Source organism: Bacillus rossius, chromosome 13, assembly GCF_032445375.1.
Source record: "Bacillus rossius redtenbacheri isolate Brsri chromosome 13, Brsri_v3, whole genome shotgun sequence".
NCBI classification, from domain to species: domain Eukaryota; kingdom Metazoa; phylum Arthropoda; class Insecta; order Phasmatodea; family Bacillidae; genus Bacillus; species Bacillus rossius.
Genome location: NC_086340.1, coordinates 8677321 through 8749409, shown reverse-complemented (window position 1 = coordinate 8749409; position 72089 = coordinate 8677321). Strand labels below are relative to the sequence as shown.

The window sequence follows — 72089 nt, the reverse complement described above, 5'->3', positions numbered from 1 at the left end:
TAGTAAGGAGGGGTATAAACTATGTCAAGGCTGCGGCGGTCAGCGAGGTGTATGAGAGGGTGTGTAGGGACTTGGGAGCCATGTTGGTAGATAGCAGGAAATGGGTGGGGCAGGACTGTGTGGGCAGGGATCAGGTTCACCTAACAGAGAGGGGAAAATGGATGCTAGGAGACCTGCTAGGAAGGGAGACTTCTGGCCATTTGGAAAGGGCAAGGTTTGAGCAGCAGGGAAGAAGATAGCAACTAGATAGTGAGGAAGGTGGAGAGAAGGGGGGTGATTGTGAATATAGAGCCGATAGCAATGCTAGGGAGGAGGTGACAGCTAAAGTCAACAAAACTCAGATTGGTTGGACGGGGAGCGAGGAAGGAGGAAAGAGGGGGGTGGAGTTGGATAGGGCTGCAAGAGTGCTGGAAATCGGGGTTCTAAGGGGAAGGGGCACTCGTATCAGGGCGGAAGGGACAGAGGCGCAAAGGGGAAAATGCCAATATGTAAAAGTCGCAGTTATAAACTGTAGAAGTATATATAAGAAGGTGGAGGAGTTCTGGGGCAGGGTGGAAGCCTATGGGGCGGATATCATTGTAGCGGTGGAGACATGGTTGGACGAGGAAATTAGAGATGGGGAACTGAAGAGAGCACACTTTGAAATATTTAGAAGGGACAGGAACAGGAATGGAGGAGGGGTAATGGTGTGCATGCGAGAGGGACTCTGTGGTAGGGTTGTATGGGTTGGGGGGAGAGCGGAGTTATTGGAGATGCAGTTCCAGGTAGGAGAGAAAAATGTACGGCTGATTGCGGTGTACCGGCCACCAGGGCAAGGGGATGAAGCCATACGGGAGGTGCAGGACAGGTTGGACATGCTAGGGGAAGGCAAGTGGGTGATAGTGGCGGGGGATCTGAACATGCCAGGGGTGGCATGGGAAAAGGGGCCGGAGGGGATGGGGTCAAGGGAACAGAGATGGGCATCTCAACTGGCAAACAGAGGACTGGAGCAGGTGGTGACTGAAAGCACCAGAAAAGGTGCCAGGAGAGGAGAGCAGGATGACGGGAACCTGTTGGATGTGGTACTTGTGAGACCAATGGAGGCGGTCAGGGGAAGTGTGGTAATGGAGGGCATCAGTGATCACAGGATCCCAGTAGTGGAGTTAGACGTGGGCTGGAGGGAGAAAAGGGTAAGGAGGGGAAACGTGGTAAACTGTTGGGGTAAGGCTGATAGAGTGGGGGCAGAGGCATTCCTGAAGGGGGAATACAGTAGATGGGTAGATATAGAGGACCTCGAAGGTAGATGGGCTGCCTTAAGAAATATTCTGCTGCAGATGGCTACACGTTTTGTACCTCAGAGGAGGGTAGGCCAAGGAGGTGACCCTCCCTACTATGGAAGGGAGTTGAAAGTGTTGAAAAGGAAATGTAGGAGGCTGCATGCGAGGGCAAGGAAGCTTGGGGGAGAGGAGATAGAGGCGGAAATGAAGGCGCTTGGGAAGGAACTAGGGAGGAAATCGCGGGAAGCAAGGGATGCTTACATGGAACAGCTGATGGGGGAAGGGGGGACGGTAAATGGGGCGGAGCTCTACAGATACATAAGAAGAGTGAAGGGTGAGGAGGGAATAGGGGTTCTCAGAGGAGGAGGGGGGCAGGAATATACAGAGGACAGGGAAAAGGCAGACTTACTGCAGGAGCAATATCTGGCAGTATTTACAAAGGGGGAGGCATGGGAGGGTAAAGAGGACGACAGTTTAATGGGCAGGAAGGCCTTTGAGCTGCGACTGACAGATGTAATTAAGGTGATCAGGAGGTTGAAAGGGAGAAAGGCAGCTGGGCCAGATGGTATAGGGAATAGTCATTTGAAGTTGGGTGATAGGGAGATTGGGAAGTACCTGTTGGAGGTTTTCAAGCAGTCTCTGGAGGAGGGGAAACTACCAATGGAATGGAAGGAGGCAGTGGTAGTTCCCATCTACAAGGGGGGAAATGATAAGGCGGAGCCAGGAAGTTACAGGCCGGTCAGTTTGACGTCCTGTGTAGGAAAAGTGATGGAGAGGTTGGTAGGAAGGTACGTAAAGGGGGAAATGGAAGATCTGGGGTGGGTGGATAACAGGCAGCATGGATTCAGGATGGGGTTCTCATGCGAGACCCAGATGGCTGGGCTGTTGGAAGACCTGGTGGAAGCGGTGGACGGGGGGAAGCAGATAGATGCAATCTTTATAGATTTTGAAAAGGCGTTTGATAAGGTCCCCCATAGGAGGTTAATGGAAAAGGTTGAGTTGCTGGTGAGGGATGGAAGGGTGGTAAACTGGGTGGGTGATTTCCTGAGGAATAGAAGACAAAGAGTGAGAGTGGGTGAGGAAAGCTCCGAGGAGGGGGAAGTGACGTCGGGGGTGCCACAGGGGAGTGTGCTGGGGCCTCTGTTGTTCACAATTATGATAAACGATCTGGGGGAGGGCATGAAAGCCAGATGGAGGCTATTTGCAGATGACTGTGTAGTGTATGAGGTTGTGGGGGAAGGGGGATGTTTAACAGAGGACTTGATAAGGTTGGAGCAATGGACGGAGAAAAATGGAATGTCCTTGAATGTTGGTAAGACAAAAGTTGTCAGATTTACAAAGAGGAGGAAAGTCACACGAAATGTATATTACTGGAAGGGGCAGGAGATAAGAGAGGCAGCAGGATATAAGTACCTGGGGGTGACACTGAAAAATGACCTAGGATGGGCGGAGCACATAGAGGGGGTGGTCAGGAGGGGAAGGCAGGCGCTGGGGTTGCTTGGTAGGACCCTGCAGGGAGCTGGGAGGAGGACAAAGGAGAAGGCATACTCCACATTGGTCAGGCCAATGTTGGAGTATGCGGCGGCGGTCTGGGACCCCTACCTGGTGACTGAGGTGAAGGAGCTGGAAGGGGTGCAGCGCAGAGCGGCTAGGTGGGTGATGGGAATGTGGAGAAGGAGGGAGGGGCAGGATGGGAAACTGCATAGCCCAACGGAAATGATTAAGGAGTTGGGGTGGGAAACGTTACAGAGGAGAAGAAGAGTGGAAAGGTTGGTCAGGATGTTCAAGGTGCTGAAGGGGGAAGGGGGATGGGGGCAATTGGGAAGCAAAGTACATAGAGGGGAGTACAGAGGACGAAGAGACCACAGATGTAAGCTCCAGAGGGTGTGGAGGCGGACAGAGAGAGGGCGGAACACCTTCCTGGTGAGGACGGGGAGGGAGTGGAATGGGCTGGGGGAGGAAATGGTGGAGGTCAGGGATGGGAGGGAGCTGAGGAGAAAGCTGATGGAGGGGGGGGGGGAGAGGGGAGTGAGTGGGAGTTCTTGCCACCGGGTGAAAGCCCAATTGCAGGTTAAGTAATAATAATAAAGTCATTAACCTAATCCAACCAACTATTTAAAGTATTTTTAATGTAGATAACCTAACCAACCAGTTACAACATTATAGTACCTATTTTGTAATGTGCAACCTAACCTAACCACTCCTTAAAATGGTAAACTATTTGAAGTAACAAAATATCCTCTTAGAGAATGATTCTAAAACGTACCAGAATGTAAAAGTATTTCATAAAAATAATTTCAGATAAGTGGCTATCCTTCAGAAATACTAAAAATTTAATTTACTTGTAAAACATTTGGAGGTACGAAAACAAAACATGGTCAGGATTTTCATACATAATAAAAATAAACTACAAAGTAATAAGTAGAGACATGCAAAATTCGCGGTTTCGGTGGCCTTCAGGATAGACTGCAGATACCCCTGTACACTCGGGCAAAAAACGCAAGTCCATTGGCTGCTGACTTGTAAGTTGTCTCAGCTGGTTTGTCTGTGGTTCGTTCCTTCTTTGGTTGAGGGTTTATAACTGGTTGAGATTCGTCCAGATGAACAGTAAGCCAATAGCAAAATTATCTAAGAGGTATATGTGTTTGAATTCTAGTCTATCACCGAATGAATCAGCGAATTTGCAGGTCTCCAGTAATAAGACATATAGTCTTCTACTTAAAACAGTTTTTAACATACATATTAGAAACACAAACAAAAATGGTTACCACTGCTGCCAAATAATTTTAAATTAATCGCACAAAGTAAGGTAACGGAGGAGCTGGGTATTTCTGAGCTTATCTGTACACGCCTGCGTACATGCGGTTGTAGATACTTTAGTTCTGTGATATCTGTCTCCGTTTACATGATACATCTCCGCTTCCGTGTCGTTTAATGATCCTGAGGCCACGTCCAATCTCGAAAGTATGCTCTACCTCTCTCTTTAGGTCACGGTGAGAGCTACCTTGCTGAGTGAACTCTAGGGAAGGAAGGTGAAAGTGACTTGAAGTGCCAATTGCAGCCAGTTGGTCCTGATCTGAGAGAAAATTATTCCTGAACATGAGTAAATATTGAAATGTCTCTGGAAAACATGGAAATTACTACAAGGAATCTTATTCGCTTGAATTCTGTAGCCATCATGAAATGCTTACAATTGTAATAATACTTAACATCCCTTTGAAATTACCTTTTTAAAAATCCTTAAGTGATATTTTCTAAATGATTTCAAAGTAGTCATATTAATTTAAAATTTTTGTCTTTTTCCTAGTTTTTTTATATTTCAATATGCACATTTTTCCTTGATTTGTCAGCCATTCACAACTACTAAGGAATTAAAATATCAGTCTGAATTTTAATTTACTTTTATCAGGTCTAAAGTACGTCAGATTCAACATCTGCCGGTAATTCCTGTTCAAGACTGCACAAAAAAAAAGTGTAGCCTGTCTTACACCTGTATTTCAACTGACAGCATATTAGGAGAAACAGTTCCATACTTGAGTGTCTCGCTGAATGGAAGAAAACATGAAGCAGTTATTTTGAATGCACTTTAGATATAGTGGTAGTAAGTACCTAATCTGTGTAATCAGTTCTGTGTTTATGGTCACAATACAGTGTTTGATGTCTGTATGTGTTCTTTGTTTGCATCATGTTTCAGAACAAGTTTGGGTCTTTCCTCCAGTATGCCAAGTCCTTCAACTCGGATAGTTTCGACTACGAAAAACTCAAAAAGGAAGGTTTTGTGTTTATGAGGTGGAAGGAGCACTTTCTCGTGCCGGACCATACCATAAAGGATATAAACGGTGCGTCGTTCGCTGGGTTTTATTACATTTGCTTCCAGAAGTCTGCTGCAACCATCGAAGGTTACTACTACCACAGGAGCTCGGAATGGTAATGGTTTTGTAATTTTTATAATAAGTAATAGCAATATCAAACCTTTTCAGTTAAAAATATAGAATTGGGTACCCATGCCATGGGCGTCGCAAGGATATATTTTTTGAGGGGGACTGCAATTATTTAGTTTTTGAGGAATATCCATTCCCTGGAGAGAGAAAAAGCGGGGGGCCCGGGGAAATTTGGGGTTTGAAGGTGCAAAAAGGTGGGTTTTAGCCATTTTTCTTTCCTAAATATTCTAATTTTAGTGGGTTGCAATATATAATTTATTTTTTATAAAAAAATATTTTCAGAGAACAAATTTGTAAAAACACAGTGCTCACATTACCACGATTGGACTAAATGCACCATGCGCAACATATGGGTTATATCACAGAAATCATATTTTTAACATAACTACGATACTAAATATATTATTGGAGGGGACGAAATTGAAGACTTTTATTATTGTGGGGACGTGTCCCCCCCGGTTGCGACGCCCATGCCCATGCGGTTAGCGAGATAAACCATCTTGCCATAAATGACGTCAACAATCATTAATAGCTGGGTACAAGATATTTTATTTTTATTCCAATTTTGTTTTTAAAACAGAGGATTTTCAGTGTTTTTATTTTTTATAAAAGCTGGTTTGTAATGCTTTCTCTATCAAAATAGGGGTAATTTTTCTGCATTTTATGGTAAAAAAATGTTTTAATAAATTGATCTAAAACAGATAGGTACATTTATAACAGTAACAAAAAATTAGCGAGTATTAATGATTTAGAATTGATTCAATAAAGACATTATTTCTTTCAGAACATCACAAAATAGGTCAATTATAAAAAAAGAAAAAAAATAGTCAGAAAAATTTGAAATTTTGGTCATGGAAAGTCAGGGAATTTTGAAATTTTGGTCATGGAAAGTCAGGAAAATTTTATTGCAGTGTTGTGTGTACACCCTGGTCAACCCCCTGCGTGATCTCACTTGTAGACGATGTGGATGAGTGGTCTTGTGACGTGGTCATTTGAAATATGGTGTGTTATTTTTTTTTTGTGGATACGTCCTGTAAACCTCGAGTGTGTGCAGGTACCAGTCTCTGACGCTGACCCACGTCCCAGAGCACAGCATACAGATCTACGAGTTCAGATGAAATCAGCACGGACTGTGGCAGCTCAGCGGACGGGCTGGCGTGTCCGAACATTTCGATACCCATAGTTCCCCGAGCTGTCGTGCGGTGAACGTGTGCAAATAAAATTTAAAAAAAAAAATAAATAAAATAAAAGAGTGTAATAATTTTTTTGAAGTGCAATTTTTGCTTCGGTCTTTGCAAACTCGAGAGATACTTTCGTACTTTTCTCATCGGGAGAAAAAATTACCGTGTTTGCAATGGTGAGGAACTTCAGTGACGTTAAGATTTTTTGTATATGTCTGAACTGGGAAAGAATATGTTTGTGGGTGGTATCTGGGATGCCGTTCATTTAAATATATTTTTGTCCTGGGCTGTCTAAAATACAGAGTATATAGTGATTTATAGTTATTTAAGAAAACAATTGTTACATTTATTGCATGGAAGAATTGATGTTACGTTTGCAGCACCTGTGGTGTTGGTTGTTATTTTTTACATTGTATATTGAACTATTTTTATTTTTTGTGTTGGCTCTCTAGTTTGTAGTTTTTGCAGTTGGATGAATTAATATAATACTCAGATCAAAGGGTTTTTTCTGCACCGTCTTGCAGTTGGTTTGTGCAGTGTTAGCGGGACTTGTTTTCGATAGTCGTTGAATGTCCGGTAATGTGGTGTGTTGCGATGTAAGGATGTAACCCTGTCAAAGCTTTTTTTTGTCCTAGAATCATACTTATTAACTATGAAGACTTCTGTTTAGGGTTCTGTTATGTATGTGTGTATTTTATCAGATGCAAAACTATTCAAGCTTATTGAGCAGGTCAAACAACTCGAAAATCTTTAGCGTTGCTTTTTTGTAATGTTGAAATGGAAGCTATAGAGAATTCCTGCCTAACTGAATACTCTTGGCTTCTCTGTCAAGAAGTTCATCAAGGCATGAAACTACAACTCGTGATGTTGGATCTGATACAAGTCAGGCTTTGCTTTTGTTAAAGCTTGTGTGGCTTTCGACGTAAATGCCCGTGGGAGGTTGATTCTACAATGGTGTCTGCAGATCACGAGAGTCACGTAGAAGTAACTAAATAAACAGTGACTGTGCTGCAAGTCACAAAAATTTAATTTCCAGCAGTTTCTTGTTAACGTGAATTTGGTTTTTGGCTGCCTCACTTCATTCATGTAGATTCACATTAAATACAAAATAGTTGGTGAGTCACTGAAAATCATGGGCAGATTAAATCATCTCTGAAACTTTGTTCGAATGTCCTGGAAAAGTTAAGAAATTGGTTCACCAGGTATTGGTACGCAACCTGTAAAGTGTTCGGATTGGCTGGGGCAGTTGTGGAACTAGTAAATGAGCAGCCAATCACGGTTTTTAAACTGCATTTGAGGTTTATCTTGCTGGAAAGGCATTAAAGTAAGGAAGTCATATTTTAAAACAATGTAATTGTTTAGTGACAACAGGAATGACTGAAAATGGAAACTAAATTTGGTGAATTTTCATGCACATAAAAAAAAATGGTTGATTCATAGTACATAGTTCCCACACGCAGAAGTCGGGAATAGATTAGAATTTTGGAAAATGGCAAGGAAAAAAATCAGGAATTATTATTTGAGAAGAGTAGCTAGCATTGTTAGTGTAGTCAAATTTGCATAAAATTCTCATCATTTTCCTCGCTGAAAAGTAATTCAAAGTCAGGAATTTAGGTGTTTGCAATTTCAGTGGGAAATATTGTTATTATGCATCTCATACTTGGTTCTATGTGTGTGGAACTGTTGTGTAGTTTCTAATTCATTTGTGCTATAACTCGGGCACACAATCTGTGTGTTTATTGTAAATAAAAATGTGATTACCTACTGAAGCGTCTTTTAACTCCAACAAAAAATTTATTGAATTCAATCTTTTGACTTCAGTCTATTAAATTCCATGCTGTAATACACTTCAGAGGTAACTTTCAGTGTATGTTAAAAATGTTAATTGAATTGAATTGAATTTCTTTCTCTATTTTGGTATTTAGAATTTTTTTTAAGTGCTGTAATAATAAATATTTTTTTATTTGAAAAGTACATTCTTGATGTATTTCTATTTTTCAAGTAGAAACTATAGTAAAAACAAATTATATTTAACCATGCTAGGTTGGCATTATCTTGTACCATGTATAAAAGTTAGGAATTACAGAAAGTTATTAGATCACTGTTAGGATACATTTTTTTATGCAATAGCAGTAGAGCTGTTATAAATTATGAATTAAATTTGTTACTCAAGAAATGTAGTAAATGTTTGAAATGAAAACCTTACGATTGGATTTTCTTGAATGTCGGAATGGTTGGCTAGTTGTTATCGTGACAAAATTCATCATGCAAAAGGTTGAATTCAAATAAAGATTAATGGCTTTAAGATAATTTTATCATAAATACTGTTTTTTGATATATTGCTGTCCATATTAATTTTTTTTTTAAATATATTCTTAGGTATATCATCAAAAGCTTTTATCCTTGTCAATACTTTTAAAAAAAAAATTATCAAGATAACCCAGTTGTGCAATCATCATTTACAAAATAATGCTGTAAAAGGCTTTACTGAGTACCTACCATACTTAATAAAAGTTTTTGACAAAAGATGTTTTATAAAAATGGTAAACCTAATTTAGAGTACTTTTTAGTCTTGACATCAGTGTGTACTATAAAATTATTCAGTGTTTAAGTGCAATTATTAATACCCGGTTTGACAACAAGTATTACCATTTATGAATAAAACAAATGGCTGGAATCATCTTAATGTGAAATGGCTACTGCAAAAACTCTAGTGATAGAAATCAGTAATTTAACATTTATGATCTGTATGTACATACACTTAATGTGAGTAGATGAAAAATCGTAAGTTTTTTAATTCATGCGTAGCTTTAAGTGCTTAGTCCTTATTTCTAGACCTAATGCCAGTTGCACCATTCGGGTTCCATTTTCAGTTGTAGATCGTGTTCATTTATGAGCTATGATCGGCACTCTGAAATCTTGCACTGTTCGAGGTCATCACATGACCTGTGATTGATTGACTTGGATTATCATTGGGATTATCTTTTCTTTTCTTGACTTGACCGAAGTTCAAAGAAGTGTTTGCAACTATAATCAAATGTAACTAACTACTCAACATTTTAAGAATTTTGTTCCATCAGTACCACTCAGTACTTGATGATACAGATGATTTAAAAACTATATGACATTTGCATCACGTTTACCGTAAAATTAATTTCACACACTTTTGAGATTTTGTTTTGAGGTTAAAGAGAGATTTAAATCAAAAGTACTAGGGCAATAGTTTACTAATGTACAAAAATACCATGGCGGAATCAGGCAACAAAAATTTAATTCCCTTCATTTTGTCACACAATGGAACACAAGTCGTAACTGAGCACTGGTAAATTCATTACTATGCAGAATTTAAAGTTTGCAAAATTTCAGAAGCAAAACTTATAGTTATCTCAAAATGATACTGTTTTTTGGTTGTGGTTAGGAATTCTGTTGCAAGAGATCTCTCAACAACATAAATTATGGAATAATGCTTGAACTCTTATGTGCATAACCAGGATCAACAATTTAGTCATCAAAAATCTGTAAGCTTCATTCCGTTAGAACCAGGGTGGTTCGATCTCCGATAAAGTGCAATCTTCGTGCAACTGGCTACTTAGGTAGGTAATTTCTCTGTGAACAGTTAGTTCTCTTTATTTTTATTTCTCTATTTTAATGGTTTTGTGTTAGACTAAGTTTTGGGTCCTTTTTTCAGAGTATATGATCATAGTAATTATAACTGATAAACAAGATATTCATTATTGAAAATTATTGATTTCACAGCAGTATGTCTTGTTGACAGTCTGATTCGATTTGTGTTTGCCGTCGCCTACAGTTTAGGTCCACTGCATTTTCACGTATGGTTTTGTGGGAAGTCCTGCGAGTGTTTCACTATGTAAGCGTTGATTTGAATGTTTAGTTGCAATTAATTTTTTTGCAATTCAGGGTCTGGAAAATTAGGGAAAATCTGTTAAAAGTCAGGGAAACGGGAATTGGTCAGAGAATTTACTTGAATTACTGGAAAAGGCATGGAAATTCCCCAGTGATAGTAATTTGACAGGAAATATCATACTCCATTCTGCCGTCATCCTTACTGTGAAAGCATTTATTTTTCAGATGGTGTGTTGTGTCGGTGGAAAGTCATACACGTGGGAAAATGTCTACTGTGAAGTTCTGTTTGAACCAGGCCAGCTGTGGGAATGGGGGATGCTGGTTTGTCTTTATTTCTTTCAGAAAATTGAAAAATAGCTAAATTATTTTTAGAAAAAAATTCAATGACATTTGTAATTTTGGTAAGAGAAAAGTAAAAAAAAATTTTTACTACGGATTTGTGTGGACATCTTTTACATTTTGTGTGGTATGTATTTTTAAAAAGTCTGGGATGTGTTTATAACGGGACCATTTTGAGTTTACGGACATCATCAAATCAAAGAGGGTATGGAGCTGAGATATTCTTCTCAGGAGAAAGTCTATAATTTATTGGAGCACCATAAATTAAAATTTTTAATTCATCCCCATTTGTTTGTATAAATGTCAACATTGCTCTTTTTTTTTGTGCTCTTCGTAAATTTGTATTTTTTGGATTAATTTTGTTCTTGTGTTATTGGTTGAAGCACAGTTTATTCTGCAAAATTTTCCAGCCTGTGGTTACACAATTCTCACGTAGACACTGGTGCATCACTTGAGGGTGTTGGTTAGTGCTGCCGTGTTGGAGCGATAACTTGAAGTTCCCAAGTCGGTGTTAAGGAATAAATTTTTAACTGGTTTTTCTGCCTAATCCGATTTATGAGCCTGCTTTCTCGAATGGCGAAAGTGGACAATCCTTATTCGCGTTGATCTGTAGACACGTGTAATTGTAATCTTGATCATTTTGTTGTACATAGTTGGTATAGAGTTTTTGGCCGGGCACGTGTTATGTGATGATGATCTTACAAAAACCTCTCGTACATATCTGCAGGTGGATAAGTGATTCTTTTTTCACCTTTTTTATTTTGGAGGTTTTCTCTTCTAGTCATTTCAAACATCTACTGTATGTTCACTTTTTTTTTTGTTAGTTTGCTGACTAACATTTGTCTTGTGTGTCAGAACACTAGCATGAATTCAGTAGAATATTCTGCTTTATTTTTTGATATTGTGATTCTGTAATAAGAGGATGTAAATAAAATATAATTGAAATGTTTTTGAAGTTCTACAATTCGACAGTTGTGTAAAATTTATAATGTATTTTTTTTTCACTTGTCTTACCTAGTTAACAGTTACTGAATCGTGAACTTTAACTAGACTAAAATCATTGTTGAATGTTCAGTGCACTATTATTCAAGTTCAATTAAATTTATTAAGTTTTAATTTAATTTTATCCTTTTGTCTGTAGTGTTTGTGTTACTTACACTTTGGTCCTGCTGTGTTGGTATTCAGATCCCATGCGATAGGTTTTTAAGAAAAAAATTTTAAATGATTTTTTGTTTCCTGTTTGATTGTGTAAGGATCAGATGACCAGTTACGAATTCCACTTAGAAAATTTTTTTCAGAAATGACACTACTTCCTGACAATATATTACTAAAATTAAAATTTCATTGCTTAGAGAAAGAATTTTAAAGAAAAAAAAATCCCTTAAGAACCTAAAATTATTTCCTAAAATTTACTACTGTTTGCTATTCTGGTGTAGTTGAATGTGCCTGGAAACTTCCACTTTTGATTAGAAAAATTCAGGAGTTTTGTTTATAAATGTGATGGGAATTTGGTTTTTGTTAAAATTGAGAAAAAATTAAGTGAAATTGGGAGATAAAAAATCACTATCAAGATTTTTGCCCTTATTGTCATACAAAGTTAAAAAATAAAACTATCTGGGTTTCTGCTGTGCTTGTTTAAGGTTATTTCAACTACTAATTTTTTCGGGTTAACCATTTATTAAATTTTTTCATACTTAAAATAGACCTCCCCGCCTTAGTAGTATGTACTACATACAGCATTCCTAGGCATCCCATTGTATATGTTTGGCTATTAAAGCTTTTAATTATGTGTACTCTGTGTGTGTGTTTTGTTAATAGTGTGTAAATGATCAAAACAAAAGTATAAATATTTGTAGATTATTGAAAAAAAAAAATGGTAGAAAATTGTGTTAAATTATTAATTAATTACAATTGCTAGTGATGTACACTTTTTCGACCCCATTTTTGATCACATTATGATGAAATGCTTATGTTGAGGACCCTGCCTAATAATTGGGTTTTGTAATTGATATTACATGATCTATAAAAGAGATGTACCTTGTACATATCTGTTATCACTAAATCAGTAACCGTTTAGGACGATTTTAATTTTTCTTTGGTATCATTTTTAATTGCTTAGATCATGCAAGTTTTGAATACTTAACAAATTGCAATCTGTGCAACTTTGGAGTAAATCTATCTGTGGTATTGTGTGTGTAAGCCTCTAGTAACTTTTTTTTTGTGATTGAAGTTATTTTATCATACATTACAATAGATGCACTGTTGCAATAATTGTACCTCACTAATTGTAGTGCTGATGAAAAAAAAAACATTGATGTTTGGTCTGTTAATGAGAAATTATAGCTGAATACATACTAGTACAAATTTTGAAAGTTAGTAATTGGTCTTTTTAAATTTTTATGTAAGATAATGTTTGAATATTGTTGTAATTTGTGATGTGTTTAGAAGTTAGCAATGTGTTATTTTTTTAGTTTTGTAAATTTGTGTGATTTTACATATGCTGTGTGTAAATTAAAAATCTGTATCATTGGCCTGTAAATTTTTCTCTTTGTTAAGGAATTTTTTTTCATAATTTTTCTGGTTCCTTATAATTTTGAGATTAACAGAAGAATGTAAAAAAAACTGTTTATGCAGCCTATAAAAATTAACAACTAAAACTGTTTTTAATTGCTGGACATTGCTTTTGTTATGTTCAGTATATACTATGCATTTTTTTTCCTGTATTCATGGAGTCACTGATTGGCTTAGACTTTAAAGAGGCATTGAAAGTCTAATGCATTGTACAATGTGTAGTTGATGTAGAATCATCTATAGAAAATTTAAACAGCAAAATAAAAAAAAATTGCTAGTAGATAAAAGATTTTTCTTGTTTATCCCACATGTCCTTGTGTCTGAAGTATGAGCACCAGGTGGTACAGTGGAATATCATTTCAAAAAAACCTCACTGTAAGTGATTTCAGATTTAAAGGTAAACATTTCCACATTCCTTTGATATTTTTCTGTTCACTAATAATTCTGTTTAAATAAATTCAGTATTAAGTACCAAAATTGTAGGATTTTTCTGCTTTGTTGTACGAGTCACAGAAATCTTGTTGATTTTTAATAAAAGAGGTGATACAAACATTTGAGTATTGACATTTTTAAAGGCAGAACAAGTGAGATGTACAAACTAGAAAAGGGGAGAGATACAGAGAGACTGACAGAGAAAAGCTAGAACAGATGAGCATGGATAGTTTTCTCTCAAAGTTCCAATGATGCTGACGACAAACGAAAATATTTTAACAAACCGGAGGAAGCTCAAGTTTCAAGACATTGCAGCAGCAGTTTTTGCTTGGTCATACGTTTATGTGGATTTTAATTCATTTTAGTTTTTACTATAGTTCTTTGTGCTTGAACGGTTATTCTCTGAGGCTTGTGGCAATAGGGACCCAAGATGATGCTGGCTCCTAACCACTTGACTGTTTGTAAATTTGAATCACGTTGGCATGCTGGGATCGAACCAGTGATCCTCCCGAGTCTGTATTGATTTTTTCACAAAAGAAATCACAGTAAAAATCTTAAAACATCTGTCAGTGAGGTATATGCTGGTTATAAGATAAATTTTGGGCCCACGTAAATCATAAATTTAAATGGACGGTCTCCGGGTAAAAGGTAACAAGTTAAGAATTCACTTTTTGCAGGAGAAACAAAAAACTCTTAGATAAAAATTGAATTTAAATACTTAAATTTTTCTTGCATTATTCTTTTATTTACCAACTTAGTTGCCAATGATTAAAAATACATTACATATTCTAAGTATACTTAAGAGTTTAAGTGACTTGTTGACTAAAAATCACCAAAATGTGACTTGTTACCTTTTACCCAGAGACCGTCCAAATTATGAGAACTAGTTGAGGGGGGAGGTAGGTACTACATTATATATAACAAAAACATAGTCAAAAATACAGTTGTAAATACAAGTAATAACAATTTATTTGTGAGAACTGCAACATTCACACTTATACAAACCTATGTACACAGTCATTACTCACAATACATTACTATTTCAAAAAATATTTACACTTTGAATAATTTGTAATGGAGACGTGTTCTATTTGAACTGCAAGAAAATTTATTGTTAGTTTACAAAATATAATTATGTTATTACTTTAATCACTCCCTTCAAAAATTAATAGTAACATGTATTTTTAATTACAGTTTCTCGTTGCAAAAAAAAAAATTACGGAAATGATATTTGACACAGCAGAACGTGGCAACACAACATACTTTACTTTTGCTCGGACATCTCGATACGCTACCGAGACATCACCACCATACGTCATTATTTGAACCTCAAACATACAACAACAGTTACAAAATCCTACCAAATTCCTTCACAAATTACGTTGAGTTGATGGACGGGACGAAAGTACGGTGTTTAATTTCAACCCAAATTTTCAAACTTGTTATGGATGGAGTTTATTCTTTAACAACGATGGTACTCATTAATCTCATTACTATGTAGCGAAAACAATGCTACTTTTTTTTTTGTTCCAACTACATCTAGCAACAACTTTTCCAGTGTGTGTGTGTGTGTGTGTGTGTGTGTGTGTGTGTGTGTTATCAAATACCCTTTAAAACAATACCGGACAGGTACAAGATTTCTATGCCAAGGGAGAGAGGGCGTGTGCAATGACTGACATGTCAGTAAGTTAAAGTCAAAATTAGAATGATCTTTCCTATGAGTATCACAAACACAATTTTGGTTATCACAAAGCGCTGATTCTTTCCTATTGTGCTGTTAACAATTTTGATTGACTTCGACTTTGTTAAAGACCCTCTTTAAAGACTAATGCCTCCATGCCGAAAACCTGCGGTCGTCACGTCAGTTCAATTAATGGCGGTAAGTACGCCCATTATGAACAATGTGTCTATTTAATATATGTGGTGCCGACATTTATTGCAAACAAAAATGTCAGTTATTTTTAATTGTTACACATAAATGTATTGATGTCGAGCAGGACTACACCCTCACTTAAGCAATGCGGTTCTCCCCCCCCCCCCCCCCCCCCACAACACCCTGTAAGTGAATGTATGTTCCTTGTCATGCCCCAGAACCCCAGAATACTTGTTTCTTCGGGAATGTAATAATGACGCACAGCACCATAAGCTCGCATCCATGAATGCACCCTGCCCAGGAGTTAAAATTTTTAAGGTTCAAATCTTTTATTTTAGTGTCAATGTAATAAATGTATTTTGATTCAGCATAAATTTTTGTGTGTTGTGTCTTGCCGACGGTAGGGTCTAAATACGACCGGACAGTCAACAGGGTGAGAAATATCTTTCCAATGCTGCCGTCATTGGACGCTCTGAACAGGAAGCAGACTCCGTGCCTCGTCGACTTTGACCTTTTTTTTGCATGTCTGACCTGTTAGCATCCGCCATTCGTGTAAGTATTTTTTTAACGCTCTTCCGTTTCTTTACGGCCTCACCGAGAGAGGAACCGTTTCACCTTAAAATTTTAATCCCGCCGCAGATGTTTTAAATTAACCACGACTGAAAATTTCCGGGCCAGACCATTTGGTTCCCTGGCCTGCTCACGAACCGATTCTCTGCCGTTTGTGTTTTCGGACAATCAACACGTGGAACAACAATGTCATTGAATCCGCTCGTACCGAATCTCCGTACCTTTTGCCCGGCCGTGTGTGCGCGCGTCGTAGGACCGGCGTCTGGCCCGCCTTAAGAGCCCATCAGCAAATAACTGCTATGATTTGTAAGTGGCATTCCCGCCGCTGAGAGCGAATGAGTTTCCGTGGTCATGTACGACCCTAAAGTACAGAGTCTCCGCGGGGTCCATGTGGTGGCGTCCAAGTTTTAACGAATGCACATCCCCCCCCCCCCCCCCCTCACACACACAATTTGATAAAATTAAGGGGGTGCCTCCAATTTCAGATCAAGATTTTATATTTACAGTATCTACAGATAAACTTGTAGACTTTTTCAATTGTTCAACTTTCACGAAATGAAAAATATATATATACAACGCATACTTTTTGCATAATTAGCTGCCAAAGTTACATTTTTAACGTTTTGGGGTTGTACAAATAAAGGAGAATTTATTTATTGCAGAACTGAAACATTTTGGGTTTAACTGAAATGCCACTGGCTACTTCAAGAAATGGTTTTAATTTCTGTCAGAAAATGTTAATTAATTTTACCTGGCATTTCAATATTCTCAAATTTTTTACGATCTTGACAGCCAAGAAACATGAAATGAGTTTTTGTGATGGAAATGCAAACCATATCATGAAGTAGCCAGTGGCATTGCAGTTAAACCTAAAAAGTTTCAGTTCTGCAAGATATTAAATTCTCCTGATTTGTACAACCCAAAAACGTTAAAAATATAATTTTGGCAGCTAATTGTGAAAAATGTATGCGCTGTATATGTTTTCCATTTCGTGAAAGTTAAACAATTGAAAAAGTCTAAAAGTTGATCAGTGATTAATATAAATATAAAATCATGACCTGAAATGGGAGGCACCCCCCCCCTTAAACCTCCAGTGTTAGAAATTTATTAACAGAGGTGAACAACATTTGTCACCAGATAATAAAATATAATAATTCAATTACTTCTTCATAAAACACTATTGTAGAAACACACCTTGGTGCAAGGTTATTTGTCGAAAACTCGCCTACCTTGATAGTATTATAGAGCTGTCCGGTATTTGCTTTAGTGTATTTGGTAATGTCGAAAGTGAACAACCTCAAATTAGGAACTTAAAAAATTTTTTCTAGAAATAACTGTAAACAATACCAAGAATAAATTCTTAGTTAACTTAAGATGGTTATGGCTCCAATTCTGTTACTCTACTGTCTTTACCAATGACAATAAAATTAATTCACCTTGTAAAAAAAATTAGCACTGTAAACATTAAGTCACAATTAAAAATATTTACTTTAACAACAAAGATATATATATATGTATATATTTAAGATTATTGAATACTATATAAACCTATTAAAAGATTTTGTTGTGACCAAATTTAATATCCTGGAAACTAATAATATGATAGGAAATGTATAAAGATTGGTCAAAACATCTGTATACACCATATTTATATGATAGTAAACTTAAAAATTCCTTTCGACACAGCCTACAGACATAGGTAGATTTCGAAGAACCAGTTTATTATGGAAATATTTTGGCAACTTCTATACTCTTCTGGAACATTTCAAGAAATTAATGTACATAACATATTTATGTTCTCCAATATTAAAAACTAATCTATTAAATATTGGCTCATTTTCTATGCAGCCAAAATATTACAAATATTTTTAACTCAGTTTATCCGGCATTGAACAATTTCATATTATATGCCAACTATTGTAATTATTTAATTTTTTGGACGTTCCAAGCACTATTTCTCATCCCTTGCACTAATAACATGGTCGTATAAAAATTTGTTTAGAGATAAGATTAAGATAGTTTAAAATAAATTTGAATAAATTTGAAACTAAAAAAGTTTTTTTTTAAATTTTAACCCCTGTTTTTACAGTAATAATTGTTTCAGCAAAAGTTTTAGATGAAGTTTAAGATTTATACAATAAATTGTAACAGATTTGATAGTATACAGATTTTAAAAAAGTAATGATTACTATTATTTTTAAACCTTTGGTTAGATAAACATTTATTTCAACAGTAGTTTCAGACAATATTTGCAAAGTTAAACAAAAATACGAATGGATTCGATAGTGTACACGGTAGGGAAGTTATAATTATTTTATTATTCCAACCCAGGTTTTTTCAACCCCTCGCAATAATGGTCATATAAAAAATTGTTACAGACAAAAGTTTTGGATAATATTTATACGGTTTACATACAATTCAAACGTATTTAATAGTGTGCATATTAAGGAAGTTATGAATTTGTTTGTCTTTCAACCCCTGTTATTTTCCACCCTGAAGTTATGGTTGATCATATTAAAAATAATTTCGGATGAATGTTGTATGTAACATTTAAAAATTTTACATTAAAAAGGAATGGATTTAATAGTGCACAAGGTGCGGAATTTATGAATTTTTTTCGTTTCTGCCCCCCCCCCCCCCCCCCCAACCCTTTGCAACAATGGTTGCAACAATTTGAACGAATTTGATGGTGTGCCTACGAACAGAGTTATGATTATTTTTTCCCCTCCAACCCTTGATTTTTCCACCCCTTGCAGTTATGGTTTTATGGTTGGTCATAACAAAAATGTTCTTAGACAAACAGTTTTTGGTATTACTCCTACGAGTTATAATACGTTCAAACGGATGGATACTCATCATATTATAGGAGTTATAGCAATTTTTGTTTTTAAAAAATCTTTCCCCATCGAAAATATTGACAGATTTTCCTTGTTTATATTTTATGTATAATTTTGGAAGTGATTTGTAAAAATTTACAGCAGTTTTCATGTCCACAAAAATGTGATATATACATATAAACTTTAGAGCTGACGATGGTTATGTGGTTACGGGATCTATGGACCATGAAAGGTAAACATTATATATAAATTTTCCGTAAGTCACGCCATAGTAATGGCTTCAATAGGTAGTGTTTCTTCGAAATCTACCTAACATGCGTAAAGAAGCAAAGTTAATAACAATCTTTCATTTACTTCACTATTGCATACAGTAGCAGCTACAATAACAATGTTTTGTTAAAAAATGTAACCCCTCTGGTTTCAGGTATGTACTCAACATTAAAAATAAATTATTTCACTATTAATAAATAAGACATGGATGAGACAGTAATGTGAGGGTCATATTATAATACTATAAAAATTATAAAATACTGTGTGGGTGGTTAACAGTTACCTTAAAACCATATTTCATTTCAGATAAAAAAATTACGTATATTAATTACACTGTCTCTACAGATGCCTTCATCAAACACAATAAATTATCGCACACACAATTACATCTTAACACTCACAACTTATTACTACATTTAGCACCTCTTGTTAATTTTAGTCACAACGAAGTAATAATTGCCACATACATACACAGGGTTGGCAAGTTAATATGTACAATAAAAACAGCTCATGCTTTCAGTAACTATTTGTAACACTAAACGTACTTTCAAAATAAACTTATGTATCTCCTAGCATCGAAAGCAGCAAAAATATTTTGACATTACTTCAAATGATTTGATCTCAATGAAACAAAGCTATATGTATCCTAAAAATTAACAGTGACAATTTTGGCTACGACTGAGTCAAACATTACAATATAAGCACAAATAAAATAAAAACAATCATAAATCATTTATGATGTTATGAAAGTGCATAGTGAAATTTGAAAACAATATTTCACACCTACAGACCAAAATATAGCTGACTGCAACTTACTGATTAATGCACTCAAGTGAAGTTGCAATTAGTATGTGCATGCAAAAACATTCTTAACCTTTCATGCTTATAAAAATATAAAAGAAAAAATTAAAGGTAGAAAGTATCTGCATAAATGGTACATGTTTAAAATAAATTTTTTTGGAGGCCAGTTTTTATCTTGCGCGACATGTCGAGATAACGCTGGCAGTGGCCAAATGGTTTACCTACACATATCTCAAACAGTTGGAGATGTAAAACTGTAATTGATATTGCAATTCTTTATGCCATTTGCTAAATTGAAGTGAACACATTACACTTTCAATGAGCCGTTGAAGCAAGCGTGAAATTGTCTTTACTTAGCTCCAGTAGGGTGTACCTAGCGTGTATGCCCGAACGTTAAAGATTTTTTTTTAAAAAAAAAGGTGAATTTGGGAGAGCAGGGGGAGGGGGGGAAGAAAGTTTTAAGTTTTTTAAAAATGTAACACCACAAAACAGGAAACAATATTAGTAATGAAGGAACTTCCCAAATTAGCCGTCAAGACATTAGTGAATCAGATGCACTAGAAATTATTAATAATTTCAAGTGTACACAAACCATAAAGTAAAACCAATTAAGAAAATTATTAATTATTTACCAGGAGAATTCAGTAATACCTGCAATAATAAAAAAAACATACACTAAGATATCTGTCAATTGAGCAAGTGATAGTTCTCAAGTTACGTCACGCTGGTTACCAAATGGTTAGCAAAAACACAATGTCTGTTTAAAGGCTAACGCTAGAAGTTTGTTCAATAGTTTGAAAGGAACTTTCTTGGATATCATAAAAATGCCATCATGAAGCGAGTATTGTGAAAGATGTTTCCTACACATTAGCAAGGAATTAGCATTAAACTTCATTATAACTAAAAGAAAATGTTTTGCTATCCAGATGAGATAGGCTATTGGGGTGGTGTTATCATTTTTACTTCAATTACATATTAAGATGGAAAAGATTGCACAAACTGCCTCCTTGACTTCTTACTGCTATGAAAATAAAGATCCCCAGCTCCTAGATTGTACCAAATATGTATCTCCCGTTCCACATCAATATAACCATACAACTTACAATTTTCACTGAAATTTATTTACAGACGGAAGTTACAACTGACGAACCTATTCAAGATAGAAATAAAGCTGTTTTTTTTCTTTTTCCCACAATATTGTTTTTAATCCCATCTGAGTTCAAGAGCTTAGCATATACGCAAAATTATTTAAAAACTTTAATAAAAAATATTTGTAAAATTTGTAAAATGTTATAATTATATTATTAATTAAAATTAAATTAAAAAATAATTCAAGTCAAGCACCCCAAGTTAAGACTCTTTATTGTCCTTATAAGTTGTTTTTTTAACATTAGTATTACCAAATTTACTCAATTTCAAGACACCTTTTTTAAGTTATAGTACTTCTTTCGGTGTATTTTGGAAGAAAAAAAAGAAAAGAAAAATTATGAGTGAATTTTTATCATGTGCATACAAAACTTTTACAGGATGAAAAAGGGTTACATACAAATAAAATTTTTATCTGTGATTTTAAATCATATACTTTAATGATTGATAGATATTGAATATGGGTACACGTCTTTAAAAACGTTTATTTATTGTGAATATTAGTGACAAATTGTTTTTATAAGCTTTCTCCGCTTCACTTACCTCCCCTCCTTCACGATGCTATCGTGGCCCCAGTTGCTACCTTAGCCGTGTTCTGTTGCTCCCTCGTGTGTCAGACCAATTCATTCCCGATTAAAACAAAAACCATTGCAGATACAAAAAAAATCAAACAGACCTTATCAATTTGTAATTTATGTACTTTGCTACAACTTTTATTCAATGCGTTTTTCACTAAAGTGCACCGTTTTCAAGTTACGGTGTGAAATTAAGACATTTTTAGAAGATTCGGGAATCGTAACTTTGACTTCAATTTTCCATGTTCGGTTATTACGAGTGTTCGAGGTTACGAGGATTTTTCCCGCCGTTGTCAGCTCTCGTAGTAGCGAGGTTCCACTGTCTTAGTACTTGTTTCCTCCAATAGTTTAGACACACCCTTCACAGCACTAGCACAAATAAAGAACCCACTTAAGGTATTATGTAAAAATAGAGATCTGAAAAATTTGAAATTGCAATAAACTTGAAAAAAAAAAACATTATTCTTGATGTATTGAAGATAAATTGCAATGTTTTAATTTTTTTTAAATCCCTTACACATCTTAAATAGGCTCTCATTTTATAAATGCTACATTCTCACAACTTTCTCATCAAAAATATCTTTAAAAAAATTTGTCGTAACGAAAACAAATGCACAGAATAAAAATTGTTGATAATTTATCGATGTTATATTTGAAAGATTTGTGCAATGGGAGTGCATGACTTGATGTAAGTTTTTGGACATACGCAATGGCGTATGTCCAAAAACTTACATCAAGTCAATTTATCAATGAACAAATAAAGTTCGCTACTTAATTTTTCGTATCTCTAAATTCTAAATATCTTCGAAAATCTTGACATGATCTGCCTTACTGTGCTGCTGTTTTGTACTTCTGCTCTGACTCCCAAAAATTTTTATCAGCTACGGGGAAGAGATTAGGTATTTGAAAAAATATGTGCCCTGCTTTTTAAACTTCGGTAACTTACGCTACTTTCGATTGCATCCTGAACTGGTACTAACATCAAAAGAGACAGGATAGCACTTTCGGATGATGGAAAAGGGAGAGGAGGATAGGGTAAGATGTAGAAAGGAGGGGATAGGAGGGAGAGAGAGAGAGAAAGAAAGAGAGCATTGATGGGAGTCCATCCAATTTCCTTCCTCTCCAATTCTCTATGGCTGTTAGCAAACGCACCACATGTACTGACGAAAGTGGCACCAGAAAAGATCCCGTGAAAACCGCAAAACCAGGAGAAAAAAAAGAGCCAATTTTGAAGTGTTTATTTTGAAGATTTAGATTTAGCAACGGCAGTTTTAATTTTCATGCACCTTTTGTCTTGATTACCAATTCTTGTTATGGTTGGATTAACTCTAAGACACCAAATAAAGGCACACACAAAATAAAATAACCTCGGCTTTTGTTGCAAATTTTATACAATATTACACCGCTTTTTAAGGGAAAAATAATCTCCCCTTTCTCAGGTCTCAATGAGTAAGTGTTGGCACATGATCACTGTGACTAAGACTCAGTGTGATAAAAATTTCAATACGAACAACAATTTTTCATAAACATAAAATATTCATAAAGGAGATCTCAGTGGGTTAAAAAACCTGCCTTCAGGTACAACGGGCCAGTAAACTAGATTACAGGGCAACTCTGGAGCAACCTGCCGTAATTCTTTGAACATAATTGAATACATAATGCACTGTTAACGTATTCGTGACACAACACTAACAGTTTAGAAAACAGACACTCCAAAACTTTATTCAGACCACACATTTTCAAAACATTTGCACAATATAGAGAGTTAAGTTATAAATATAAGTTTTACGCTAGTTGGACATTATTAATACACACAATAAAACTTAAACAACTACAGATTAATTAATGTTTGAATGAAGACAAAGGAAGACTGTAGCAGAAACTCATAGAAATAAAAAAGGGGTTTGTCTGTAAAGTCGGTTTACAGACAATAATTTTACGTGATAACGTCATAAGAAAACATTGATGAAAAATTGCATACTTTTCAATTTTCAAATATTATTTACAGTTTTTGCAAATTTAATTTAAATAATTTGTTTAAATATAATCATGAACAATTAGATAAAAAGCCCGCCTTAACCTGTTTGATATTATAGAAGATTTTCTCGCACGGTGGTTGGCCGGTTCTTGCATGCTCGGCTCAGGCGGAACGTGACAATGAGTCATGCTTTTTCGTGTGTGCAGCCGGCGTTAATCGATTTATAAGACATTATCACGTCAAAAAAATAATATTTTTTCCTACAGAATTTAATAATTTTAAAATAATTGAAAAATTAACAATGATAAACACTCCCAACTACTTTGGTCAGTCTTTACAGGACATTTTGCAACACTTCAAAGAGCCCTCTGTGTTCTTCGAAGAAAGCAAAAAGTGCACAATGGCACTTACAGACACAAGCAGTGTAATGCGCTTAACTGCTCCTGAAATTTGATAATTTTTCCAGGACTACCATTCCTTTTCAAAAAATGATTTTGTTCCAAATATAATTCAACGAGTCATGCATGTGATAAAAATTTGTACAAGTTTAGATTGCTTTCAAAGGAAATAGTTTTCATGTGTAGGATAGTAAGTATAAATTAAATGAAGAAAGAATATAAATTATGATGCCCTGCTGTGAAGTTCACAGCCAAATGTGTTACTTTTCACATTGCTAATGTACGAGCTAATATAATGTACAGTCATAACAGAAAGTACTGTTTATTTTTAAAAAATCCTAAAAATATATATACAGTATTTAATTTAATTTAGGATGATACTTATAAATATTTATATAACATTTTGTAAAAAAAAAATTAGATAAGACAACATAAAATTTAAAAAAAGTTGAAACTGATACAGTTTAAATGGTGCCAATACTAATCCAAATACTACACTATTCTAATAACCTTAATCCAAATCATGTATTCAAAAACATGGCTCATTTCAAGATAATATTACACACCATCGGTAGATGTAAAAAACAAATTGTAACTGCTATCTACCGTAACTAAAAATACACGGGTAGCATAAAAATATGAAGGTTTAATTTTATTAACTGTTAGCAAGCAATAAGTAGGTATTAATAAAAAATTTAGTAACTATATATAATGGTAAAAAAAAAACAAAAAAAAAAAACAAATCAGAATAACAATGGTGTAAAATATAATTTTTTGTTGTACAGAACATTGAAGGTCATGTGTCATAAAGATCAAGCGTGCTTCCTATGTATGTACAATTATGACACAAACATTATCAAAATAAATTAACTGTATAGAGTAAGTTAATGATGATACTGATAACACACATGTATTACAAACACAGAAAATTTTTAATGCTTGCAATAAAATTTGTCACTGATTTCAGCACTTAACACACTATGTAATAGGGTAAAAAAAAAAAATTGGAAAAGTACATGGTCTTCAGGACTTGGAGTAAAACTAGTTGTAACCGGGTGTTACAGTAGGTATGCAAGTTAAAAAAAACGTGATACAATTGCTGTCTTGGTAACAGTGGGGACGAGAAACGATCCGAGGCGGCCGCTACGGGCGAACGTGGCTGCCTGCCAGACACACGAAACTACTCGGACACGCCAACTCCCTCGCGGAACAGACAGGCCAATAGCTATTTCAGACTACCAAACAAAAATAATCCACAAATTTTTGTCAAAATTCATGACGTAAATCATGACCAAATGACCGAATTAAAAAAAAAAAATCTAAAGGGATTGGGTTTTGCACAAATGTTACAAACTTATAGTAACACCGCACGAATGAGCATTTGTCGATAACTTAAGAATTCTTGTATATTTTTGAGTCGCTTGGCTTCCCGGGTTTGAAGCCGCGTTCAAACGCGAAGATACCGCTGAAGTTTCGGTCGGTGTCGCAGGCGCCATCATCGGGGAGCAGTTACCTGCAGTTTACCCGCTCCCCGGCGATGGTGACCGCCATGTCGGCCCGAAACGTCTGCGACATCTTCGCCTTCCGATGCGACCACAACCCAGAAAACGGCCGCGTAAAGCCTGCAATCTTTATTCCTTGTGTATTTTATCCGTCTTATGAAAGATCAGTAAAAGTTTGAATTGAACGAACAGAACATTATGATTAAAGATGACAGCCACCCGGGAGTTGCGTGTAAAGCGTCTGAAGGGACACTTCCCGGCGCGGGGAACGGCGGCGGGGCCCGGCAGGCGGCCTCGGGGAGGACCTCAGGAGACGGAGCAGGAGTTGCGGCCGGCGCAGCTGGTACGGGCCGAGTCTGCCGCCCCGCCCCCGAACCTCAGCTTCTTGTGGCGGCCGGGGGCATAGCGGTGCTGGGCGCTGGTCGACGTCATGGCGTACGAGCGCAGGTGCGACCTGATGCTGGTGGGCAGCGGCAGCTGGTCGATGCCGTACACCGTGGTGCGCGCCACGATCGACCGGCAGCACAGCTCCTGCAGGCTCAGCACTGCCGCGCACACGCAAGCGTCACACACGCCCTTCACGTCACGGCACGCCGCGAGCTCACGGCTTGACACATCCAGGGGCGTAACCAGAGGGGGGTTATAGGGGTTCAAACCCCCCCCCTCCCCCTTGGCACCAATCACTCAAAAACAAATTTCATATTAAAATTAATAAAAATTTCTGCCATTATTACAATATTTAAATATAAGTACCGTAAAAACTTCTAAAAAACAGCACTATTTTACACAATAATATACAAAAAATTTCCAGGGGGAGGACTCCCCCCCCCCCCCCACTGCTTCTTAACACCACAACCCCCCCCCCCCCCATACGCAAATCCTGGCTACGCCACTGGACACGTCTACTACTTTTTTAAAAATAATTTACCCGTTAAAATACGTACAAAGCTACGGCAGAAGAGGTGTAACGTTTTTTTTCCAGCCCACAAAGCAAGACAAAAAGGTTGACCAAATTTTGGAATAAATACCTACTGCAAAAGCTCGAGAATTCCATTAATACTGCAAACCACTAACGGGTCTACAAGTATTCGACACTTGTGAATAACTCGATATCCATTTCAACATTTCAAATCAAATTATATATATTTTTTTCAGTTATGTTTACCAATACATACACCAAGTGGAACTCATTCACAAAAAAAATCTGAAATAAAAACTGAGAAATTTATAACTGTTTTTCTGCAACAAAATATATACATACACATCCTTTTTTATGTAACAATTAAACTGTGATTACGATGAAACATTAATTTTTCTGTATATAATCAGTTGGATCAACAACTAAAAATTTTTACTGCTTTGAGAAAATAGATAGACAATTTTTTTTTAAATATTTTATTGCTTTTAAACCACTCTTATAATGGTCCCATAAATATTTCTTTCTCTTTAATTGATTTTTCGTGGTTGCCGGTAAAGCATAAAAATGTTTCACTGTATGTTTTAATTAGATAAAAAATATTTGATATTCATGAGTAATCTATTATTCAATTCAAATTTCAATTCTTATTAAAAAAAAAAAAAAAAAAAAAAAACAGGATTGCTGAAGCCTACAAACCACTTAGCAATGCATGCCAAGGCAATAGTTAGTCCTTTTATAAAGTTATTAACATTCATAATACTTATATATTATACCATAACTGTTGTTTGTAAATATTTGCAAAGTATTATTTAGTTATTTAAAATATTGAATGCCCTATTTTTCATGCTAGTGATCAACATAACACATAACCAGTAAAAACTCATGCCCTGAAACTATAAATGTAGTGAAAGTTTCTTGAAATGCACTGCACATGAGGCAATTAGTAGGGGCTGGAAAAAATAAGGATCTATTATTATATAAATTAGTATTTTAACTGCAACTTATTTAAAATTTAATATTTACATTCTAGAAGTTTTTTTTTTTTTTTTATCTAAATATTCATACGTACAAAACACCTACAAATAACCCTCTATTTCAGTTTCATACAAAAACCATTGTTCATGCCTTTCTAGATCAAAACCATAAAAAAAATTTTCATTATTATTTTACTAAAAAAATTGGTACTGCAATATGCTAGTGAACATTAAGTTGCAGGTTTAATTCAATGAATAATACACCAATTCATCTGGATTAACTGCATGATGGTCATGAAAACTAGTGTAGAGAACAATTACCGGAAAATCACTAAATGGGGCCCAGTGTAATATTTGGGGAACACCACGTACCTGAAGTACAAAGCAAAACGCAAGAGAGTGCAGCCGGTTTTGTTTTCATCTAATTAGCCAGAGTAGATTAGAAAATCTATTGCTAAGATAGTGGACACGTATTTGTGTATTAACTGAAGTGCTGATAAGTCTGAAGCGATAAGACATTAATTTAAATAAATGTGCATGACTCCTAGACGAACTGCAAAGTATGAATATAAGGTGAGTCGGAACGCTGAAAGACTAGAAGACCGGGTTGTTTCTTTCAAAGTGTGAAACTATATATTTTGTAGAACAATTTTAAATCCTGACAAAAAAATGTTATAAGGCATTTTTATAAAAAAATTATTTTAATAGCTGACTGACATTTTACACTAATCAGTAGAGACCTGCAAAATTCGCGGATTCATTGACCTCTAGGATAGACTCCACAGTCCTTTAAATACTCGCGGAAATGACACCTGTTCATTGGCTACTGACGCGCGAGACGTCTCAACTAGGCTGTCCGTAATTCGGCACTTTCTTGGTTTAGTGTTTCCCATTGGCTCACAGTTTCCCGGGTGAAATGTGGGCCGATCGCAGAATATAGTTGTTTTGATGCTAGCCTATCGCGAAATGAATCAGCGAATTTTGCATGTCTCTACTAATTGGATGTAAAAAGTCAATTATTTGGAAAAAGAGCTAAAGTAGCATCGGCAGGAGGATGCTGGAGGCTGACCTTTGTTGGACCGCCAGAGCCGCTCCATGCCGTTGCGGTGCAGAGCCATCCGGGACAGCTCGCTGAAGCTCTCGCGGATGTTGAAGTCGCACAGCGGGCTCACCTCGAAGAACGTCATGTGGTTCTTGGCCGCGTACGTCTCCGCCTCCCGCGCGCGCACCTGGCGCTTGAACGCCAGGTGGAGGCGGTTCCCCACGAGCACCTTCGGGACTCCCGGGGCGTGCTGGCAAGACACATCCCCAACTCCATGGGCTTCGCAACTGGGGGGGTTGGGGGGGGACACGTTCCCCCCCCCCCCCCCCCAATAATAAAAGTCTTCAATTTCGTCCCCTCCAATAATATATTTAGTTTCGTAGTTTCTCCTGTTGTTTAAATTAATGATTTTGTGTGGGTACAGCACCAGCAGATATGTTATAACGGTTCGTTATATACAAAAATAAAACAGTTCAACGCCGATTGCAAATTTTGATGTTTTTATTATTTTTAAATAGAATGTTGCACAGACGATTCCAAACACTTTCAAAAGAGGTTATTCATTCAGTCCACATACATCTGCCCGTCGAAAAACTGCTGGTAGCTCGCATGATGAGAAATTATCGAAAATTAATAGCGTAGATGAAGTCCTTCAGTAAAGTTTTACTGCAAGTACACGAAGATGGTGCGACCTCGAAGAGGACCGCACCCAGCGAAAACGAATTCCGCCCCGAGCCAACTGCCGACGAAGGTGGCCGCAATTTCTAATTCATCGTCCGAAAAAAAATAAAACAAATTAGGTTGATTTAATATTCGGCCTGGCTCCGACCACCAACGTGAAATTATCTATTAGTACATTAAATTATAATTTAGTGAGAAGCCATCGAACGCGACCTACTTGTCCAGCGTTCGACAGACGACTGGTGAAGTCTGGCCACTCTCTTCTCCACGCAGGGAGGAGAAGTCACCTGACCTCACCGACCAATCACACGCACGCTTCATTCACTCTACAGATATTAGCCAATCACAGAACAAGTTACAACACATGAAAAAATCTTGTACACACAGAAATAGGGCTTCCCCTGATCAGTCTCTTTTCAATTTCACATCGAAATCGGGGACTTCCATTCTCGTTCTCTCTCCCACACCGTGAGACAGCAGTTATCGCTCGGTTCCCATGCAGGGGGGGAATTACCGTCTTTATCTCGGTTGGCGGGGAAGCACTGTTCCTTTCTCACTCACACTTACAGGCCTCTCATGCCTCTCTTTCTAACCATCACATCAGCCCAGACACAGTCCCGTGATTTATAATTATATTACAACACATTAATAAAATTTAAGAACAACAATTATAATACAATTTACTTTACCAAATTAAACTTATTGAGAAAAACCTGAATAAGTAGGCCTAAACACGTAAAAATCTAGAACAGCGACTTCTTTGTGAATAATTACATAAAAAATAGTAATGATTAAAAATGTCTAATAAAATACTAAATACCTTCTTAAAAACATAGCAAGTGAAAATAACATATATCAAAAGCCATAACGTCTGATTATACTGTCTCATAATATACACACCACTCTAAAAACATTGACTTATTTATATTTACCTATACAAAAAGAAGTTTAAAAGAAAATTATTTATTTAGGGCAGGGTTCTGCAACAATACAATGTTAACTGTGTTTTTTACAAATGTTCTCTGAAAATATTTTTTATAAAAAATAAATTATATATTGCAACCAAAATATAATTAGAAAAATTTAGGAAAGAAAAATGCCTAAAAAATCACCTTTTTGCACCTTCAAACCCCAAATTTTCCCCGGGGGAGGACCCCTGGACCCCCTGCTTTTTTTTTTCCAGGGGATGGATATTCCTCAACAACTAAATCAATTAAAGTCCCCCCCAAAAAAAAATATCCTTGTGATGCCCATGCCCCCCCCCCCCCCTTCCCAGCACTTGAGCTACCGCGAGGGTACAAGCGTCCGACCACTCCGCAGCAACCGCTCTGAACCAGCTTCCCGGACCCAAACTACCAGAGCGAAACTCCACAGGTCTGCACGGATCTTATTTCTCAAGTCCCCGCCCACCTGGACACAACACAGTGTGCAAAGCTTCAGGAAGAACCAAGCGATTGGAAAAAAACTGCTCAAGATATCCGAATGGGGTCCGTTTACAAATAAAAGCGTTTAGGAGTACGCTGAGCGCGGATGAAGAGTTCTGTTTAAGTATCTCACTTTCAAAAAATATTTTTAGAAGAGTGGAAAAAGGCTAAAACACGTGTTTTCAGAATAATTTTTAGGTATGAAACACCACCCGGTACAGATTCTTAAAAGCGCTCAAGGGACTTGCATTACACCATGTCACCCTATGCACGACGAGAAGACTGCTTGCCAGTTCAAAGCTTTGCTCTTAAGAGGCGATACAGCACTATTCATCCCGCCTCGCTAACACGGAAAAACCCTTGACTAGGCAGACACCTTAAGCACGTTTCACGAAAGCACAGTGCAACGAGACGCATCACGCCTGAGGAATTTCACCTGCTATTTCACGATAGAACAATGGATTGTCGCTAGGAGCCAGCAAAGCAGCAATGCTACCTGCTTGACCAGTGGCTTTTCGGGTGTTGCAACATGAATACCAAAAAAAAACTTGCTTTCCGAAAAACTTTTGTAACAGCCCCCCAATTAATTTACATTAGAATCAGTACCGTTGTGAAAAGTAAAAGTACATTTACATACAAACTTCTTAAATTTAACAATTTGTGTGCTTCTTACTAAAAAGAGCAAGGAAGTTTCTCTTCTTTTCCGGTGCTGTTGATAAGCATTAACACCAGTATCCTACTCTCGTGCAACGCTTACACCGCAAATTGCCAGCATCAACTCTCTTGATTGGCTGAAGCTCCTCACTTTTGGAGGCATCGCAATGCTTAATGTAAAGCCCGCTGTAGTAAGTATACTTTAAAGCCCAGCCACAATCAACATAAGATTTTCACAAGCACAACGCAGTATAATCCATAACAATTGAACTCCGTGTATTTTCATCTGCCGCCAATCGTACATTGTGATAAGCTTCACACATGCCCGGAATTAGTATTAAGTAGAGTTTGCGCTTGGTTAAACTCTTGCTTAATACTATGTTATTACTAAAACAGTACATACATTTTCAGCCAATCAGAAGCTCTTAACATCCTACTATGTCGTAATTTGGGAACTTTACTTAATAAATAAGAAAATATGTGTTGACTACACATGTGCTGAATATTATTTTCATTTGTTTATATTGTTCGCACAATGGAGTTGAGCTGTAAACATCAGTGGCCAATTTCCGAAGGAGAGAATATTTATTTCTGCATTAAATTTATAATTCCTTAATCTGTTATTACAATTACATTCTACCAACGACAGCAACATTAAGATTTCGAAGGCTGAAACAACCAAAACAAACGACATAATAGGGCTAAGTTTATGTTGGTAATAGCCAATCTTGTGTCGTGAGAGTGCTTATCGCTATAACTATCAATGTTTTAAAACTATGCTGATTGCAGCCGGGCCTTTACACACACTCACCAGCTATATGCCCTTTTATGCCACCTTAAGTGGTGCCACGTACGACTACCAAACGTACAGGGCATCCGCTAACGCCCTGCATCCTGGCACGGCTAACCACTGCGCGCAGAGGTCGAAGGAAACTCCAGAGGCAACAGACAGAAAGAGAGACGAGGGAGCCTGGCCACAACAGCATTTTATTTCTTGTGTCGTCCTAGCGTTTGATAAATATTTATTTTTGATTACTTCATACGAGAGATAAAATGCTGTAGGTTCATGAATGTGTCCTCTGCACTCATTTCACTCTTGGCCCCGGACACTAACGTTTCGCAGCTTCATGATAAGAAAACAGATTAAAAATTTAAAAAAAAAAAAAAGCTTCTGCAGGATAATAATAAAAATTAATAAAACAAAACACTTATTTCTGAATTATATGAGATTCTTTAGCAGCCCTTAAAATCCTCACTTGTCAGCAAGTCCGTGTAATTTGTTCATGAATCAAGTTAGATTGTGTTAGCGCTAAGATTTGCCCATCTTTGGTAAGGCTCTCTTTTGGTCAAGTCAAATGAAAATCATAGAGAGTCAAGGGTCTTAATTGGTGATTATTTATATCTTCTTTAAATGCTTATTTCAATGGGGAATTTTAATTTAATACAATTGTTTGGATGTCCACCAATTGCAATTTTGCAGTGTTTGCCATGGACAAACTTCAAGAATGCAAAATAAAAACGAGAACTTAAACCCTGTCTGACGACAGGAACATCAGTTTCCAAAAAGTATTAAGTTTTTATCGTTGGAAACTACTGTGTTCTGTCTGTGCTGTCACCGTTGCTGTTTAGTATCAGTGTTGGGTTTGTCTGTTAACACTATGTTGTCCACAGCTGCCTGTCTGTATTTACTGTTTTTGTTAAAACTGCCTCACTGTTGTTAGCCCAATGTGTTTGCCTGTGCAATTATTTTTTCATGATAACAATCCTCCCGTGGAATGTTTCAAGTTTAGGCTTGTTCTCTTTGGGTTTATGTTTTCATTTTTAATTTTGCATTCTTTAACCCTTTCCTGCCTACAAATGTAAAAAAAATTGAATTTTGTAATTTTTATTTCATTTTTATATTTAAATTGGCATAAAAGGAGAGCATAATTTTTTCCAAATTTCTTTATTTATATTTAATATATTTTTTAATGATGGGACTTTTAAGTCCTGACAGGCATTTATCATATGTCCAGCTCAACGAACAAAAAAAAGGGCGCTCCAGACTGGTGCAGCGCTGCCGTTTTAGTGCTGCAACCTCTCGGCTGTCAATCGAACTTCTTCGACAACTGGCAGAGCGGAGCTATACAGGGACCCAGAGGTCCCGACAGGCAGCATGTGGTTTCAAACATGCACACACTATTTCTATGGGGCTTCAAACATTGTGGTACTCACAAGTCCCGCCAGGCAGGAAAGGGTTAAGTTTTTCTATGAGAAACTGTGCAAAACTGCAATTTTGTACGTCAAAGAATTGTATAAAATCATTTATTTATAGCCATGTTTTTATTCATTTATTCTTTGACTTTTTCTAAAATTCCATTGACTATTTTCGACTTAATCCTACGTATAAACCATCTTGGCCCTCAAGATGAAGCCATGCTATGGTATATTATACCGAAGTTTCATTTTGCATTGCAGGGTTGATAAATCAATGAAGAGCAAAATGTCTGTACAGTTTACCACTTTGATGCAGCTCAACCTGTAGAGCCAAAATAGTTAGGTAATAAGTTTGTTAGACAATGCTGTGAAAGCCAGCAATATACTTCAGCTGATCTGATGAAATTCCATATCATTTCCATGTTTCCTCTGTAGGAAACTGTGACAGTTTAAATGTCAGCCTGTATAATTTAAAATTTGGTAATTGCTCCGTATCATGTATCAAAGTTTATCCCTTGATCCTGATGGCATCCTGAAGTAAACAAATAAAGCATATGCTTATATACTTTAAATTGTATGACTTGACATGTTCTATATCCAGGAGCCTTGATTGCATCTGGGATCCACGGATCAAATAAATAAATGATTCTGTACTTATATATTATTCCTGTGGTACATGATGCTGTTTAAATTAAGTACGTTGAATTATGCTGCACATAACAAAAACTTGTGTTGTTACAATGGATTATGCATGATCTTAGTTGAATACAACAAAAAGTATTCCACAAGACCTGACATAATTAGCTTGTAATCTGAAAGTCAAGTCTGTCTGGTCAGGATCTTTCGACATACTAAAAATGGGTATGCTCGCATATTTATAATGAAATTTTTCTGACGTTCCCTGGCCAAAATTTATAATTTCCCTGACTAAATTGTATTATAACTTATATATTTTGGAATTTTCTGAAAGAAATAATGAAATTCCAGCCTCCACCATTTTCAGATATGGCCTAGTTATCATTCGATACTTTCGTTTTTGGATTACACTTAGCATTAACTTGCGTATGCCAATGTATTTTTTGTATGACTATGCACTAAAACACCATCTAATACAAATTTCACAGTTTGGCTGACAGCAGACTGAAGCATGACATTTTCCCCTCAAATTACTGTAACTGGGGAATTTCCATGACTTTTCCAGGCTTTCAAGTAAAGACTTCCCGGAATGTGGACACTGTAAATTAAAACCGCAAGCATCATGTACCACAGGATCAAAATATACAGGATCATGCCATCAGGATCACTAGATAAACTTGGATGTGTGATATAAACTTTTACCTTACATGTAACTTAGCACCTGCAGCAAAATGACGTTCTTACCTCTTCAACTTCTTTCAACCATCTGTCGATTCCATCGAACGACCATTTGTTGGTTATGTCATACACCAAGAGAATGCCTTGCGCTCCTCGTGAATATGACCGGATTATGGTACAGAATCTTCCTTGCCCTGAAGTGTCCCATAGCTGCAGCTTTACCCTTTTGCCATCTAGAAGTATTGTAGTTGTCTTGTAGGCTATAAAAATGTTCAAATAGAATTATTTTAAATTGATTGAATTGAATTTATGCAGAAACAAAAGTGAAATGTAGCCTACTTTGTTACAAAAAAAATAGACATTTTTTGAAATAAATTTTGCATTTAAGGACGTATTCATTAGTATGAAGCAAGTACCATTCACACCCAACTACTATGCATTACAAACTTACCACTTCCACTGCAAAATGGTGATTCTGAAGATCCATCTTCCAAACCACTTAATATTTCTTGTTTTCCAACGTCACTGTCACCGACTAGTAAAAACTTCAGTAAATAATCATACTGTTTTTGCTGGGATACTGGTCTTGGCTCCAAAGCCATAACACTGAATTTTGTTTCTCTTGCGCATAATAAAATTTTGCCTAAGCTCTCGATTTTGAACTCCGTGTTTATTACAGTTTCAAGAAAACAATTTTCCCATTTGAAGTGATATACGTATAAACCCCTAGCAACTCGCACAATGCACATTCAAAACATGTTTTCGTAAAGTCAACTACTTGGTTAACTTCATTCTTTCTGTTGTTGTGCATTCTGTAATAATTCCCTACAGATGGCAGTATTGAATGGTAAATAAACTCGGAACACCAAATCGTCTTATTACCATGATAATCAGATACAAGGTCATTATTAGAGTCCCGAATGACAAAAAAAAATGAAATCAAAGTAACCCAAATAAATTATATTGCCAAAATAGTGGAGATAATTGTTACAATAATCTTGTTATTGACAAACCATTATTTGTCACTTTATTGTGTTAATTATTTAAAACGTTTTTATGTGATAAAACCGTAGATAACCAAATATGTAATGGCAACGTTTGCACTATAAATTACAGTTTCACATTGGAATGCGCATAACTAATAAACTTGGATCAACTTGGACTCATAAACTAAATTAAGTGTATCTACATGAGATTTGTATTTTATTTTTATTTAAATAAATTATCCTCACTGATGGTCAAACATGACTTATAATTAGTTTAAACACTATGTTATTACTGACAATATCTTCAGACAGTATTCTGACACCCCACTAGTGGATATTAAATTTACGCCAACCGTCGGTGCTCCTCTGTTGCACATGACGTGCTACCTCGACGCCCACTTCTATAGCGTGTGCGTTCCACGAACGCGGTGGCAGTGTAAGTAAGTGCAGCGAGGAGAACGACCTCGAGTTATATGCGTAGAAAAAGCTCGCGTGGTGTTTCTCCGCCGATGCTATGTGTATATTCGTCCGCTAGATGTAGTTCTAAAATTTTGTTTTATAATTCTTTAAGTACTACTTAATTGTCAATCACAACACCACCTTTATATGTCTTTCAAAATTAAAAGAATATTATTCACTTGGCGACTATGCCTGAAAATCTGAGCCCAAGTGACAATCAACCAGAATTCTTTCTTGTATTACAATTTAAAACTGTTTTTAAGTGGCCTTGCCGTCGTCCGGGGTCTCGGGCTCGAGTCCCGGTGTGGCTCCTAGTGGGAAAAGGCGGTTCTTGATCTGTGTTGTCCGGGTGGGCGCCAGACTAGCTCGTTTCTAGTCGTGAATTTGGGGTCGTGGATGTATGTGCCCCTGCGTGGCCCACTAGGGCCGGCGGCGGTGTTGCGTGAGATGATTTTAAATAAGAGACGTGGAGTTGAGGTGGCGGTGTCGTACCTTTTATTCAGAGGAGCGAGTCGTACACAATACAACACTCTACAGAGGTACCCGGGGGGTTTTACTTGTTATTCCGTGGCGCCGTATTGTTTGTGTTCCGCGTTACGTGGCCTCGGATGCTGTTATGTCTCAGACGTCTCACTGGGTACGCAGGTAACGTAATTTCGTAACACAAAGGCGGGACACAAAATACACTGAATTAAGGGGGCGCGTACAGGTTACGTGGCACTCGTTACTCGGGTAACGTAAGTTAGCAATACAAAACACGGGATACAAAAATACACTGGATTAAGGGTGCGCGCACAAGTTACGTGGCACTCGTTACTCGGGTAACGTAAGTTAGCAGTACAAAATACGGGATACAAAAATACACTGAATTAGGGGGCGGGCGATTGGAGACGGCCAATCCCGTATGCAAATGTCTCGGCGCGGGTGTTGTGCCCACTGTGGTGAAACACGCACCGCAATTAAGTTTGTCCAAGTTCCCTTGCGGGTTTGTGGTCAGCGCCGTGCGCGTGACCTTAAATAAAGTTCTGTACGTTGCGGGAGACGGCCCGTGCCGTATGCTGAAGAGCAGCCCCGTTGACCAAGTGTGGTGCGGGGTGTCTTTAAATTGATGCGGCCGGATTAGGTCCTGGACCGAAAAAAGGGACCGGGTACTCACGGAGAGGTTAAGTAATAAAAGGGGTTTGGTTAATTAGTGACTATATTTACCGGACGTTACTTTCAATGTAGACAAAGGATGTTGCCTCTCCGTGGGACGTAGGTCCGCCCCGGTCCATGAGCTGCGCTGAACTGCCGAACTGGCATGGCGTCCGAGGGAGGCTCGGCCTCTCTCACGCCAGGCGTGACCTCATTACGCTAGACTCCAAATGGGTGTGTCTGGAAGAGATTTTATTGTCGCTAAAATCCTCATTAAATGTTTCAGGAGGAATGGGTACGGTTCTTCTCTTGTCTACTCAGGTTTCCGCGGCTTTGCCTTTAATTGCTGTTCGGGTCGCCTGACTCGGGTGGGCCATGGCCAGGGGTGTGTTCCGTTAGCGGGAGCGTATACTGGCGGGTGCAGGTCGGGCTCTGGGGTGGTCGTCGGCCAGACGACGTCAGCCTTTAATATAATGTATTTGTTAATCAACAATACCATGTATTTATCCAACCATTTTTTTGCAGGAAAATGAAACCCAATAATTCCTTCGCAACTATCTTTAGACCAGCACCGACGCTTGTTGCTCCACATATCGGGCAACTTTCTACCATCGACTACCACCTTCATTCATCACACCAAAGTAAGGTCATCTATCATCTAACAACTGTCACCACATCTAACCCCACAACTACATTCGCAACAGCCACCCATTCACTGTTTTCAAGTAATACATGTTACAGACTAGTAATTCCTACAGTGTTCTGGGGTCTGGCCTATATCATCTTGTAGCTTAAGGTTTTATAGCTTTTAGTTTTAGCTTCACTTTGATGTCGCACCTCTTTGGCCCTTAACCAAAGCCCAGGTCCCAGCCCTATACACAGTATGCCACAGCTGATTTCATGACGTCACTTCTGCTCTGTGCGCGCGGGAGTGGTATCCTGGCCTCCTGGTCTCCAATCCCATTCAGGCCACAGATGAGGCCAGAAGTTTTTGCCAGACTTTCCACCATCTTGAGCATTTTTGTTATTTTATTATCACTTATTCGTTTGTACATGGTTAATGTAGTCACTGTGGGTGTGTTTTTAGTGGCACTTCACACAACCTTTGTTTACAATAAAAGGCCTGCCAGTTAGATATCGACGTGCGAGTAATGCTTTACTATCCAGTCATTTTCCTATCCTGGTAATGGTTTGTGTACAAGAGAGACAATGCTGGTCATCGGAGGGGCGTGTCCACAAGCCTGCAACACGTGGATCAACGAGTAGTCTGGTAACTTTCCATCGCAGATTTCTCCGATGAGGTTGCATCCTTGGTCGGTTACACTGGGCCAGATGGTTCACTCCTGCCTCAGAGTTAGAGGCTGCTCTTTCCACAGAGCTGGTACCAGGCAAACAACCATCCCATTATCCACAAAGCGACCGAGTGATGTGCGCCACGTCTCCTCCACTCTGTCGGAGATGGGTCCACGACATGGATGTCTTATAGTGGAGGAAGTCAGACATGTGTTAAGGCAGCTTTTGTATTCACAACGTCATACATTTGGGTGAGGGTCACAGTGCTTTAGGATATTTATATTTGTAGTCGCCTTCAGACATTGTAACTCCTTGTACCTCCAGAGTTAAAATAATTCCTAACACCAACTAGTTCGTCACTTGAGGGTGAAAATATTTGTCGGTGACGAGCCACGTCAGGCAAGGTCAAGAAGCACGTGTGCCCTGCGCACATTAAAACCCATTCTTACGAGAACACCAGTATCTCATTTCAATAGCGCCCTGGGCCGCTACAACACCCTGGAGTACCTCTACTGGGTCAAGAACTTTACACCTACCAGCCACAAGGCGTCTCACGCCCTGAAACCACTTGCTGGGTCTGTGGAGTATCGTTCAGGTACTTCTCTATATGCTAGTTGACGCCCCAGGATACCATTCAGACCATGAACACCACTTTCGGTAGATGGTAGGACTTCATTGTGAAAAATCTTTTAAAATTGTTTGACTTGACATAAATATAATTGTTATACAATACAGTTTGAAAATAGCTGTTTTATAAATCTACATTTCAAAGAGATGGTGATTAGGAACCTGGCCACAAGTTGAATCTATGGACGTTATAAAAAAATCTATTTTTAAATGAAAACACTTCTTACATTACGTAATAATACAATTTGTTTACATTTTTGTAAGGAAAAACAAATATGACCTTGACAGTGACAGTTAAAACCACGTGATGAAAGATCTACCCAATCACAGTGTCCGTACTAAAAAGGTGCGTGCGCTTTGTAGCATGCGCAATGTATTTACAGTTTGTACACAAAATGCCGTCGGAGTCTAAAAGTATGACAGCTCAAACGGAAAAACCAAATCATTATTCGTACGTTGATATTACTTTATATATTGTTATGTGATAAAGATATTTCGTATTATGTCTGTTTTATTCATGATTGTTCTGATATTCAATGTTCTTTTCTTTAGGTATTTGAAGGAATTTCGTGTGGAGCAGTGCCCATTATTTCTTCAACACAAATGCACTCAACATAGACCTTTCACATGTTTCCACTGGCATTTTATGAACCAGCGTCGTCGGAGACCGGTTAGAAAAAGGGATGGCTCTTTTAATTACAGTGCTGACAATTACTGCACAAAATTTGATGAAACTACTGGGGTTTGCCCTGAAGGAGATGAGTGAGTTGCTTGTTTTCTTTTAACTGATGTATACTTTGAACCCACTAGTGAATTCACATCAGACGTTAACATTTGATGGTAAATAGGTATTTTTCAATTAGTGAAGTTTAAATTTTTGTGTAGTTGTTAAGTAATATCACTTTTGTTCTAACACCACCAAGTGAAAATGTGCTTTGTTTTGTTTTATGTTGTGTTAGGTGCCTGCTATTTAGAATATATTTGAGTATTAACTAATAATAGTGAGTTACTTTCAATATTTAATAAACATAACAATTATTATATTTTCACATGAATTTTGCTTTTATATTAAATATGATAGTTCCCTTTTTAACTAACTTGGTTATCAAGCATTGCGATAAAGTTAATTATTTTTTGTTTGATTTTTTAAATAAATTATGGTTTGCATAACTGCATTTATTTTCAACTAGGATGTAAATATTAAAGGGTAAAACCATGTGTATGTGCAGGTTGGTTTAAGTTAGTATGAACTCGTGTGAAAACAGTTCTGCCTTTTTCATTGTTAGAGGTTATTTTTTTTTGTAACAGCTGGTTACAGCATTTTATTTGTGATCTGGATCTTACAGGTGTCAACATTTCAGGGATGGAACTTGGTTTGAGTTGGTTCTGTTATTTTTATTAATCCAAAAAATTTTATAAATTGGTTAGAATTGATTCATATAGTCAGACATTTCTGACGTGAATATTGCAAATTATTTAATTTTTTATCTTGGGTAGTCAGAAATGTTTTAGGGCATCTTTTCAGCATGCAATTTCTAATTTTATTTTATTTACAAGAGTGCAAGTTTGCAACACATTATACAACAATATAGTACTAAGTGGGATTTAAAACTACTTGTGTGGTAAAAGTTATTGAAATCTCATTTGAATTAAAAATAATTATTTGCCTTCACAGAGCAAAAATTTAATAAGTGCACTTAATGCCTGCAGTTTTTTTAAATTATTCACTTAGAAGGAAGAAATCCAACCAGATATGCATTAAGTTGAAAGATGTATATTGTATAATTTGCACTGGAGTACTCTCACACATGATTATGGTATTTGTGTTGCATTTTGCTTTACTTGGGCTCACTGCCATTTCTTTGAGAATGTTTTTTTGTTGATACCTTAATGATTTGGCTATAAACGGTTTTACAAATGTTGATATTTCGGGAGTAGTGTTGTTTGTGATTCCATTACAGTACTGATGACGTCTCCAAGATGGCATAGCTTACATCATTACACACTATTTTTCACATATTTCATTGTTTGAATACTATGTTTTTTTGGTATCATAAACTAGACTATAATCTCTCCCTCCCCCCCCCCTTTTTTTTCTCTAGTCTATTTTGTGATACCAATATTTCATTATCAACAAAATGATGTCTCTAGACATTACAACTTAAGGCAGTATCGTGAAATATAACATGTGCTCTATTTATTACCAAAGTTCATGATTTTGAAAAATAAAAGTTGGGAAAAGTCGTAAATTTTGAGGAATAAATTACTGGTATCGCAAAATAGACTAGACCGGGTAGGATTGTAGTCTACTTCACAATACCAATTGTTTATCATCTTGAAATGTCAAACTTTCTCAAGTTAGTTTTATTTACTGGTATACATAGTACACTAGACTGAGTGTCACTGTATTCTACTTCACGATACCGAGAAAATAATATATCTCACTTTCACAAAATTAAATACCAATATTGCAAAATTCACTAGACTGAGAAATATTTATCTCAAAATTTATCTTATTTAATATAATAAAAATATTACCCTCCATTTCTACCAATTTTTTATTACTTCCAAACTTTTTTCGTACCTCTGTGCCCTAATAATATGAAGTCATTAATTTCACCTCTGTTTTTCTCAACCAATCAGAAATCTGTTATTGTAAGCAAGACTTGACCCAATATTTCATTAGCTACAAAGACATCTAAAAAATGTTAGTTTCAATGTAAATAACTTTTCCGAAAAAATTTTTTTTTTTAAATAAATTAGAAAAATGTGTTTTAGGTTTTAGGTGTTACTAATTTTGGTTTTGAAATTCAGGTTGATTCAGGTTGATTCTAGAGTGTGAGCGTAGCATGTGGGAGTAAACACCCATCTATTTAAATTTAATTAACTAAACAAACAATTCAGCTGGTGGATGAATGTATCATCTGTTCTTTGTCTCCCGTGATTTGGAAGTAGAACTGACCAAATTTGTATCATATTTTTTAAAAGTTTTAAGAACTCCAAACAGCCAGTTAATGTAGCTACTTAAATTAATAATAAAAATTATATAAGTTTTTACCATCCATAAATTTTAAAATGTAATAAAATTTTCTTTAAAAGAGTACAAGACACAAATATCTTATCAAGAGGATAAAACAAATTAATGTGGAATACCATGAAAATTACTGGCGGGTTGAGAACAGTCTATGGGTGGCTTGGAACCTGCTTATGCGTATATGTGTAACTTTGCCGGTAGTACGTAGAGTAAATTAATCATCAAATTTCTGTGCCTTTATGAACTTAAGTGGAGCATGAACAGTGAAACCAATTAGTTGTTAAACTTGTCAAAGGACTAAGAAATAATGTTTTAAAATACAGGGAAGGGAAAGAGTACAAAGGCTTGACTGTGAACGGATAAAGTATTAGTGGGAGCTCACAAGCAAGTGGTCTGAAAAGCTGAATAAAGAGGATTTGGCATTAAATGAGAAGTTATACTGCATCTGTATGTCATTGATTTGATTTTGATGGAGTGAAATTTTCACTTGCAATGGGTGTTCCACTCGGTGGCAAGGACTCTTCCCCTGGTTTCACTCCCCCCCGCCCTCAAGCCTATTTCACTCCCTCCGTCTTCACCAGGAATGAGTATTTTTTTATTTTCTCAGTCCGTGTTCATTTGCTCCGTACCTACCTTTGTGCCCTCTAGTTTCCAGCTTTCTCCAACTTTATCGCCGTCAACAGCCTTACCGATCGTTGTACCCTCCTCCTCCTCTCCTGTAACGTTTCCGACCCCAGCACCCTAATCGTCTCCGATGGCATGTGGCCTCCTTGCCCCTTCCTTCTCTTTCTGCACACATGATTCATCTCGCTGCTCGGCACCGCACTTTCTTCAGCTCCCTTATCTCTGTCCCTAGGTGTAGGTCCCATACCGTCGCCGCATCCGCCGGCATTGGTCTGACCAACGTGGAGTACGCCTTCTTTTACCCTCCGGCCTGGTCCCGTCAGGGTCCGTCTCCCCTTCATTGAGTGATACAGGATTCGTATGCCTCCTTAATTTCCTTAAAAAGTTCTTAATTTTGATTGCTTAAAGCCCCTAAATAGATCTTACAAAAAACACATTGTGTTGTGAATGATGTTTATTATTTTGTTTCGGACTCTGACCGCAAAGCAATGTTTCGCACTTTCACTTTTTAAAATTTTTAACGCTGCTGTTATCTCCTAGCATACTCTTTGTGCCTGCTTTTCTTTTTGGTAATGGTGAAGATGATAAATTTTCATTAATTTAATTATCAAATAGCAATAATAGTTTGATATAGTGAACTGCACGTAAACAATAAATATATTCGTATTCATGTATATACCTGAAGTAATTTGAGCCCTTAAAAACTCCTTATTATTTTATTTATGTGAAAATGTACGCAATGTGATAAAGAGATGACTGCAGTCACCATTGGGTTCATCAGAGACTATGAAGGTTGATGAGAAGGGAATGGAGTGCTGGCAGAATGAAAGGGTTCCGTTGGGGGGGGGGTTTACGGTGCCACCCCAGGGAAACACGGCGACGTCCACTATGTTTTCCCACCCGTCGTCGAGAGACAAACCTGGAGGAGGCGAATGACCAGACAGCTGCTAGGAGAGTCAGAGTTTAGGAGTGGGTTTGTGTGACACCGCTAGCAGCAGTTGTACTTCGGTGGAGCACGGACTAATCAAGGTTCCCACGGACAGGGAGAACTCGGGGAAATGTAAAAGGTGTCTTCAAAACCTGGAAAACACAGAGAAACTGACCAGTTGTTAGTTACCAAACCGGATCATTAATTTTTAATACTAGTAGGATCATTTTATGTCTTGATACCAGTCTGTATTATAATCAAAAATTGTTTTAATTGAAAACCATCTGTTTCGTAAGATAACAGTCAAATGCAACATCTGTGTATTAATTTTATGGTTTAAAGCATAGTAGCATGCCTATCATCCTTCAACCGGTTACAATCAGTGCTGTATTGTTTAACCTTTGATCAAATATTGAGGTTAGGATACAGACTGACAGTGTTGATAGCAAAGCATTGATGAAAATGATGACAGTGCAAACTTTGTATTGTTGGGGAAAAGTTTTGTGTTATATGTGGTTTGATGAGTATTTGTAGTTTAACATGTATATGCGTGTTATCGTGCTAGGTTGATTTAGTTGGACAGGGATAAGAGGGAAATGGTCTAGGTGTAAAAAATTTCACTGACATTTCACCAACTGAGCTGTCAAATTCAGCTGACGTAAACATATATGCATTTGTTTACAAATCATACTCCAATCATAAAACGTAAAGTAGTACCTATATTTGATGCACTTACAGCATTCAAACTCGTATGTACAAAGTGCTTTATGATTTATAATATTTTATAAATATATAATAGATAGCGGAAAACAGGGTGAATATGATCAGAGGGGCGAACAGGATCAAAAGTTTGTAACATTATATTTTGAAACATAATATAGCGGGAAAGAATTACACACAGTACTATGTATTAGAACTATCATTAGAACAATGTATATTTTTTTTTTCCCCTGCATTATTTTTCAAAATATAATGTTACAAACTTTCGACCCTATTCACCCCGTTTTATAGTACCATTCATATTTGTCAGTAGTAAACTTAACAAAAAAGTACCTTTTTACTCTTTTTTTTTAAATATGGAAACTGCTGATCAGCTAAAATCATTAGAGCCAGTGGCATTTTCGAAAAATATAAAATAAAGAAATTACCATTTGTTTACGTTCTTAATTTGTTATTATTTAATTTTTTATGAGATGACTTGTTCAGTATCTTTTTACAAAATTACAGCCACAAAGAATTGTAATAGACAAATTAATTTAAACTGAAATAACTTGCAATGTAAATCATTATAAATTTTATAAAAGTCGCATCTGTCACGACACATGTTTTCGACGGTCCTCGTGTTATGCATGCCGCTCAGATCTGTGAGCTCCCGAGCTTGTGACTCGGCACCTTGTCCATGTCCACCATGGGCCTCTCTGGTAAGTAAAATCAGGGGAGGGGGGTACATGGGTTGTAAAATATATTTGGCGAATAGAAGTAAAAATATCCAAATAGAATGTATCGTATGTAATGTAATGATGATAATGGTAACAATGTAATGCTAACAATGGAATGTCGACTGAAGAACTGTGTGGAATGCTTTGGGACAAGAGAATTCACACTTGGGGAAGATAGCCAGAAAATACACTTTGATTCTGGGAGACGGAAACAAAGCACTTCTCAAATGGAAGATATTTATCTCTGAGGATCATAGAAACTTGAAAATAAGGAAAAATGAAATGAAGAAGAAAAAAATACCCTCGAGTGCTGTTCTGCCGAATATCACTCTCACTTATGTGTGCAATTTTCGGAGGGGACATGTCCCCCCCCCCCACCCCCCCCCCCCCATCCGCCCCGCCAGAGTAGCCCACGGTGTTTCCAAGGCGAGTGTTCGGAGCCGGGGGGTACCGGTCGCCTGCGCAGGTGCCCGTTCCTGCACCGCACGGCCGGCGACACGGAGCGCAGGTACCACCTGCGCTACTTCAAGACCTGCATGTGCGTGCACGACACGGACAGCAGGGGGTTCTGCATGAAGAATGGCCCCCACTGCGCCTTCGCGCACGGCAACCACGACCTCAGGCCGCCCGTGTACGACGTCAAGGAGCTCCAGGTGGGTTTTCATTCGTCCGTCTTCGTCCGTCTTTGTCCGTGTGGGACATGTCAAAATATAAGTTAAATGTTAAAAAAAAGTTAGTGAAAGTAAAAAAAGAGTACTATTACAGAACTTTATTAAAAGTAGATACAAGTATACGCCAGGTTGGGGGGGGAGGGGTGTTTAGGGGTTCAAACCCCCCCCCCCCCCCGCCCCCTCCTTTAGCACCTAATATAATCTTTAATTAAATTTCTTATTCATCACTCAAACAAATTTCATATTAAAAATTAATAAAATTTTTCCAATACAATATTTAAATTTAAGTACCGAAAACTGCTAAAATAGCACTATTTTACACCTTAAAATCCAAATTTTCCCGGGGGAGGACCTCCGGACCCCCCGCTTTAATACGGGGGGGGGGGGGGGGGGGGAGACCATGCTTCTTAACACCCCCCATACACAAATCCTGACTACGCCACTGGTATACACATGTGGTTGTTAAAACAAAAATACAAGTGCAAATATAACCTAAGTAGACAAAAAAAACTAGATGCAGATAAAATCAAAACAGTAATACAGTTACAAATATATACAGTCAAAATGGATCTAAATACCCACGTACGAGGTAAAATATTAATACACAAGAGACAAAGATTGTACAAGATATATGCTAATTACTCAATCTTGTAAACGTTGTGCAAGAAATCTTGTAATCTAAATGTTTGTGAGTGCTTGTGTATTTTGCGAAGCACGTGTAGCTGTGTGACATCCAGCGAGACGGAGTTACAATCACTGAACCATCTAGTTTGCCAGAAGACTTCTATGTAAGTCAAAACGTCCAGCACGCACGGCACAGTATCAGGAGGTGACAAATTCAAATGGTTTTATCACAGCACTGCTCCACAGACTAACTGGACCTAACACTAAATGTCACTGCATTTTAAAATGCTTGATAATTATTGTGAAAATGTGATTTTTTTTTTTAAAGGTAAACAATTTATTTTTGTTTTAGTATTTTTTTTAAATTTTGTTTTGATAAACACGTACAATGTTAGGCAATTCTGCAAGATGTTTCATGGAAAATTTTTTTTAATCTTTCAGGCACTAGAAAATTCCGATTCTGATCCCAATGCTGTTAGCAATGGTCCAAACGTTTTGGATAAAGAGCGTAACTTGATGAATGAAGACCCGAAATGGCAAGGTATAAATATTTATTTTTTCTTGGAAACATTTTTGCATGCAACAGATTTTTTTTTTTGAGTGTCTCTCTCTCACGAAGATGACGTGCCTCTGCTTAGACACGAGTTACGTGCTGGCGAATTACAAGACTGAGCCCTGCAAGAGGCCTCCCAGACTGTGCAGGCAGGGGTACGCGTGCCCCCAGTACCACAACAGCAGGGACAAGCGGAGAAGTCCCAGGAAGTTCAAATACAGGTGAGATATTTGCTTTTGATCTTCCCTACGCCCCAGATTCCCTTCATCGTGCTGGGTGCATCCGAAACAAACATAAAAAAGAAATTCAGGTTCATCTGCAGGACTTGGTGGAGGAGGCAGAAACAGCCATGGACGTAGCTGCATGAGTTCCTCTTTTTATCGCTACGTACTGCAGTGTACAAGGAGGTATGTAGTACTAGGAAAAGTGGAAAGGGGACTAGTGAATATTTAGGTTATGGCAGACACTTTTAATTTTTCAGTGACATTGGCCGAAAATTAACCAAGTGTATTGTGAATCGGCAGAAGTGCAGATTCAATCAAGTATTGGCAGAGTCGGCTTCGGCCGATCCGTATCAGCCCAGCTCTGGTTTGTAAGGGATCGTCCATTAATCACGTGAGGCTCGAAAAGGGGGGGGGGGGGGGGGAAATCACGAATTATCCCAAAAGGGGGAAGGGGGGGGGGTTGTAGAGAGATATCACGTGTATTTATTTTTTCGCGCGATTTCTACTAAACTGAAAAGCGACGCGTGACCTTGACTCGCCGTAGCCAGGCAACAATATCCCCGCCCGGCTCGGCTTGCCAGTAGCCAGTAAAGACTGTGATTTTGGCGCCGAATACATGCGTAAATCACACACATAAGCCTTTCCTTTATTAATTTTTATGCCAATTGAGAATAAACCTGCAACCCTTAACGCGTGTGTCTGGACATTTTTATCAATCACTGTGCTTAGTTTTCCAGAATTAAATTAGATTACACCTATATTTAAAGATGATAATATTCTGAAATTTTTTAAAAAAATATTTTGTACCAAAAAAATACACGTGATTTATTAAAGGGTGGGGGGGGGGGGGGGTTTGTAGTCTGAATGAAACCTCACCACAAAACACTAGGGGGGAGGGGGGGGGGGGGGTTAAAAATTTGCTTAAAAAAAACATCACGTGATTAATGGACGACCCCTAACACGTGTCGCCTGAAACGGCGGGAGCTTCGCGAGCCACGGCATCGTCTGGTTGGCCGGTGCCGGCAGGTCGACGCCCTGCCCCAGCGTGAAGCACGGGGACGAGTGGGGCGAGCCGGCCAACTGCGACGGAGGCGACGGCTGCCCCTACTGCCACACCCGCACCGAGCAGCAGTTCCACCCGGAGATATACAAGTCCACCAAGTGCAACGACGTGCAGACGGCGGGCTACTGCCCGCGCGGCGTCTTCTGCGCGTTCGCGCACGTCGAGCGTGAGTCTCCCCCCCCCTAGCGGCGCGAGGGTCGCATTTCCCCACGCGGAGCAGGGACGGAGTGGTTCTGGCATCGTCTCGCGATGATGATTGATAGAAGTAGAACTCAATTGAGGTATTTCAAGACATAAAAAATAAGGGTTTAGGTTTTGGATGTTCCACACTTGTACCCTACCTGTATTCCCAGTGCACGATAGGTAGAGACCCGGAAATTTCTCTGGATTCTTCTGGCCTCAGGATAGAATTCGAAGTTATAGGTGTGCTCGACCCATGTTTACTTTCCCATTGGTTGATTTCTTAGCCAGAACATTTTTATCCTTGTTATTTGGCACTAGCTGATTCGCTTACTTCTCTCCTAGCTGGGCGTTGTTGGCTCACGGTCGTAGACGGGGCGTGTCCAAACAACTGCTGGCCAATCACGAACACAGTGCGAGAGTGTGAAGGTTTGCATTCTAGCTTGCGACTAAATGAATCCGCGAAATTTACGGGTCTCTAACGATAGGACAGTCCTTCATTTTTAGGGAACGGATTTTGGTGTCGTATCCGTTGCCGATCTGTTGCCCAAATTCCAGGCATGCACAGAGCTCACTTTTTCGTTGATTTCGTCAAGATGGCGAGACCCGCGTCTTGCTCCATTAACTCGTGTATAGTCATGTTGTGATCGTCGGGGGACGTACCAAGCATGTTGGTGTGCCGAATGAAAATTTATGATAGCGAAACTATCCTGGAATACATTTTGTACACAATAATGGTCCTGACAGGAAATAATCACAACTTTAAAAGTACTAGAAAGGTGGTTCTATCTCTAGTATTTTGGCCGTAACAGTTATATCGATTGTTGCGAAACGTCTGCTAAAATGCGTTGAAACCAGTTTCTAGCCTCACCCATTGAACCGTTTATTAAAACGGTTACCGATTTGGTTCCTTACTGGGATTCGGTTTGGATACGTTCTTTAATACTGCCCGCTAGTTATGTTACGGTCGTATTCCAATGTGGTAGTGCTTACCACCTTACCCGAATGTTTTGGAATACTGCTCTTAATGAGGTATTTTTTAACCAACTGTTTGAGTTTTAAAGCTTGAACAGTAGTGAGGCTACTTTGAAAAAAAAAAGGGGGGGGGGGGGTGGGAGAGAGAGTATAATTCTGACATACCCTGGAGTTTGATTTTCGCCTGAAGAGTGGGCATCCTGGAATCATTATAAAGTTTCTAAAGTTTTAAAATAGTCAAAGTATACATTTGGTGGTCTAGTGCAGAATATATTGTTCTTTGTGAATGAATCTTCATGCTCACCATAAGATATTTTTTGTTTTGTACTTGGATATGAAGTTTAATGAAAACAAAGTGTTTACTGTACACAAAATGTTATGAATATTTTTCACCTTAAGAGCTAAATATAAACACAGTGGTAGATGTTTGTTATGTTTTCGATGGCTTATATTTATTGCAAAAAGTATCAGGGAAAGGACAAGGAAAAAAAATTTCAAATATTTATAAATCTAATCAAAGAGACAAACTGTTGTTTTTAATTTTTTGTGATATTATTATTGAAATCCTTTTGCAGTTTACTACCATTATTCATTATATAACAGCACACTGTACAGTCCATTACGATCAATGAGATTGCATCTTTTGTTGTAATATAGATAATTTGTTGCGTTAAACTTTTATCTTGTTTGTTACTTTGTTACCTCAAATTACCTATAATTATGTACTGTGTAAGTAAGAAAATGTAACATTGTTACAGATTTTATTACTGTGTTAAACAATGAAAAGTAATGTTATACAGGATGTTCACAACCTGTAAATTCAGGGAGAAGTCAGGATATTTGGAATTGGCCAGGAAAAGTCAGGGAATTTATTTGAAATCCTGGAAATTTCATGGAAACTCCCAAGTGATAATAATTTGAGGGGGAAAATTCATGCCCTCGCCTGCCATCACCAAGACTTAAGAAATATATATATATTTTTTTTCAGATGGTTGGTTTTAGTGCATAGTCACGCATTATAAAATAGTGTATGCAATGTTATGTTAAAATTGTTATTTTTTTTTTAATGATACTAAGCCAGTATGGGAATGGTGAGGGTTATATTTTTGTTATTTCTGTCAGAAAATCACATGCAGTAGAACATTGATTATCCGTGACCTGATCAACTGGGCATTCAGTTAACCAGGTAAACATATTTTTTTTTTTGGAGGGGGAAAACCAAGCCCACAAAGTATAATTCATTAGGGAAGAGACAAGAAAGGAGTAAAACTAAAAAAACTATGAATTTAAAGTAGTGTCAATAACACTTGTACATTTGTTTTGTATAAATTACCTATGAAATTTTGCTGCATTGTATAACCTTACATATAAATTTGAATATCCGTGATTTTTGCTTATCCGTGCTGATCTCTCTCCTCCTCCCCATTACCCCGGTTAATCAAGGTTCTACTTTAATAGTAAATTATTAAAAAAAATAATAGTTACGGAAATTTAAAATTAGGATCATGGGAAGACAAAATTAGTCTGGGAAATTTTTTTTACATATTTGTGTGGACACACTGGTAAATGAACAAAAAACAAAGATTGATCAGAATTAGTGCACAGCATTTGTTTTATGATATTGATGGGTCTATGTTAACTTAAGATGGGAGTTTGACCAGATGTGTGTGAATGTTACAGAAGAAATAGCTTTAGCCCGAGACTTGGCCGCTTGCGTGGACTCCGGAACGAATTTCGCCGATTTGCTGTCAAGCGCCTTGCCGCAGGATAAGAGAGATAACGGAGGCACTTCAGATGGAGCAAAGAAGGATGATAAAAATGGAGATGTCTTTGTAAGTAATCAAGTCAGATGTTCACAGCATGTTGTTTGTGGTTAAACGTTCAGGATGAAAATCCTACCCTACAAACTCATGTCTTGCAGTTCGATGGACGAGTGAAATTGTGTCACAACTAAGGAAATCATTTATTTTGAGATTATTATTTATTTTGACCCTTAGTAGTATCATTGCCCAGGCCTGCCACCTAGATCTGTTTCCAAATCATGTTAGTAGCATTTGAAAATCCTTTAAAGTCCTGTAATATTTGAAATCTAAATTCACATTAGGTTTTCCGGTAATTTTAACATACAAACTACAAAGTAATATAATAGGGGTGAATGTTGAAAGTACAGGCTTATTGAAACTGAGATAAATTAATGGAAAACTTTTTGTCTTGTACAGGTTTAAGTAATTTGGTGAAAGGGTATTAAAAAAATATTGCAAGAGCCTTTTTTACAAAATGGTTGTTTAATTTTTACCTTCTTGAAATGAAGGTAAGTATTATCTAAAGTGAAATTTGGCTATTTTAGGTAAGCTGTATTAGTAATTTATTAATTACAATTTTAACAAAAGTTACATAGTAGTGGGAAGTAGTCAATCCAGGACTAGATGTAAGGGGTGGCTGCCCCTTGTTTCAACATAGTTGGGTAAATATTTACTTGGGCGGTATTTCCGAAATTTTTTTTTAAAAATCCGAAAATACCTTTATTTAATGCTCTTCAACTTCCTCTTTTCATTAAAAGCGGCGGAGATTAGAAATTCCAAATACTTTAGGAGATATCGAATTTTTAAATTTCTTCATATGTAGTTGAGCGGTATTTACGAAAAAAAATGTTAAAAATCCGAAAATACCTTTATTATATGCTCTTCAACTTCCTCTTTTCATTAAAAGCGGCGGAGATAAGAAATTCCAAATACTTTAGGAGATATCGAATTTTTAAATTTCATCACAATACCAGTGCATTGATATGGCGTATACCATTGTTTCTTGTTTATGTACGAGTATATACTTTTTTTATTGGATAATGATGTCACGTGATTGTTCGTGATAGGCCAGAATTCAAACGAACCAATACGTGATTATTTAGTTCATTTATTGTTTAAAACGGTGTTTAATTACCGCCTCCAACTTAGGTGAGTTTTTAACGTTTCTAATTTTAAAGTCTTATTTGTTATTTTGATATTGTTGCGCAAGTAATAAGTAACAAAAAAATTTACGTGAGTTGTTACTGTACATCCTTTGTTACGGGTTTGTTAGGTAAGGTCAGTTACATTATAATTAATTTAAAACTAAAGAATAATTAAAATTAATTCACATTATTTTTAATATCACCTTAGTTTGAAAGTATTTATAATGTAACTGACCTGACCTAATCAACCATTTTAGTTTACTGTTCACCCTCTGTCCGGGTTTGTTTGGTCAGGTCAGTTACATTATAAATATTTTAAAACTAAACAGCCATTAAATTAATTCACAAAATAATTTTTAATGTCGGCTTAGTTTGAAAGTATTACTAATGTAACTGACCTGACCTAATCAACCATTTTATTAATTACGCATTCACGATTCTCGTATTCACGAACGCACTGCAAAATAACAAAAATGGCGCCGCTCGAATGGTTCCACAGGTCTTGTATTGCAAAATTAAAAAATTCGATATCTCCTAAAGTATTTGGAATTTCTTATCTCCGCCGCTTTTAATGAAAAGAGGAAGTTGAAGAGCATATGATAAAGGTATTTTCGGATTTTTAACATTTTTTTTGCAAATACCGCTTAACTACATATGATGAAATTTAAAAATTCGATATCTCCTAAAGTATTTGGAATTTCTTACCTCCGCCACTTTTAATGAACAGAGGAAGTTGAAGAGCATTAAATAAAGGTATTTTCGGATTTTTAACATTTTTTTTTCGGAAATACCGCCCAAGTAAATATTTACCCATAGTTGATTAAAACGGACTATCGAACATCATGTGTACACTAAATGACTAAATGTATAAGTAAAAAAAAAAATTGTATCGGTATAAAGCTAACAAGATTTATTGTGCAGTTTGGATTTTTTTTTTAGGTACATAGCAAATACATATTTATCATATGTAACAAATAATCTGTGATTAAGATAAAATTTACCTATTAAAAATTCTCTAATTTTTCTGCATACGTAATCAGTTGGATCAACAAAACAGTTTTTAGACCAAATTTTACTAGTTTTAAAAAAATGCATTTCCAGGATTTTTTCATTATGGTTCCATATATATTTTTCTCTGTTTTTAATTTTACCTTTTTTTTTTTACATCAAATTTCTTGGACCCCTGTGAAGTGTGAAAAACAAAATTTTAATGCATGATATAGATTCGGTTCGAAAAATATTGTACCTATATTCTGGATGTTTTCATCTAGAATAGAATTAAAAAAAAAAAAAAAATGTTTGCATAATCCTGTCCATGACCCAAGAAAAGATACCGTCGCTGTGCAGTTGGAAGCTGTAGCGAGGATAGCGAGGAAGCCTGCTGTGTGTGCCCCAGGGCCTGTCCAAGAGCCACCCGGACAGCGACTTCTTGCTGGACTCCCACGAGATGTGCAAGCAGAGCATGTACTACTACGGCAGCTCTGGGCCCGCCGTCATGCCGACCAGGGTCTCCCCGCTGGCCTCGTCGTTCTACCCCGCCTCGGACACCGTCGAGTCTGTCATAGGTACTGTGCGTTGGACTTGTGGATATCGTGTGCGATTTAGTGTGCAGTGTTCGAAACATTCGAATTTTTGAACTTCCCCCGCGCTGCTCGCCGGCAGCGCCCAAGTTTTTCTCGAGTTGGCTGCCTGCCTAGGCGGGTAGCCCTGCAGCTTCCGGCAACGAAGCAACAGTTGTTGTTCAACCATCGTGGCGGTAAGTTGTGCTATCGTGCACGCTTGCTGCCGATCGAGAGTTGTTTGCAAGTGCATCATCATTAGTTGTGTCGTTTTATCTGGATTTTACAGTCTCGTACGTCTTTAGACAAAACGTACGGTGTGTTGTGCCGATAGTGTCTCGCACATTGCGTTGTGGTCGGACGCAGGATTTCATGGTTTTATTTTTAGGCTAATTTTGTTTTTAAAACAACACATTTCTTTTTATTGTTATTACTTTTAATGAATTCTGTTTATTCATGAAGATAGCGCAATTTTCAATTAATACAACATTTTTTACTTCACCTAAACAGTGTCAGTATACTTTTTTTTTTGCAATCAAATAATTTGTAATAAGCATGTTGTACTTCAGGGAACAATAAAAATAAATCAACAAATATATGTGAGTTTTTAAATGTCATATAGTAAAACTTAGGTACTAATAACAGTTGAAATATAAAAAAATTAATTCCCCAATATATTTAGTACGTATATCCTGGTACTAACTCCATTCTAAATAATTTACCTTCATTGAATTTAATATACTAAAAGAATATATTCTTTGGTAATTTGAGTTGAGTTTTGATTAAATATGCTGATTAATTTCATGATTTTGGTGCTGTATGGTGTATTTGCTTTCATTATGGTGTTATATGGTGTATGGACATGTGTTTCGGTCTTATTGTGGCTTTGTCACAATTTACCATTAAATCTTGTCTTTAATCGTGGTGCCCCATTATAATTGCTAATGAAAAATCCTGTTTGTAGCATTTAAAAGTCCTTTAAAATCCTGTAATTTTCAAAATCTAAATTAACATTAGGTTAGGCGGTCATTTTAATTGGACAAAGTAAAATTAAAAGTGCAGGCATTAAAAATAAGATAAATTAATGAAAAATATTTTTGTCATGTACAGGCTTAAGTAATTTGCTGAGAGGGTATTAAAAAAATTACAAGGTTTTTTTTTTCCATGAAGATTTTAATTTTCATATTCTTGAAATGAAGGCAAATATTAACTAAAGTGAAAGGTTGGTTTTTTGTAGGTAAGCTACATTAATAATATGTGAATTACAATTTTTTTTAAAAGTGACATTTAATTAACATAGCTTACCTTTGATGGTTTACTGCATGTCATGTTTGTACACCAATGCTTAAATATCTCAAAAGTACAGTAATATGTGGGGATGGGCTGAGACTTGAAAACTAGAGTGGAGTCGAGCGAGTAGCTAAAGCTCGATTCGAAAGTCGATTTCATCATATTGGACATGACGTGACTCATCAATGTTTTTCTCATAACTATATATGTGTATGTATATATTGTATATATGTTTGTGTGTGTGTGTGTGTGTGTGTAAATTTCTTTATAACTGGTGCAGCTCTAGAAATATTATGTATGATTAATGTTTTTTCCACTCTCCTGAAAGGTTGCCTAATAATGAATTAAATTATAAGAATAGGCTTTGAACAATAGTAACTACAAGAAAACAAAACTAACTTGGCATGTGAGACAGATATCTAAGTATTGCATAGAAGATCAATGCAAGTGCATTGTTCGACTAAAGTTTCCTGATTGGCAACGGTGCTGTGTTCAGGGAACGCTCTGGATGACCTAACCATGGACGACCCCCTCAACATCGCGGCGTCCTTGGACAAGGACTTGGAAAACGACTCGCCAACATTTTCAAACTCGATCTCTGCTGGGCTGGCTAGTTCAGGTAAGTGGACATTGGGGTTCATGTGAATTGCACTTTTTATATAAATAAAAATAAAGAGTTTGTCAGTCTGTCTGTAGTTCACACAGCATGGAGACAACTTGACCTAGAAGCGTGAAAACTGAACGGGGGTCCTCCAGGGATGGTGTTTCATTTGCACCTCAAAGATATTTTTTTTTTTTTTAAATTTGTCTTAGTTTTTCCTTTAATTAAATTTCCCCCCCCCCCCCCCCCCCCTTCCCAATCCAATTTTTACCACGTTTTTCCAATAATCTCCACGTCAACGGCTGTTGCATTGTTGATAATTTGTCTCCTGGTAACGGCTACTGCGTTGATGATGTCTCATTTACTTTCCACTCTTGATCCAGTGTTTCATACTGACACTGTATTGTTGGTTAGTGTGTGCAAATTTGAGGGCCGTTTAAAAATAGTTGAATTAAAAATTATTTCTTGGCCTAGCCTGTAAGGTCTCTAAAATGATAAGTGTAAACAAACGAGAAAATGTGTTAATGCTGTAATTTTTTTTGGACGTTTAATGGAAAAACCACATTTTCCTCCATTTGGAAAACAAAATTTTTGTGTCACGTTACGTACGGAAAGAAATATACGTTAAAACCAGGTATAAAAATATAAAATGTGTTTCAGCTTTTCTTGTAAACAAAGCCATCCTTTATTTTTTTTTTACCCACTAAATAACCAAAGATATGAAGATGCAAGGCGTACAAACGCAGTACAAAGAGCAACTTATTGTGTTCGTGGCATTCATAAATAAAGTTGTTTGGCTCTGTAAAAATTTTTTTTCCCGTGTTAAAGATCTATGACCTATTGCATGACGTTTTCAGAAATGGCGTCGTATGGTTCACCAGTTATCTGTGGATACGCTGCTACAGTTGTGTGACGCAATGTAAGCAAGCGATTGTGAGTTACTTTGTCGCAGTGCGTAAAGTGTCTGGCGGAAGCAAGTGGCTCACACTTTCGGCGTCGTTCACTGCTTGCAGGCTTGCTGGGCAGCTCGGCCCCGGTCAACATCCCGGGCAGCTCGCTGAACGACCGCGCAAGCGCGCTGAGCAACTTCTCCCCGTCTGCGTCGTCGCCCCTGCACCAGCTGCAGTCTGGCTTCCTGTCCACGCCCCGCTTCTCCCACCTCGACTCCGTTGACTCGGTGAGCTGTGACCCTGTCCACGCCCCGCTTCTCCCACCTCGACTCCGTTGACTCGGTGAGCTGTGACCCTGTCCACGCCCCGCTTCTCCCACCTCGACTCCGTTGACTCGGTGAGCTGTGACCCTGTCCACGCCCCGCTTCTCCCACCTCGACTCCGTTGACTCGGTGAGCTGTGACCCTGTCCACGCCCCACTTCTCCCACCTCGACTCAGTTGACTCGGTGAGCTGTGACCCTGTCCACGCCCCGCTTCTCCCACCTCGACTCCGTTGACTCGGTGAGCTGTGACCCTGTCCACGCCCCGCTTCTCCCACCTCGACTCCGTTGACTCGGTGAGCTGTGACCCTGTCCACGCCCCACTTCTCCCACCTCGACTCAGTTGACTCGGTGAGCTGTGACCCTGTCCACGCCCCGCTTCTCCCACTTCGACTCCGTTGACTCGGTGAGCTGTGACCCTGTCCACGCCCCACTTCTCCCACCTCGACTCAGTTGACTCGGTGAGCTGTGACCCTGTCCACGCCCCGCTTCTCCCACCTCGACTCCGTTGACTCGGTGAGCTGTGACCCTGTCCACGCCCCACTTCTCCCACCTCGACTCAGTTGACTCGGTGAGCTGTGACCCTGTCCACGCCCCGCTTCTCCCACCTCGACTCCGTTGACTCGGTGAGCTGTGACCCTGTCCACGTCCCGCTTCTCCCACCTCGACTCCGTTGACTCGGTGAGCTGTGACCCTGTCCACGCCCCACTTCTCCCACCTCGACTCAGTTGACTCGGTGAGCTGTGACCCTGTCCACGCCCCGCTTCTCCCACCTCGACTCCGTTGACTCGGTGAGCTGTGACCCTGTCCACGTCCCGCTTCTCCCACCTCGACTCCGTTGACTCGGTGAGCTGTGACCCTGTCCACGCCCCGCTTCTCCCACCTCGACTCCGTTGACTCGGTGAGCTGTGACCCTGTCCACGCCCCGCTTCTCCCACCTCGACTCCGTTGACTCGGTGAGCTGTGACCCTGTCCACGCCCCACTTCTCCCACCTCGACTCAGTTGACTCGGTGAGCTGTGACCCTGTCCACGCCCCGCTTCTCCCACCTCGACTCCGTTGACTCGGTGAGCTGTGACCCTGTCCACGTCCCGCTTCTCCCACCTCGACTCCGTTGACTCGGTGAGCTGTGACCCTGTCCACGCCCCACTTCTCCCACCTCGACTCAGTTGACTCGGTGAGCTGTGACCCTGTCCACGCCCCGCTTCTCCCACCTCGACTCCGTTGACTCGGTGAGCTGTGACCCTGTCCACGCCCCACTTCTCCCACCTCGACTCAGTTGACTCGGTGAGCTGTGACCCTGTCCACGCCCCACTTCTCCCACCTCGACTCAGTTGACTCGGTGAGCTGTGACCCTGTCCACGCCCCGCTTCTCCCACCTCGACTCAGTTGACTCGGTGAGCTGTGACCCTGTCCACGCCCCGCTTCTCCCACTTCGACTCCGTTGACTCGGTGAGCTGTGACCCTGTCCACGCCCCACTTCTCCCACCTCGACTCCGTTGACTCGGTGAGCTGTGACCCTGTCCACGCCCCGCTTCTCCCACTTCGACTCCGTTGACTCGGTGAGCTGTGACCCTGTCCACGCCCCACTTCTCCCACCTCGACTCCGTTGTACATTATTATACTTATTAATATTGAAGTTTATATTAATTTTTTGTAAAATCAATTACAACATATATATAATTTACTTTTAAATGATTTTATATTCATTTTCTTTCCAAACCCACAGTGAAATCTTGTTATTGTTCATATGTATTAACCCATTTGCATCTACAAGCGTACTAGTACGCAGCTGTTTTTCTGGCCGATAACACCATAGGCGTACTGGTACGCAAAATGGCTAATCTGCCCGAAAAACTTGAAAAAAATCCCTTTAGAATGAAAATAACCCTCTCAGAGTAGCTAGTATTGTTATAACAAAGGTATATTATCGTGAAACTTAAACTATTTTTTTAAATTTTATTTAAAGAATAAAAATATAATGAAAATAGAAAATAATTTTAATAATAGTAATATATAAAAACGTTAATGGATTCCATGGTATATCTAACATTATAGTGAGTGGATGCAAATGGGTTAAGAGTATTATGTTATCTGTCTATTCAGTTATTTGTCTGGGCCATGGTCAGATTGGTGGCAGTTGATCAAAGTTTTACTGTACTTTGTAATTATATTTGACCGTAGGGATGACTTTGCAGATGTTGAGTGGTCCATGAGTTGTGATGTGCTCCCAGGGCACGGCGTTCGTGAGCTCGAGCCGCCTGCAGCTGAGCAGCAGCGCGTCCAAGGTCAGCTACTCGTCAGGGGGGCTGTTCGACTTCGCCAACCACCAGAGCATGTCGCCCGGGGGACGGGCCTCGCACGCCGCCACCTCATTGGTCAACAGCTTCTCCATGAGCCCTTCCTTGGCGACCGGCCTGCCCAGCGATGTGAGCCCTCCCCCGATACTCGCTGCACCTGTGTTCTCTTTGCAGCGTTCTCCTGCTTGTCACGGCATTCGTTTTCAGTCCCGTAAGAGAGGGGCACACGTTTCTTGGTATAGTGTTCAGTTATTAAAACATGCCCTAGTTATGTCATTAAATCATCATTTTAACTTACCTAGGCACATTTTTGTGTAGTGGTTATCATCACCATAAGTTACAAAATGGGCAGATTGATTTATAAATAATTGTTTATGAATGTAATGTTAAATATTAATAAGCAAAAAGTAGGGCTCAAAAGTGAGTTTATGTTGTTAGTGGCATTTATTTGATTCCAATCTAAAAAAAAAAAAAAAAAAAATTCCAACTGAATTAGCAATGATCATATTCCCTAAATTTATTAATTAATATTGATGGTGAACTGATTATCAAATAATTTAATTTTAATTATTCTGCTGGATTCGCAAGGGCAGCCTACGGAAATTCGGGAAGGGGGGGGTCACGGCCAGAGGGTTATGCGTGTGGGTTTTTAACCGGCACGATTCGTCTCTGGATAGATGCTACTAGGTTGTACACTGCTCAAAATTTGGCCTATCAGAAAACTTTAAATTACAGTAGAGTTCCGCTAATCCGAACCCCGCTAATCCGAACAGGGCTAGGACGAAAAAATAAATATTTTTATAACAATTATGAACCTTGAAAAGCAAAAGAAAAACAAGTTCTTTTTCAAGTAATGTCTTACGTTTATTATGTACATAAGAAAATTATGATTTATCTATTTCTCCTTCAACTAAAAAGAAAAAAATATGATTACGTACCTACATAGTACTTAAATATTTACGTAGTTATATTATGCTAAATACTCTAAATAATAAAGGTGTGTTTTGTGTATGATCTTTAATATTTGACACATCAGATGTTAAATAGCCCACGCCTCATAAAGACCATAAATGGCATGATATAAGAAAATTCCACGTAATTTGAATTTTCGCTAATCCGAACAGGGTTTGGTCCCAATTAGTTCGGATTAGCGGGACTCTACCATATACAAAAAGTTTTCCATAAAGCATGGTTTTTAAGGTTTAAGTTTATTAACCCTGTCTCGCAGTCACAATTTCGCAAGCACGATCAGGCCTCCTCGGCGAGGGGAAACCTGGACCCCTCTACGCTAGTGCTCACGTGCTCGCACCTTACGGACCGGAGTGGGGCGTCGCCCGGGTGTGACTCGGGGCTTGTGCTCGGCCCGCAGGTGCAGCGGCTGTACGAGGAGCTGGCGTCCGGCCGGTCGCAGCTGGCCTCCTGGGACGAGCGCATGGCGCAGGCCCGCAAGGCGTGTGAGGCGTGGCAGCGCGAGGCGGAGGAGGCCCGCAAGCAGGCGGGCATCGCGGAGCAGCAGAGGGACGAGGTAGCACCCCTCGCCCCCTCGCCCCTTGCCCCTCGCCCCCTTGTCCCCTCGCTCCCTCAACCCCTTGTCCCCCCCTCGCCTTCTCGACCCCTCGTCCCCTCGCCCCCTTGTCCCCTCGCTCCCTCAACCCCTTGTCCCCCCCTCGCCTTCTCAACCCCTCGTCCCCTCGCCCCCTTGTCCCCTCGCTCCCTCAACCCCTTGTCCCCCCCCCTCGCCTTCTCGACCCCTCGTCCCCTCGCCCCCTTGTCCCCTCGCTCCCTCAACCCCTTGTCCCCCCCTCGCCTTCTCGACCCCTCGTCCCCTCGCCCCCTTGTCCCCTCGCTCCCTCGACCCCTCGTCCCCTCGCCCCCTTGTCCCCTCGCTCCCTCAACCCCTTGTCCCCCCCAATCGCCTTCTCGACCCCTTGCCCCTTGCCCCCCTCGCCCCCTTGTCCAGATCACTGCGCTGCCGCTTTTGTCCTCGCCCTTGGTTTTGCGTTCCGGTACAGTGTTTCCTGTTTCGTCACGTTTCTTTGCGATCCCCGTTAAAACTTTATTGAGGTGCAGCAATCCGGCAAAATCACTAATCCGGCTTGACCATGGTTTTCGGACATGCATTAAAACTTAAAAATGGGTGCGAGTACTTAGGTACGCGCGTGAGAAGTTATACTTCTTTGGCATCATTAAAAAAATTGTTTATAATTGCATGCAAATAATTCTACATGGTAGCGTTATTCTCCATGGTAGCGTTAAACGTTTATCGCAACCTTGTTGAAGTCGCGTTAGAAGTATAACTTCAAAAATTACAATATGAAACACCAAACTGATGACATGCTATGAATTGATGAATTAGAAGTGCTTGTCTCATTTTTAGTTGAAAATCGGTGATGTACGTGAATATTACGTCTACCATAATATTTCTAGAAACCACTATTATAAACCAAATACATAAAAGACAATACCGGGAAGGCCCGCTTCAGTAGCTGCTGTGCACTTGCCATTTATACATAGGCATAGCACGTTAAGTATGCAATAAACACCCTGACCGCATTTCTGAGGCAAACGTATAGCCAACAGTTATTGCTGGCCACTCGTACAATTTATTCATTGAAACATAAACACACTGCAACCATCCGTCCAGACTGCTGGTCGCCAGTCCGTGTGGCTGACTCCAGACGTCTGTGCCTGGCTCGTCGCCTGCTTCCTGCTGAGCGTTTGAATGTCGCTGTGCTGTCGCAGTGCATCCTCCGAGCCAATGGAGTGGCACACAATGTCCGTGAATTTTTAATTTGCACGCCTGTAACCAAGCAGTTACTTTGCGTTTCCGGACATGTTTTCCTTAAAAAAACTTTCTTGTTTTGGCATTTCCTGCCACCCATGAAATTTAGGCCGCACAATTTATGAACAGCCAGGTTATTTATATGTATATGTATGTATAAAAAATAAAAGAAAAAAACTTCATTAAAACACACACGTAGTTAAAACCACACAAAATTTAAAATATATAGAAAAGATTCTGTTCTGCTTAAAAATATATGAAATTTAGTATATTCAGTATTCACCCAACCTTGACATTTATATATTAAACATTTTTCTGTCTCCTTCACATTCTGTGCACCATTTCAATCTTCAATTTTTGTTTCAATTGTCTTAAAGTTACGAACCATAGTTTTGCAGACATCAGAAACCTTTTTACTACCATAAATTACTTAGTGGGGAATAAAAATACTATGCATAGTGTTGTGAATAAAAATCTTAACTTCCTAATGAATGAAATAATTTTATTCAACGATATCTTCAAAAAAAAATTGGTTTGACCTTAAAGAAACAATGTTTTTATTTTATTTTTTATTTTGCACTCAATGTAAGCCAAGTATGCCGAACAGAACTAGCAGAACTCTGTAATACATACAAAGCATTTTATTTTATTTAGTTGAAAAATTTTCAAATAACAGATGGACATGGCACATGAGAATGTAACTTAGACCTAGCAACTAGGTCTCGCCGCAAGATATCAGACACAAATATCAGTGTGCAGGGGCGTAGCCGGGGGGGGGGGGGGGGGGGGGGGGGGGATTTAGCACCAAATCTTTAATTTCTTATTCATCACTCAAACAAATTTCATATTAAAATTAATAAAAATTTTACCATTACAATATTTAAATTTAAGTACCGAAAACTGCTAAAATAGCACTATTTTACACCTTAAAATCTAAATTTTCCCGAGGGGAGGACCCCCGGACCCCCCGCTTTAATATGGGGGGGGCGGCATGCTTCTTAACACCCCCCCGTACACAAATCCGGGCTATGCCGCTGTCAGTGTGTACATACTAGTGTAAAAATTTTGGAAGCTTAATCTCTGCACGACATTTGGGGCCTACGCAAGTTCCTTTGTGCAGTATCTCAGTGGTGTGTGTTTGTTCCTCGCAGGCCCTGTCCCAGGCCAAAGCCCTCCAGAAGGAGGTGGACCTGCTCCAGGGCAGCCCCTACCTGCACGGCCTCAGACGCAGGTCCGAGCTGAAGACCCTGTCGCTGCCGACGCTCAAGTCCCTGCAGTCCCAGCTACAGAACGACTTGGAGGAGATCGACAAGGTGTGCGCTGCGCATGCGTCGTCGCCGTGCGACCGAGAGCAAAAATTTTTCAGGAGAGCGCAACAAGGGCGTCGCCAGGGTCTGCTGGAGTCTGCTGTAGTAAATTATACTTTTAAAGTTAGAACTACCTACCACACATTGATATGAGAGGTGTGTATTTACTAAACGTCACAAAACCATAATGGCATTAAAAAAAAAAAAATCTATGAGGAAAAAGAGAAGACAGAGGGGGTTTTTTTTTTTTGGTGCTAGGAAAGCTATGAGAGACGCTACTTGTTTTTGGGACACCCTAGTCCGTGACGTTGGCTTGCCACCTCGCTACGTAGAGTCTCGGTGGGGTTGCCCTCCCCTAGAGCCCTAGAGATTTAAAAAGAAATGTGGCCAAATGCAAAAAAAAATACATACTTTTCCCACAACTGGCCCCACCCCCCTCCTAGGCCATCGGCTGGCAACGCCCTTGGAGCATAATAGCTTCACGCGCCATGCTGGAACTGAATAATGGCCGGCGTTAGGGAAAAAAACCGTAGCAGCACATTTGTGTTGGAAATTTTTGCGAAACAAGTTGTGAGAAGATGCTAAATGCTTATGTTCCCATGGAGAAATAAAAAACTAATCTTCAAAAAAATTGTCACTTAGAGGAGAGGGTGTTGTTCTTAAGGGACAATATGTAGAATCTTTTTGGAATTGGTCAAATAACTTTTTTTTTAACACTAGTACAAGCAATAAAGACAGTAGCAGGAAAAACAAGAGTACTAACTGTAAGCTTTTTTTTTTCGGTTCCAGGTATCCATTCTTAACTTCCTCATTTTTACTTCGTGTTTTTTTCTTTTTTTGTCAAGACCAAAAGGTGATGTTCCGACTTTATGTATATTTAGATTATTACCAGGAGGCTGACACGACATAGTGGCTATGAACAGCTTAACTGAAGTTAGTTCCTGTGCTACTACCGGCTTCGAAATAAAGCAACAACTAGTATGATTTGTATTCAAAATATCACCTTTATTTTGAACATACATAAAACTATTCAAAAGTGTGGTCGCAGTGTTTCACTTAATTTTTTTTTTGTGGCAGATGTTTATAGTCTTACGCTCGTGTATACTTTTGTGGTTTTTTGTTACTAGATAACTTCAAAATTCTTATCCGTTTCGAAAATCAGATGTGGGCCGGAAAAGATGTCGGGTGTGAGTTATAGACATTTTTGTTATGCTTGCCCCCAGCTTCTTTGTTTGCAAAGAAAAGGGTTGTCTGTAAAGTCGGTTTTACGGGCAATAGTTTTATGTGATAACCTCATTAAGAAAACATTGATGAAAAATTGCATACTTTTTTAATTTTCAAAATATAATTTACAAGTTTTTTTCAAATTTAATTTAAATACTAATTTGTTTGAATACAATCACGAACAGTTAGTTTAAAAAAAAAATCCGCCTTAACCTGTTTGATATTATGGAAGATTTTTCTCTCGCACGGTGGTCGGCCGTATCCTTGCACGCTCCAGCCTCAGGCGGAACGTGACAATTTTAAGTGCGTGCAGCCGGCGTTCGTCGATTCATAAGACGTTATTTCGTCAAAAAATTGTTGGTACTTATCCAAAAAAAAAAAAAAAAATGTTTCAAGCAAATAGTTTGTAATAGTACAAGAAAAATATTGTGTATTTAACAAAAACATTCCCATGGTTATTTTTGCAACACTGAACATTACAAAAATTGGCGCATGACCTAAGGAAAGGAATTTAGCGGCGAAGGAGTAAGATCCCTGATGGGTTGTGAGCGTGCCCTAGCGCCGTGCTTGTCTGCGCAGGCCATCTACCAGCAGACGGCGACCAAGTGCATGGCGTGCGAGGTGCAGAACCGCAGCGTGGCGCTGCTGCCGTGCAGTCACTTCGTGGTGTGCGATGGCTGCGCGCCCGGGACCAAGGAGTGCCCTTACTGCCGGGCGCCGGTCGTGGCTCCCCCCCTGTAGTGGCCCCAGGCTCGACGGACTTGTCTCCGCGCTCGCGTGGGCGCCTTCGCGGATGTCAAAGGGATTGTGCTCCCCCCCTGTTGTTTGTCAACCCAGCCCTCTTAGCCAGAGTGGCCCTACCGGCCTGGGGCCTCCACGCCGTGTACGCGAAACAGGAGAGGTGTTAGAGATCCGGCTATGCCCAGAGGCCGAGACTACCCATGGGCGTCGCAAGGATATATTTTTTTGGGAGGACGACTTCAATTGGTTCAGTTGTTGAGGAATATCCATCCCCTGTAAAAAAAAAAAAAAAAGCGGGGGGTCCGGTGGTCCTCTCCCGGGGAAAATTTGGGGTTTGATGGTGCAGAAAGGTGGTTTTTAGGCATTTTTCTTTCCTAAATATTCTAATTATAGTTGGTTGCAATAAATAATTAATTTTTTTATAAAACATATTTTCAGAGAACAAATTTGTAAGAACACAGTTAACATATCCGCTGGTGCTATATCCACGCAAAATCATTAATTTAAACATCAGGAGAAAACCTTGAATGTTACACTTAAATGCCGCAGCAGTATTAAGAATATTTCGCACATGTACACGAACATAAGTAATAAAGTGATTGTATTCACTATTATTAATTATAGTATCTCTCCTCGGTGCCGGACCTGATTTTGAATTTACACGAAGATGGAACTACAAAAGGGCTCACATTACCATGATTGGACTAAATGCACCTTGCACAACATATGGGTTGTATCACAGAAATCATATTTTTAATGTAATTACGAAACTGAATATGTTATTGGAGGGGACGAAATTGAAGACTTTTATTATTGGGGGGGACGTGGTCGTCGTCGTCGTCGTCGTCCCCCCCCCCCCCCCCCCCCCCCCGGTTGCGACGCCCATGGGCTACCCATCCCAGTATGGACACCACCGTCACCCCCAGCCTCACTTTCCGGACGATTCTTCTGAGCGACACCAGCCCAGTGGCCGCCCTTGCGCTACATCTTAAAAACGTGTCTGTTTGATTCACGCACCATCGCCGACTATTCTCAGAGGTGTTGCGGAGTATTACGACTGAAAAGATCAAACTTAAATCATGTAATACGTAGATGCAAGAATGAAACTTTATTTATTAAAAAAAAAAAAATGTCAAAAAGTAAATCTATAACAATTACACAAAAATAATTCAGCCAAGAACATTACCTGTTTGTGGTTTACTGGTCTTGAAAGTGTTAATGATATTTCGTGAGTTGATTGTTTTGTTACAAAGCATTTAATTTGTATAGTTAATTTTTTTTTTTTAACTTAATAATATTTGAAAATTAAGGTATTTGTATTATGTATACTCCACTGTATTTTGTAAAAACAGAATTTTTGTTAAATGAAAACAGTTAAGTGATAAGAGAATGTAAACATAAAATGTTTTTAGTGACTTAGTTGTGTAATTTCTCAGTTGAAATTTTTTTTCTTTATGTTTTCAAGTTGTTTCTGGGTTCAGTAAGGTGAAGTCCGTATCAGATTATCTTTTGCAAAAATAAAAAAATTTCTAAGTGAACAAATATCAGTAGATACGTAAAAAATTTTTTATATATATATTTAAAATAGAACACCATTTCCTGTGCATAACGTTAAATAATGTTTTAAGTGCCGGTGAACCGGTTTAAGAACACCATTTCCTGTGCATAATGTTACCTAAATAATGTTTTAAGTGCCGGTGAAGTGGTTTGATCGCCGATGTATGCGACTACTCTCTGAACTGCGTTCCTCGGATCACTTCCCGCCCACGCCGTGCGTACCTCCCACCGTCCCGGTCGTGCCGCTAGCAGGGTCGGTGCAAGGTAAATTGGAGCCCTAGACAAAAAAAAACCTTAATGCCACCCCCCCCCCCCCCCCTCCACAAACCCCCGCCGGACACCCCAAAAACAATTTTCCTTGCCTCAAAATACATCACGTAAGCCTAAGATTTTGTCAACAATCAAATGTAAGCAGGCTTGTGTTTTTTTTTTTTTTTTTACTTTTTTAACTTATTACAAATCATAAACAGGTCGCCGTGGACTTTAAATAACCACTTATATCAATATAAACATTCCAAACTGTTACAAAAATCCATTTTCGTCTAGTTTCAATAATCGTTAAACATATTGTATGAGCTGTTGTGTGTCGTGCTGCGCCGCCCCCAGCTACTCGGCGCCCCGGGCGGTCGCCTGGTTCGCCTGTACGGACGCGCCGGCCCTGGCCGCTAGGTCGGGGCTTGTTGCAGTGTCTTGTGGGTCGGCGTGTCCCGGCCAGCCGCAAGGATGAGGTCTCTGTCGACTGCCAGGTTCAGATCAAACCACGTACAGGGCCATCCGGAGAAACCAAGGTTCCAGGGGGCAAATAATCTGTAGCGTGCCCCCCCCCCCTCCCCCCTTCACCATTTCTATTATTTAACAACCAACTTTTTTTGAAACCCCACGATCAAAACAAAAAAAAAATAAAGAATCCCAAAGACTGTAAATGTTATGGATCTGTTAACTGTAAACGTGATATGTGCGTAATGCATTTACTTGCGAGGTTTAGTGTGGATATTCCATTAACGGTAAGACTTTTAATTTTCTTCGTATCAGGCTGAACCCAAGCATTGGAAAAAAAAAAATATCTGGAAAAATTAGCCGGGTCTTCCTGGTGCCTGGGTCTGTGGGTATTCTGTCCCCTTCCCCTCACTCTTCTCTCCCTCTACCTTGTGATTCAATGACTCTGGATGACACGCTCTCGCAACAATTCAATTACTATATGTAGTGCATTCCAGCCAGTCGTCCAGATGGTATCGTCGTGAGACTGGTTGCTGGAAGTTGGACTCCAAACTGGACTGATTGGCTGGAGTCTGCTGTAGTAAATTATACTTTTAAAGTTAGAACTACCTACTATACATTGATATGAGAGGTGTGGTTAAACTGAACGTCACAAACCATAATGGCATAAAAAAAATATATGAGTAGAGCCACGGAAATTTCGCGGATTCATTTAGTCGCAAGCTAGAATGCAAACCTCCACACTCTCGCACTGTGTTCATGATTGGACCGCAGTTGTTTGGACACGCCCGTCTACGACCGTGAGTCAACGATGTCCAGCTAGGAGAGGAGTAAGCGAATCAGGTAATGCCAAATAACAAGAATAAAAATGTTCTCGCTAATAAATAAACCAATGGGAAAGTAAACATGGGTCGAGCACACCTATAACTTTGAATTCTATCCTGAGGCCAGAGGAATCCGCGAAATTTCCGGGACTCTATATATGAGGAAAAAGAATAGACAGAGGGGTTTATTTTTGGTGCTAGAAAAGCTATAAGAGAGACTAACTGTTTTTGGGACACCCTCGCCCGTGATGTTGGCTTGCCACCTCGCTACGTAGAGTCTCGGTAGGGTTGACCTCGTGGGCCCGATTGGCTGACATCGCTGTGGGCCTTGTTTTCGTGGTGTGCTGCCACCCCTTTCCCGCCCTATTCAACCCCTCGACCTGCATACAAGCAAGAGCAACTGACAGTCTACTGGCGATTTGTTGATTTGTTTGTGTAAAACTTGTGAACGTGAACCGAAAACTTGAGTAAACAGTAAATACTCTGCGTAGTTTTAGAAGATGGATGCGGAAAATGATAATTTTATTTATTTATGATATTTAAAAGTTCAATCTCTATGTATATATAGCAGTAACTTATGCTGAAGAACGGGAATTAAGAGGTTTGCAAGTTTCAGGATGTCATCTCTTACTTCCGCATGTACCGTAGATAGGGATTCCATTTCTTTATCTTTCCGATCAGGAACATGGAAAATTGAGTTCAGAATGGTTTGGAAATAGATTTTTTTTTTTTTAATGCAATTTAAGCTGTTCCTGTTTATGAATGAAGTTGTTATTTTTCCTCTCACTTTGCAGTGGAACTCTGTTTCAACGTTTCTGAAGGGACCAAAGGATTTTTATTTTGTATTTTCGATCATGTAGTGACTGCGATAAGTCCTTTTGAAAAAAATATTCAAACGTAGCTGGAAGAACAGAAAAAAAAATCACAGAAACAGGAATAGTTTAACCTTGTCTCACGGTTCATCCGACCGTGCTCTGCATTAAAGTAGTTGATTTATTTTTCTGTGTTGGAGCTCTGTGGTTTTGATCGGAGGGAACCATGATCAGTTTGTAGTTTCTGGCATATGAGACGACATCAGTTTCTCAGTGAGAAAATTTCAAAAATTAATTTGCGTGTTTCTTCACACGAGACATGAGGCCAATAAAACATGTCGACCAGCAGTCACGTAAACCGAAGAAGAAGAAGAAGAAGATAGATCAGTTGTAAATTCTTCAGCATGTATGAAGAGACCATATCACAAAGCTAAGCTCATCAGATACGAAACACAAATACTTGGAGGTGGCAAGTGTAGATCTAGATTCAAGGGTAAAAATAAACAGGCTCGAGTTTTCAGTTCATTATAAAAATAGCTCTTACCCATTCTTTGTGCAACAGTGGTATAAGACAAGTAGCTTGACTTCTGGGTTGTAGCCGCGTCCTTGGCAAATAATTCATTAAATTTTGGTCGACATTGCAGTCACCATCATCAGGGAGCAGTTACCTACTACAGGTTACTACAGGTTACTACAGGTAACTGCTCCCTGATGATGGTGACTGCAATGTCGACCGAAACGTCGGTGAATTATTAACCAAGGACGCGGCTACAACCCAGAAGCCAAGCTACTTCAGACAATGGCCGTGAAAGCCTGCGAACATTATTCAGTACCACCACAACTTGTTATATGGGATGAGTACAGATTTAAGGTCTTTAAACTTGCATAAAATTCTCGTCTTGTATGCTTGAAAATACAGTAATTTTGTGTGTCTAGCATTATTATTATTATTATTATTATTATTATTTTTAATTTAGTGTTTGTATTCTGTAAACTTGTTATTGTAGATGCACACGTGATACAGAAGTCCCAGAATTGGATGCTGGTCAGAATGTGTCCACACTGCAAAGAGCCTCTGAGCTTATGTGGATCATTGTTTGTGTTTATTTTAGACTGTGCATGTGGACCGTTTTACGGAGAAAATCTCCCACGTAATCCAATTCATGTCATTAGATTGTGAGATGAACCATAAATGTTTGAGTTTTGAAGTTGTGCTATAGGTATATGCATTATTATTATTCTAACTGGAAAGTACACTGGTAATGCATTTCCAACTACTTAGTAAAATATTAATTAAAAGCCTTAATAGACTTTTTATTACAATAGGATTAAAATTAATATTGGAATAAGGCACAACTGGAAATGCACTTGTTCCCTGGTTTTTGTATAATTTATTTATTGTTGTTGCAGTTAATTGTATTGGTAGTTCGGAAACTGTCAAAGGCCTTGAGGGATGAAACATCATAAATGTTTTTGCATGTTTTTGTATGAATTTTCTAGGCCTACGCACATATTTAAAATTAATAATATGAATAATATGTATATTTTTTGTTTTGTAATTTTGTAACTTAGGCTCGTTTTAGAGAAAACATTTTACAGGTATGAATTGTAATAGTCAAGACAAACATTGTTAAAAAAAAGTTAAATGTTCATCGCATTCTGTCACTTGATAGCCTTAGACTGGCCTAAATTGTTTATTCTTAAACACTGTTTTTCATTTTTTTCTTCTTAGTGTTGGTTGGCGAGTCCTACCATAACATTGGTTCCGCTTTGAGAAAAAAAAACATTGTAGTTGATTCCCCATTAGGCCATTAGTGCAGCTGTTAAAGCAGTTACATCTGCAGTTTCTATCAAATATCAGTGTTTGTATTCATGTTCCATAAACTACACGTTATGTAGAGGAAAGTATTTTAAAATGAATCTATGAATTTATGAACTATACTATTTGCTATACTAAACCAATGTGTAAATTTAAAAAAAAAAATTGTGATGTTTTGGCAAATTTATGGAAGTCATTTGTTGATTATATGAGGGATAGATTACCCATATAAAGTATTAATTTGAATCTAATACCCCATTGACTCTAAGATGCCCTCCTCTATTAGGCCTTTGTTTCTTTAAAAATGAAAAGAATTTTCTTGTTAGTAATACATTTCTTTGTAAAAGGTTGATGTTAATTAGTTAGTTGTTCTTTAAAGTAGTTCACAAATGCTACGGCACTGACTGGCTGCATTGGTTGTCCTTGCATTTATTTAGCGTCTTCAGTCGTGAATAAGGACCGGTTGTTCTGTGACATGTTAAGTGCTCTGTGTGTTTCTAGTAATAAAAAAAGTGTCACATAATTTTGTGCTGTCATCAGTACTTTATCGTAATTTAGCAGAAGCTTGTAGCCACTCTTTCTTGTGCCATGTACTGAATTATGGCTGCAATGAATAAAGTGCTCTGTTTATATCATATCATGTTTAGAAGTTTGTTTGCAAATTTAGGATGTAATTTTGGCCACATCATTTTTAGAGCTCAAAAAATTGCAACAAATGTGTGTCTTAGAATCGAGTACATCCAGAAAATCTAGGACAGCATTCATTGTAATATGCACCCCATTTCAAGAGCTCGGATAAAAGTCGCATCTTAGAATCTAGTGAATTTTTTTGTTACGTTTGTTTCAG

General features: G+C 38.5%; 3 protein-coding genes across 3 annotated transcripts in view; 2 read left to right on the top strand and 1 right to left on the bottom strand.

The window, feature by feature from the left end:
- Window positions 1-12191, top strand: part of LOC134538205 (glucose-induced degradation protein 4 homolog) — a 15048-nt gene extending 2857 nt beyond the window's left edge. Inside the window, exons 3-4 of the mRNA XM_063379299.1 lie at window positions 4951-5183; window positions 6252-12191. Coding sequence (XP_063235369.1) covers window positions 4951-5183; window positions 6252-6315 — 297 coding nt within the window. The 3' untranslated portion in view covers window positions 6316-12191. The remainder of the gene's footprint in view (window positions 1-4950; window positions 5184-6251) is intronic.
- An 11160-nt stretch (window positions 12192-23351) lies between these two features.
- LOC134538202 (ras-related protein Rab-40C) lies at window positions 23352-35772 on the bottom strand. Its single transcript, XM_063379296.1, has 4 exons — window positions 35190-35772; window positions 34805-34998; window positions 28497-28719; window positions 23352-26079 (listed from the first exon to the last, which is right to left on the bottom strand). Exons 1-4 carry the CDS (start codon window positions 35485-35487, stop codon window positions 25841-25843), a joined length of 954 nt encoding a protein of 317 aa, XP_063235366.1. The 5' UTR covers window positions 35488-35772; the 3' UTR covers window positions 23352-25840.
- A 3797-nt stretch (window positions 35773-39569) lies between these two features.
- LOC134538201 (putative E3 ubiquitin-protein ligase UNKL) lies at window positions 39570-70075 on the top strand. Its single transcript, XM_063379295.1, has 14 exons — window positions 39570-39688; window positions 39790-39999; window positions 45729-45915; window positions 46999-47098; window positions 47196-47331; window positions 48361-48563; window positions 51233-51384; window positions 53896-54064; window positions 55845-55967; window positions 56963-57126; window positions 59394-59588; window positions 60829-60984; window positions 63393-63554; window positions 65352-70075. Exons 1-14 carry the CDS (start codon window positions 39609-39611, stop codon window positions 65511-65513), a joined length of 2199 nt encoding a protein of 732 aa, XP_063235365.1. The 5' UTR covers window positions 39570-39608; the 3' UTR covers window positions 65514-70075.
- Window positions 70076-72089: the final 2014 nt, after the last annotated feature.

What these genes read in the sequence shown, in the direction of transcription:
- LOC134538202 (XM_063379296.1), bottom strand. Translation starts at nt 35,487, where the DNA reads ATGTGCATTGTGCGAGTTGCTAGGGGTTTATACGTATATCACTTCAAA. An exon ending in ACCATTTTGCAGTGGAAGTG is followed by an intron (nt 34,999 to 35,189) that starts GTAAGTTTGTAA and finishes ACATTTTTATAG; the next exon opens with CCTACAAGACAACTACAATA. An exon ending in GCTCTGGCGGTCCAACAAAG is followed by an intron (nt 26,080 to 28,496) that starts GTCAGCCTCCAG and finishes TGTGCGCGGCAG; the next exon opens with TGCTGAGCCTGCAGGAGCTG.
- LOC134538201 (XM_063379295.1), top strand. Translation starts at nt 39,609, where the DNA reads ATGTATTTACAGTTTGTACACAAAATGCCGTCGGAGTCTAAAAGTATG. An exon ending in CGGAGCAGCAGAGGGACGAG is followed by an intron (nt 60,985 to 63,392) that starts GTAGCACCCCTC and finishes TGTTCCTCGCAG; the next exon opens with GCCCTGTCCCAGGCCAAAGC. An exon ending in ACTTGGAGGAGATCGACAAG is followed by an intron (nt 63,555 to 65,351) that starts GTGTGCGCTGCG and finishes TTGTCTGCGCAG; the next exon opens with GCCATCTACCAGCAGACGGC.